The sequence below is a fragment of the Natrix helvetica genome, assembly GCF_964273705.1.
Source record: "Natrix helvetica genome assembly, chromosome: 7".
NCBI lineage: Eukaryota > Metazoa > Chordata > Lepidosauria > Squamata > Natricidae > Natrix > Natrix helvetica.
In genome coordinates this window covers 70,903,467-70,975,555 of record NC_138558.1, presented here as the reverse complement: position 1 = coordinate 70,975,555, position 72,089 = coordinate 70,903,467, and positions in this window count along the sequence as shown.

Sequence of the window (72,089 nt, the reverse complement as noted above, 5' to 3'; positions counted from 1 at the left end):
AACTGGATTATGGATATTGTCAGTCATCACTGCTAATTTAAATATCCTAAATGTGATTCACAAAAACTTTCTCATACCTAAGAGAGGGATCCTATATTTTGTGTAGCTTAAGCTAAATCCGCCCAATGCAGTTTAAGCCACAAAATCCAATTTAGTTTCTGGAATAGCTTTGAAAGACTTCTGGAGGTTTTCGGTTAGGGGGAGTGGCATATAATGGGATGTTCTCTGTGAAATTGGGGCATCGGTAAGCAGTATCAATTCATTCCTTAAGTACGTCTTGCAGACTTGTATTAATCATTGCAAAGGGACACAAAAGCTACCATCAGAAAAGGGGGGAAATGTGAGCTATTCAGCATCTGAGGAAAATTACTCCCACATAGTATTCTTCTAAGGGATTATATGATTGTGATTCATTAATCAAAGGCACGAAGGATAGAAAAGGTATTAAGAGTCGAAAGGACCAACAAGGATATAAATACATTTAATGGCAAGAATGTCTTATCCAAGAAGGAAGGAAGGGGGGGCGAGGGAGAGAGGAAATAAGAAAAAAATAGGGAGTGCGGGAGGAATTAGAGAGGGAGGAAAGGAAGGAAAAAGGAAATAAGGAAGGAAATAGATAGGAAGGAATAAAGGGAGGGAGGGAAGGAAGGAGAAGGAAGGAAGGAATAAGAGAGGGGAGAAAGGAAAGAAATATGGAAAAGGGAAGGAAATAGGAAGGAAGGAAGGAAGGAAGGAAGGAAGGAAGGAAGGAAGGAATAAGAGAGGGATGAAAGGAAAGAAATAAGAAAGAAGGAAGGAAAAAGGAAGGGAGGGAGGAATTAGAGAGGGAGGAAAGAAAGGAAATAAGGAAGGAAATAGGAAGGAATAAAGGGAGGGAGGGAAGGAGGGAGAAGGAAGGAAGGAAATAGGAAAGAAGGAAGGAATAAGAGAAGGAGGAAAGGAAAGGAAAAAGAAAGAAGAAAGGAAGGAAGGAAATTGTTTCTTGTGATGAGACCTTTGTGTTGTGACTGAATTCAGTCTGTAAAAGATAGTCAAAGAAGCTTATTTCAACATAGATTGATAGTAGAATCTCCCATTCTGGAATCAGAACCAATGAATACAGGTAGTCCTCGACTTATAACAGTTCGCTTAGTGACTTTTCAAAGTTACAACGGCACTGAAAGAAAGTGTCTTGTGACTGTTTTTCACAGTGACGACCCCATGGTGACCAGCATCCCAATGGTCACATGATCAAAATTCAGATGCTTGGCGTCTGGCTCATATTTATGAGGGTCCCAGGGTCACGTGATCAATTTTTGTGACCTTCTGACAAAGTCAGTGAGGAAGCTGGATTCATTTAACAACTGGGTTACTAACAACTGCAGTGATTCCCCTGAAAAGTGTGGCAAGAAAGATTGTAAAGGGAGCTTAGTGTAATCACAAATCAAGGGCTACTTGTATATGTGAGAGATAATATCTCCTAATTAGTTTTTGTTATTTTCATTTTCCCCATATCTCTATCTGTCACTACCTCTTTCTTCATCTCCATCTCCGTCCCATCTGTCTCTATCTCAATCATGACTATGTCTCAATCACATCTGTCTCAATCACAATCATGTTTATCTCCATCTCTATCATCTTGCTTTCTCAATCTCTATCACGTCTGTCTCAATGTCATCTATGTCTTAATCTCAAGCATATGTCGATCTCCACCTCAACCTCCATCATTTCTCTACCTCGTTCTCTATTTCATCTATATTCATCTCTTTATCATCTCTATCTCTAACCCTATCTCTATTCTCTCTCTCTCCCATCTCTCCCTGCACCTGCACCTCCACCTCCATCTCCATCTCATCTCTCTCTCTCTCTTTATCCTCTCTATCCCTATTCTCTCTCCATCCCTCTTCAGCTCTATCTCTATCATCTCCCTGTATCTGTTTCAATCTGTATCTATATATCATCTATATCTTTATCTTCTACTGAATATCTATATCATCTATATAAACCTGAGATAGAGATCTACCTACCTACCTACCTACTTACCCACCTACCTACCTACCTACCTACCTACCTACCTACCTACCTACCTATCTATCTATCTATCTATCTATCATCTATCTATTATCTATCTATATCTAATAATTTCTTTATTATCTACTATATCCATCCTGAGGTAAGCATTTTAATTGACTAGATAAGAAAAATGGATTAATCCAATGAAGGTAAAATATTACTTGCCTCCCCAAGAATTACAAGATGAAGTCACTTTCTGCTCCTGTACTTGAACTTTCTTCCAGCTATTTCATCAGAATAAGCTCCGTTAGTTCTGGAGGATTGGCAGCATAGATCAATTAGTGGACATTTTGTTATTCCTTAATGTTCTATGTTTCCCATTAGGCTGTGATCAAAGATAAAATACTAATGAATATCAGTAGGATGGAAGATTGATTACCAACTGATTCAGCAGTTCAATCAGAGCTCTCTGCAATTTCAGCATGGATGGCATCTCAAGGGAACTGGGATGAGCTGATAGGATGAGCTGAGCCTAGGAAGAGAGGAAGGAAAAAAAATCAAACTGCTTTAAGAATGTAGATAAGCTCAGATTGCAATAAATGGGAAAAAGAGCACTGGTGCTTAGTGCTGGCTTCCCATCAGTGGTGGCATTCAAAAAAATTTACTACCGGTTCTGTGGGCATGGCTTGGTGGGTGTGGTGTGGCTTGGTGGGCGTGACTTGGTGGGCATGTCGGGGAAGGATACTGTAAAATCTCCTTTCCCTCCCCATTCCAGGGGAAGGATACGGCCAAATCCCCATTTCCTCCCGATCAGCTGGGTCTCGGGAGGCAGAGAATAGATGGGGCGGGGCCAGCCAGAGCTGGTATTTACCAGTTTTCTGAACTACTCAAAAGTTCCACTACCGGTTCTCCAGAACGGATCAGAACCTGCTGAATACCACCTCTGCTTCCTATTCAAAAGCTCTGCTGCTTAAAATGCACCTCCAAATATTTATAAAAACCAAGGCATTTGTTCGCTTCTTCGGTAAAGTCTCTTTCACAATGTCACAAGAAATAAGCCCATCATGTACATGTCATTATTACCTCCTAAAGCAGTGTTTCTCAAACTTGGTGACTTTAAGTCCATAGCTGGCTGGGGAATTCTGGGAGTTGAAGTCCACAGGACTTAAAGTCACCAAGTTTGAGAAACACTGTCCTAAAGGAAACGTTCTTGCTGTGGAAACCTTCACAGCCTATTTTGCTTTTTAAAAAAAAATGATAACAATTTAACATTATGTAGGATCCTTTTGTTTTTTCCAAAGAATACATAACTTCAAGAAATACAGAAATTCCCTAATATTTTAGATGTTTCTCAAAGTTTCACACTCTTTGCAAAAAAGTCCATCCTTTCTTCCTTCCTTCTTTCCTTCCTTCCCTCCTTCCTTCCTCTTTCATTTCCTCCCCTCCTCTCCTTCCTCTCCATCTGTTAGAATATTCATGACTGGGAGAGACATGGTAACAAAGTCAGCAAATAAATAGGCATAGCAACTAAGGCAGCCAATGGGAGCTTAAACAGATCTGAGTCTGTTCTGAGAATCAAAACTGAAACTGATCTGTCTGCTCTGAACTCTGAAATGAAACTCCTTCTGTTAGAATATTCATGACTGGGAGAGACATGGTAACAAAGTCAGCAAATAAATAGGCATAGCAACTAAGGCAGCCAATGGGAGCTTAAACAGATCTGAGTCTGTTCTGAGAATCAAAACTGAAACTGATCTGTCTGCTCTGAACTCTGAAATGAAACTCCTTCTGTTAGAATATTCATGACTGGGAGAGACATGGTAACAAAGTCAGCAAATAAATAGGCATAGCAACTAAGTCAGTCAATGGGAGCTTAAACAGATCTGAGTCTGTTCTGAGAATCAAAACTGAAACTGATCTGTCTGCTCTGAACTCTGAAATGAAACTGTTCTCTCTTGCTTTTGTTCTGCTTGTAACTTCTTCCACATTGAAAGAATCTACTATTGGTATTGTACATTTATTAATCTATTATTATGTATATAAAGAAGTTAATGAATCCAGCTGAATCAGTTTTCTGTGTGTGCTTTCTGAAGCTGATTTTTCTGCAACAAACTCTGACACCTTCCCTCCCTTCTCCTCTCAAATCCATGGAGAAATACAAAGATAATCCACTTTTATGTTTTAGTTGACCAGGTATTCATCTTCTTCTTCTTTAACACCTCCATAATCCCTTGTGGGTTGGAGTCCGTGTAACTGAATGGAGCTAAGTGTTTACTCACCAGATGCTTTTCTTGTTGCCAATGCAAGGTGTTTTTTTTTCATATTCTCATATCTGCCTCTACCTGGGATCGAATTTCAGTTGACCAGGTATTCAAGATTGGAAATTACTTCTTGTAATTAATTTATTTTAAAAAATGAACCCAAGAAGTAAATTCATCTTGATCTCAATGAGCAGACTCCTATGAAGATATCGGCTCTGTAATAGAAGACAAAAAGAAGGGAGAATAATGAAGCTTACCTCCTTGTTATGATCCTTGATGACATCATATCAACTCTTCTACCCCACAATTAATTCAACAACGCCTCATCAGTTACCAATACACAGGAATATTCCCAATTGCCTATTTTCTCTTCCTGCTGATCTTATAGAAGACGCTGAATAGACTTGATGGTTTTGAAGTCAGTTGACCATCTCATCTGGCTGTGGCCTAATAGCAGGTAAGCTGTCAAAACAATTTCATCTTTCTTTATACCTTAGTAGAAGGAGAGGAGACAGGTGAGACGAGCTCAGTGAAACAAATTGGCTGTTTCAGATTGAGAATGAAATCAGAACATGGAAAATTGCAGGATTTTAAACACCTTTTGTGAGGTTAAATAGGTTGGGCTCATTCCACTAAGCAGAGGGGAAAAAGAACATTTTTTTCTGCTTAGAAGACAATATTCAGCTGATGCTTGGATCAGTAATTGTCCACCTTGAGAACAAAAACTGGAACTAGATACATGGGAGGAATGTTAAGTGTTGTGTGTGCATGAGGGGGAGGGTATGGTTTTGTGTTTGTACACATGTGTATATGTTTGTCTTGTGGTCAGTGTCTCCCATTTTTTAAAAGTCCATTTTATGCAAGGCAATCCAGAAGTAAATGATACAGGCTCTTTGATTCTTAAATGATGTGATTCTCAATGAAATATATGACTGTATAACAATTGTGTGCAATAACAACAACAACAACCATGAAATCATTTTTAAAAGAACCACATTTGGGAGCTTTTTAAAGATAAAGTTCTAGAAAGATAGCAGAGCATATCTCAAATGTTCAGGGAGGTTTTAAGTATTGGAGCAGTAGTTAATTCCATTAGTGTTTTTTTTCACAGTATTTCTTTGCAAGATCTTGTGGGTTGTTGTTGTTTTTGAGCATTTGGCAATTGCTATTCCACAGCTTTTTGGGGTGTTTTACTCTGATGCAAGCAGTGGTTTAATATATATTTCAAACTCTGCATTTTTACACTTTAGCTTTCATTTAAAACCACAGTCCTCCTACTTTCATAATTATATTCATCTCAAAAGTGCTTTTTTTCAAAAGCAACTAAACTGAAGAAGCTTCTTGGATGAGAAGTGAAATGTTTTCATGGAAAAATAAAGTCCAGTTGCCTCAAAAAAAACAAAAAAAAAACACCGCCCTTTGGGACAACCATGACCTGGATGCCTGAGGATATCAATAGATATAATTATTTACACTTTCCTTGAATATGAATTTGTTTGTCTTGTCCTCCCCTCCCGCCCTCCCCTCTCTCTCCTCTCTTCTCCTCCCCCCATTCTCCTCCCCTCTCCTCTCTCTCTTCTCCTCTCCTCTCTCTTCCCCTCCCTTCCATTCAACTCCCCTCTCTTTCCTCTCCTCTCTCCCCTCTCCCCTCTCCCCTCTCCCCTCTCTCCTCCTCTCTTCCCCTTCCCTGCCCACCCACTTTCTCCTTGCCTCTCTCCCCTCTTTCTTCCCCTCCCCTCTCTTTCCTCTCCTCTGTCCCCTCTCTCTTCTCCCCTCTCTCCTCTCCTCATTCCCCTTTCTTCTCCTCCCTTCCATTCTCCTCCCCTCTCCTCTCTCTCCTCTCCTTTCTCCTCTCTGTCTTCCCCTCCCCTCCATTCTCCTCCCCTCTCTTTCCTCCCCTATCTCCCCTTTCTCCTCTTCTCTCCTCCCCTCCCCTCTCCTCATCTGTTTGGTTTCTCTTTTGAGCCATTAATTTTAGCAGCAATTAGTTTAGCCTTTACCATGAAAACAATGCTACACTGGCATTTATCTACATTAAAAATTTGTTTTAATTAGCACTGCTCCTCCATTCCATTTTAAAATGCTCAAATATGATTCTCCTTCCTTTAGAAGATTGATACCTCCCGCCTACCAAACATCTGGAAACCAGCCCTAGCCAACAAACGAACACCACCCACCACCCAGGCCGTTACAATAGAAAACAACAATGCACACACAGCCAGCACCAATCAGCACCAATCTACCAATCATGATACAACCACACAACCAATCATTCCACTTACTGAAACAAAGCCAGCACCCCATCCCCTCCCACCAAGATTTACTGAAAGACGGCAGCTCCAATCCCATTTTAAGCCCAAGCCTGAAGATGGCAAGTGAGATCTTGCTGAAACGTTGCCAAGACAATCTCAATCCTACACGGGAAAACATATTTTTATTTTTAATGTTGCCTTTTTATATTTGAAATCTGGATGGTTTCTGTAATGAGACGAAGGACAGAAAGGGGGAGTAGTGAGCTCCCTCCCATATTTGGGCATATCAGGGGTTGTAACACAAATACATACCTATTTCCCTGGCTCAGCTGATAAGGAGGAGAGCCTGTGGCTTAGTGGCTAAGACTCCTGCCTAAAATGTAATACAGCCCAGGTTCAAATCCCAGTAAGGGTATGGCTAGCTGATGAGAGCTAAATAGCTTGAAATAGATCTATACTAGTCTCCCTTTATTTATTTATCAGCACAAATACAACACAAATATATATTAAAAAGGTAACATTAAAAATAAAAATATGGTTTTCTGCCTGGATGTTATATATATATTCACATTGGTTCTCTCAAGAAAATATTTCCAAGAACACGTTCAGAAGAAAGTGGCCATTTTCTGCCACATTCTGGCTCCTGCCTTCCGTTTCCACTTGAGTTAATAGAAAATGATTAACTGTAAAACAATACTTTCCCTTTGACAGCTTTTGTTATGACGTCTTTAGGAATTGAAGCATAGTTTAACAGTAGTGTTTTATTTGCAGGTTGGGATACATTTACTGAAACTGAAATCTAATGGTAAGAACAAATATATATTTATTTACTTACTTTATGGAACTATTCCAGGTGAGTGAATTGTCTCAGGCCACATACCTGGAGGGAATATTGTAAAAGGTGGTTCAGGATTTAAAATAATTAATTGTTTAATGCTTCTAAGAGAGGAAAATGAATCTCCAGTGTGTTGAACATTCTGCTACTGCCAAAAATAAAAGACAGTTGCGCATAAGTGGTGAGGCTTTGATCTTCTTCCTCTTTGATCAACAAATTGGGTGAGACCAGGCTTAATAGCAGTGACCGTGAGAGGGATCTTGGAGTCTTAGTGGACAGCCAGCTAAATATGAGCCAACAGTGTGCAGCAATAGCCCAAAAAGCCAATCCTAAATTGCATTAAGAGAAGGATACAATCAAGATCAAGTGAGCTACTAATATCACTCTATAAAGCCTTATAAGACCACACCTAGAGTACTGCACCCAGTTTTGGTCACCACACTATAAAAAAGATGTTGAGACTCTAGAAAAAGTGCAGTTCCTCCTCCTCCTCCTCCTCCTCCTCCTCCTCCTCCTCCTCCTCCTCCTCCTCCTCCTCCTCCTCTTCTTCTTCTTTTTCTTTTTTTCCTCCTCCTCTTCTTCCTTCTTCCTTCTACAAGCTAAAATGGAAGAAGAATAAAAGGGGTGGCAATTGAATATTTTGTTTCTGACTCCTCAGTAATATTTTTTCCCTCATATTGTTGTTGTTTTTTTATTACTTTTCATGGGTTTTGATAGTATTTGGGGTTTTGGTGTGTTCATTTGTCCACATATAAATGCATATGTGTGACTGTATGTAGATTTCTATATCTGTGTGTATTCATGAGTGTTTTTATATCTGAATGTAAACTACATTCCTAAGTGTGAGAAAAATGGTCCTTCATAAAACAGGATTTTCCTGTCTAACTGATTTCCCTAAGTCAGTGTTTCTCAACCTTGGCAACTTGAAGATGTCTGGACTTCAACTCCCAGAATTCCCCAGCCAGTGGCTGGGGAATTCTGGGAGTTGAAGTCCGGACATCTTCAAGTTGCCAAGGTTGAGAAACACTGTTCTAAGTAATCCCATAAGTCACTGATGGCTAACCTTTTTCTCGTCGTGTACCTAAAGGGTGAATGCCTGCGCAACAATGTGTGCCTGCACCCATAATGTAATGCATGTGTGACATCCCCCCGTGCTCCCCAACTCCCTGTGCATGCACATGCACCAGTGGTGGGATGCAGAAGGTACGCCCCAGTACAGGCATACCGGAGCCTGCCCGGAGGACCGGATACCGTTCCGTTCCGGTGCTCCGGAAGCCTGCTCGAGCTCCTTACCAGTCTATTAAGTCTTCTGTGCTTCCAAGCACGTGCATTGTGCATACAGCGCCTGCGCGACGCTCCGCGGAGCAGCTAGAGCATTGCGGAGACTTGTGGAGGCACTAAGACGCATGCACGCAGTACATGTCCATGTGGACGCCAACCGTACCAGGGGAGGCGGAAGCACAGGGGGTGCACGTCAGTGGTGGGTTCCGGATTCCATTCCAAACTGTGCTCTTGCCACCCCCTAAACACATGCATGTGTGACACACACCCCTCATGCCCTGTTTTGGGACTAACAGGCTTCCTGTTGGGAGTGAGTAAGGTGGACCCCCCATGCTCCCCCTGCCTCCCCACGCACGGATGGGAATCCCCACACGCATCTCCCGAATGTGTCGCGCCCCCACTCGCGCATGGCAGAAACCTGAAAATCAGCCGGCCAGTGGGAGGCGCGCGCACAATGCACAGTGGAGTGGAGCTGAGCTGGGGCACAGGGGCCATAGGTTTGCCATCATGGCTGTAAGTGAAAGATCTAAGCTATCTGAACAATAGTTTTATGCTTAGCATGAATTGTTAATCCTGCATTCAAGTAATGCTGAGGTTTTTAGCTTAAACTAACCCATGCTTTACCCGTTGCAATCCCATGCTTGGTTTTATGGAAGCACATCACACTTTAGATAGTTTCTACTAGACGTGTAGGTATGGAATTGGGCTGCGCACTGTCATTTTGTAAAGATACTTTGGCAGGGGAAATTTCATTCCTCTCTACAATATTGTGAAGACCTTTGCAACTTGACCTTCTATCTATATTGCAGCAATTATGGTTAACAGGCAATCTCTCTGGGTCAGAAACTATGAAGAAGCTTACAACTCTTTAAAGACAAATGGATTTATGATGGCCCAATGATAAATTGACCAAGAGCCAAAGAAAACAAAGTTACTGTTGTGGCCTGCCAGCTGCCAGCTGAGCTGGCGACAGACTCGGATGAGGAGGAGGTTGGGGAGAAACTTGGGCCAGTTGTGTAGTCCGGGGAAGGCTCTGATATGTGCAGAGCTGTTAGGAGAAAAGAACAACTGAGGGCAAGGAGTCGACTTGGGAAGCAAGGCACATGTGGACACTGAGGGCCCCCTCTGGCTGGAGAATAAATAGAAGGAAAGGGGAGTGGTTATCATAGGAGACAACAGTTCGTATTTCTGAAGATTTTGCTCATTGTGCTTCGTGCCACAGAGATTGCTTGCCAGAATTTAATTTGCAGTTTTGCAGCTGGGAGCTCACGGCCTGGCAATTATCACAAGGAACTGATAAGGTCTGTTACTGCAGTTAACTCTTTGAAGGACTATGGCCTGGACTTTTTGGTGTGTGAATGCCATTAATTCACAGGAGGTAGATAAACAGGGTTTTTTCGTGACAAGGGGTCTGTTTCTTGGTTCTGCTAAAGCTGGGTCAGTTACTTTCTATTATATTCTCTTTTGCACATCTAAATATAAGGATCAGAATTCAAGAAATGTCGTTGCATAATGTCAATCACACACTTATGCACATATTTCATACATGGTCTCTTAGGACCTTAATCATGTCATCCTAGCTAAGCTTACCCAATGTTGTATGATGAATCTTTGGTTTTGATTCAGACTTAAGAAACTAATCTCTGCTTACAATATGTAAAGGTAAAAAGAAAAGGTTCCTCTCGCACATGTGTGCTAGTTGTTCCCGATACTAGGGGGCGGCGCTTATCTCCGTTTCAAAGCCAAAGAGTCAGCGCTGTCCAAAGATGTCTCCACGGTCATGTGGCTGGTATGACTAAATGCCAAAGGCACATGGAACGCTGTTACCTTCCCACCAAAGGTGGTTCCTATTTTTTTTACTTGCATTTTTTACGTGCCTTCGAACTGCTAGGTTGGCAGAAGCTGGAACAAGTAACGGGAGCTCACTCTGTTATGTGGTGCTAGGGATTCGAACTGCCGAACTGCCAACCTTTCTGAATGTCAAACTTAGCATCTTAGCTGCTGAGCCACCACACTCCAATTTTACAATATATAGTACCTCCCAAAGCTTTTTCCCACCACTGAGCTGAAATGCTACCTACCCATCTTTGAACTGTCATAAACGTACAGCAGCATCAAATTTGCTGACCCCATTGCTGACCTCTTTTCGGCCTTTATTTCCTCTGTTTGAAGTCACCACAGTCACCTGATTGCCATCCAAGGACAGGTTAAAGTTAATAAGGAAGAAAAATGCAGCTTTTTCGGTGATACAATGAAGGCCAAGATAAAAAAATCTTGCTCATGAGTTTTAGCTTAATATGGGAACATGATCCAAAATAATAAAGAAAAATGATCCCACTTATGCTTAGGTCATGGTTTGATTCTGTTTCAGACAAATAGGATTTTGGAAGATTTTTTTAAAAAATAACATTTGCATCATGTAGCTATCAGAAGTTTGTAGCTTCTGCCACAGACCTTATTCTAATATATGTAATGTCCCTTGGGGTGCGAATGATCGAAATTGCTGGTAAACACTTGCTATCCAATGGGCTCTGAACAGCACCTAAGAACAGAATCACAGAGTTGAAGGAGACCTTGGAGGTCTTCTACTCCAACCCACTGCTCAACCAAGAAACCCTAAACCACTTCAGATAAATAGTTGTCCAATCTCTTCTTTAAAATTTCCAGTGTTGGAGCACCCACAAGGGAGTCAAGCTATTCTCCAAAGCACCTGAGGGCAGGACAAGAAGCAATGGATGGAAATGAATCAAGGAGAGAACCTAGAACTAAGGAGAAATTTCCTGACAGTGAGAACAATTAATCAGTGGAATATCTTGCCTCCAGAAGTTGTGAATGCTCCAACACTGGAAGATTTTAAGAAGATGTTGGACAACCTTTTGTCTGAAATGGTATAGGGTTTCCTACTTGAGCAGAGGACTAGAAGACTTCCAAGGTCCCTTCCAAACTCTGTTGCTCTGGAGGCAAATTGTTCCACTGATTAATTATTCTAATTCAGGAAATTTCTCCTTAGTTCTAGGTTGGTTCTCTCTATGATTAGTTGACATCCATTTCTTCTTATCCTTCCTTCAGATGCATTGGAGAATAGATTGACTACTTCTTCTTTGTGGAATCCCCTTAGATGTTGGAACTCTGTCATCATATAACTCCTAGTCCTTCTTTTCATTGAACTAGACATTCCCAATTCCTGCAACATTTCTTCATACGTTTTAGCCTCCAGCTAGGTGAAATGTTTGTCAAGTGAGTTTTGCTCCCTTTCACTCCCTTCCTCGCCACAGTTGTTAAGTGACTCACTGCCGTTGATAAGTTAGTAACAGGGTCATTAAGTGCTTCTGGTTTCTTCCTTGACTTTGCTTGTGAGAAGGTTGCAAAAGAGGATCAGATGACCCCGGGACACTGTCATAAATATCAACCAGTTGCCAAGCATCCAAATTGCAGCATCCAGGAGGGGGTGCTGCAAAAGCCGTAACTGTGAAAAATGGTCCTAAATCACATTTTTCAGTGCCGCTGTAACTTTGAAAGGTCATTCCATGAACCTAAGCATCTCTAAAATCCTGATGCCCCCCCCCCCCAGACACATACCGTATTTTTCAGAGTATAAGATACACCTTTTTCCCGCAAAAATGGGGATGAAAATTTGGGTGCATCTGATACACTGAATAAAGCATTTTGGCCTCCAAAAACCCCGCCCCCTTCACAAAAATTGAGGTGCAGAGGGTTTGGGAAGCCTGCAACGTGCAGGTCTCCCAAACTTTGGGAGGCTGGGGAGGGCAAAAATGAGTGAAAAACAGGGTGTTTTTTGCCCATTTTTGCCCCCACCCCGAGTTTCCAGGAGCACTCTACAAGGCTCCCAAAGCATACGTATATCCCTTTTTTTTAAAAAAAAAGGGCCATTTTTTGCTCGTTCCCCCCCCCCCAGCCCCCAGCATTCAGGAGCACTTTGCAGGCCTCTCAAACTCTCTGCATGCTCCATTTTTCATAAAAAATGAGGCGTGGAGAGGGTTTGGGAGGCCTACAGAGTGCAAATTTTTTTAAAAAAATTACCTCTTCAAAATCTTGGTGCCTCTTATACTTTGGTGAGTCTTATAGTCTGAAAAATATGATAATTCTTACTTTACTCAAAAAGCGAAATCCACTCATGCAGAGGAAGTCTAAAAGGCCATTAACTTGGTTTAAACAAGGTTCAAATTGCCCTTATTAAAAATCAAACTGCCCTCCTGGGGGGGGGGGGGAAACCACTGGTTTAGATGAAATTGGTGGACGATCTCTGAGATCGTGGGATCTCGGATACGGCATGAGTTCCTAATTCCCCTTGGGGACCTTTTCATGGGCGACCCTAGGAAGGTGATCTCTATATAGAAATTGCAAAGTTCTTTTCCTCACTTACAAGCTCAGAATAGGTAAACACCTAAGGCGCCTCTATGTGAGTGTTGCCAATGTCAGATTATTATTTCTTTTCTCTCTCTTTTTAAAGTAGCTGCGACTGGGACTGAAACCTTCAGAAGTCTCTCTCTCTCTCTTTTTCTGAACTAGGAAGAACAGCTCAAAGAAAAGTGATGATCAAGGTCACCATTCTCTTTGACAGCAAAACAGCAATAATGATATGGGTTATTGGAAACTTCAAACATTTTATCAAGCAGGGAAAATGGAATTACTGAAGAACAAGTACATCATTACCCACAGCAAATATCAAGAGGCTTGCTTGGAAATTGCTGGACGGGCATATTTTGAACAACAAATACTTCACTCTTACAACCCAATAGACATGTATGAAAGGTGAGATCAATCACACATAGCCAAGTGCAACTATTACCATCAAAAGCAGCTATCATCCCCCCCTCCACACGCAGCCTTTTCACATGTTCATATTTACTAATCAACCAACTACTAGGCCCAACACATCTAAAGTGATATTATTAGTGTACTCCAGAGGCAGAATCGTCAAGGCTAACATAGCAATGTATAAAACATATGGTGTCGCATGGAAGGTAAATTGCAAATAGAAATACTAATGAGAAAGTGGAGAGACACTATGCAATGACCAGCATCCGATTTAGATAGAAGCTGAGGAAAATTGAACACTTATCAAGAAACTAATGAATTGGAATTCATTTTGTCTGCCAGCAGGACACATCTTTAAATTGGAGACTGACTGATCTGAGGTTGAAAGCTGTCTTGGCCTCCCTCAGCTGAAGCTGTGTGAGCACCATAAAAATGTAGGCTATTTATCGAAAATATGGTCATTTTTCTACCACTGTCTGTGTCTGAATAAGCTCTGTAATTGGTTCAACACGAGCATCGTAATGGAGATGAAGTTGGTCCCGAAAATGGACAGTTACCTCATCTGGGACACAGCAGGTGGCACAATCTGGTTGATCCAAGGTAGGTATAGAACAGAGGTGGTATTCAGCAGGTCTGACCAGTTCTGGAGAACCGGTAGCAGAACCTTTGAGTAGTTCAGAGAACGGGTAAATACCACCTCTGACTGGCCCTGCCCCATCTATTCTCTGCCTCCTGAGTCCCAGCTGATCAGGAAGAAATGAGGATTTTGCAGTAAGCTTCTCCTGGAGTGGGGAGGGAATGGAGATTTGACAATATCCTTCCCTTGCCTTGCCCACCAAGCGAAGCCCACTAAGCCATTCCACACCCACCAAACCAGCCCATAAAACTGGTAGCAAAAGAATTTGAATCTCACCATTGATATCGAACTAAGGCATCTTGGATTTGATGGAAAGGTTGTAGACAACTGATGCCAAATAATAGAGCTTAAACTAGATTGGGAAACATCTCCAGTTTTAGGCTCCACGGGAGATAATTCATCTCATTAAGATGAGCCAAAGGAAATTTTCTTCCCATTCCTGTAACTTATAGCATCAAAATGTTATGGGATTTCCTGCTTGAGTAGGAGGTTGGACTAGAAGACCTCCAAGGTCCCTTCTAATTCTGTCATTCTGGGATGCTTCCCTTGGATGACTCCTCTGTCAGAGTTTGTTGCATCCAGAAAGCACACGTGGGTAGCTGATTCAGCAGGATTCATTAACTTCTCTTTATATATAATATAACACATGAAGTAAATACACACTACCAAAAACAGGTTTTCCAACATGGTAATAAATACAAGCAAACACAGGCAGAGGAGAGAACAGTTTCAGTTTCAGTTCAGAGCAGCAGAGTATCATGCAGCTTTAGTACAGAAGTTAAGCTAAGCCACGCCCAGGCTCCTTGCTGTCTCCTTGTTGCTCACACAGCAAATACTGTTTCAGTTTCCAAACAGCCTTCATTGGTTGACCCAGTTGCCTTGTCTCTTCATTGGCTGATCTTGTTACTAAGCCCTATTCCAGTTCATGAATATATCTACACTGACATTCTCTGACTCTTCCTTGGAGGCTGGCTCAAGGGAGGATGAGTTTGTTCCTGTTACATCAGGAACAGGGTTAATTAATTAATAATTCTGAACTGTCATCCAAAAGATTTTTATGGGAGGCTTCATCTGGGGACAGCTTGCAGGTCAGTGAAGAGGAGGAGGAGGAGCTGCCTTACATGATGAATCCGAGAGCACACAGGGCAGAGAAAAAGATGAAAGCAAAGGAGATCTACCAGATTATTTGGGAGAAGCCCCCCCCCCCCCCGTCTTGACAGGCTACACTGGAAAGCTATCTATCACAGCAGACAGAGGGAGGTATTGCTGGGAATAACTTGTTTGGTTTATGGTTGTGTGTTTTTTGCGCTGCATGCTTGACTTGCTGCTTTGGAGACTCTTGCTAAGTGAGCTCTTGTGGCTGTGCTTTCAGTTTTGCCTGGTAGCTTTCAGTTTGTTTGGTGGACTTACTTATTTGGTGGACTTTCTGCCTATTCCCTTGTGGACTAACCTTGGCCTGCTTGTGGCTGGCTTTATTTGGGACAGTTCTGAGGCAGTGAAGGGAACAGCTGGGAGACATTAATAAACTCTCTAAAACCCACTTGGAGGGATGCGGTGGCTCAGTGGCTAAGACGCTGAGCTTGTCTATCAGAAAGGTCAGCAGTTTGGTGGTTCAAATCCCTGACATCACGTAACGGAGTGAGCTCCCATTATGTGTCCCAGCTTCTGCCAATGTAGCAGTTCGAAAGCATGTAAAAAATGCAAGTAGAAAAATAGGAACCACCTTTGGTGGGAAGATAACAGCGTTCCGTGCGCCTTCAGCATTTAGTAATGCCAGCTACATGACCACGGAGACGTCTTCGGACAGTGCTGGCTCTTTGGCTTTGAAACAGAGATGAACACCGCCCCCTAGAGTCGAGGACAACTAGCACATAAGTGCAAGGGGAACCTTTAACTTTGAAACCCACCTACATGGGTGTGTGAGTGACTGGGGCAGCACATATTCTGTTAAATTACAGGATTACAAGATATTAGTAGGAATGAAAACTTTACATCAGCAAAGGGGGGGGGAATGAGAAATCGCTGTAAGTGTCTGACAGAACAAGAACTTTATTTCCCCTTGCCTTTTTAAGCATGAAATGAAATTATTCTTTAACATTAGAGACCAATAATGGAAATATTATTATCGCGCCCAGAATTATGCTAGTTCTGAGCAGTTTAGAAACTTGAGATAATGAATGGTAATTGAACTAAAAATCACTTCTGAATGAGCCTTTTAGTGTTCCAATTTCCCTGACTGACGATGAAAAGTTACTAAGGGATCTTTACTCTGAATTTTCGCACTATTCCTTTCCTTCCCCCCTTAATCTCCCCTCCCTCAACCATAAATAAAAGTTAATATCTAAAGAATTCAATCGAGATAGCCTTGAAAGTAGGAAGCAATTCAATTAAATCTATATGGATTTTTATTTTGATTTATTTTGTTCACATTTTTGAGCCAGCCATCTTCAGAAAGGAAATGTGTTCACATATAAAAATGGTACATAAAAATTTAGAAAGAGGCAGGGATGTTTAAAAATATTTAAATTGGTTAAAAAGGTGAAGAGTGGGCTCTTAGAGCATCAGCAAGCCTTACAAACCCATGTTCCTCTGGGTCCCCCACCTGAGGTTGGAGAGGCATATTTTGACAATTTTTCTGAAAACCAAGACGGCGGAAGCCCAGTTGTTCTATTTCTATTTGCAGGTCTTTCTAGTTGTCAGAATATTCATGAATTGGCAAAGACATGGAAACAAGGTCAGCCAATGAATAGGCATGGTAACAGATCAGCCAATGGGAGCAAAATCAAGGGCAAATCAAGGAGTTCAGGAAGCAAAAGATCCAAGTAATTAGTCCAGAATGCTAGAAGGAACACAAAGGGTCTTGGAAAGTTCAAACGTTGCCACGCAACACTTCAGGAACTCAGTGTTCGTTCCCGACAAATGGCCCTCCCCACAGTATCTCCTTAAGTCTCATTCCCCAGGTGTGCCTTGTGAAGATGGGCTGCACACTCTTCTCCTGAGTAGCCTGTTCAGTCTGTGCTGTCCACACCTTCTTTCCACCCTCTGAGCTCTTGGATCAGGAGGGGGTGGTCCTTGCTCTTTGCCTGAGCTCTGTCTCGCACGTTTATTCTGCCTCTGTTCCTCCCTACCTACAATTTGTCCTAATCCTGAAAGGCCCTGGCCTTCCCCATTTTCTCGAAGCCACCCCCTCAATCTGGCCCTGTCTAATCATGTTATATACGAGGCTAGACCTACTACAGCTACGAGATTCCCCCCTCTCGCAGCTATGGCCTCCTGCCCTTTCAAGGGCCCACCTTGAGGACGGGTTTATTAACCCAGAGAGGTGGAGGAAGCGCATGTTAAGGGGTTTTTTAATTAAATGTTTTTTAAAAGTTGTAAGGGGTTATAAGGATGGGGGGGAGGGGCTGTAGGGATGGGGGGGGAACCGGTTAGGAGGGATGGAAGAGCCAGGCACCTAGGTGTGGTCGAAAGAGGAGGGAGCGGAGTGGGGGAGGAGAGGGAAGATAGCATTCCTGTGAAGGGCACCTTAATACCAACGGTCGTGGGGAGGGGCAGGTGCGAGGACAGTTTAAGAGCACGTAGTCGGTTGGGAGACCGGGGTTTTTGGTCATTCCCGGTCGTTTGTACCAACCCCTGCATACTAGGTGGTCAGGATCTACAGACCCAAGGCCTGAGACTGCTGTTATGCAACGCGAGGTCCGTTGTCAATAAGGCCCCCCTCATCCACGATCTAATTTTGGAGGGGGAGCCGGACCTCGCCGGAATAACCGAGACCTGGTTGGGCCACGAGGGAGGTCTACCCCTTGTGGAAATGTGCCCTCCAGGTTATCGAGCATTTCACCAGCCTCGGGCCCAGGGAAGGGGCGGTGGGGTAGCAGTGATTATCCGGGAAGACTTAGAGCCGAGAGAGTTCACCGTGCCGCAGACATCCGGGTGTGAGTCCCTCGTCGTGAGATGGGGCCCAGAGAGGCAGTTGGGCCTGCTGATAGTATATCTGGCTCCTCGCTATACTTCAACGGCCCTGCCCGAACTCCTTGAGCTGATCTCATCGGTGGCGGTTGAGACCCCCAAACTTTTAGTGATGGGGGATTTTAATCTGCCGTCGATGGGAGAAGCATCTGAGGGGGTTCGGGAGTTCATGGCTTCCATGACAGCCATGGACCTGACCCAGTTAATTCAGGGCCCTACTCACGAGGGAGGCCACACCCTGGACCTTGTTTTTGTCTCTGGCCAGTGGACGAGTGATCTGGGAATAGGGGATCTAGACACTATTCCCCTGTCATGGTCGGATCACTCACTTCTCCGGCTGGACTTCCCTGGTGCTACCCCCCGCCGCGAGGAGGCGGAACTGGAAAGTATTAGATGGTTCCGCCCCAAGCGCCTGATGGAACCGGATAAGTTCCAGACGGAACTTGGGCCACCCCCTGTGGACCTGACCCGCCCCCGAGTGGAGGACCTGGTAGACGCATGGAATAGTGCGACTACCGGGGCCCTAGACCGGGTGGCGCCTTTGCGGCCTCTCCTGCGGCGACGAACCACCCTGGCACCTTGGTTTACCGAGGAGCTAAGGGTGATGAAACGCCACAAGAGACGCCTAGAGAGTCGTTGGAGATCCTCCCGTTCCGAACTTGACCGAGCACAGGCACGAGCCTATTTGAAGACGTACCTCGTGGCATTAAGAGCGGCCAAACGTCAACATTGCGCCGCTCTTATTGCGTCTGCAGATAACCGCCCTGCCGCCCTGTTTCGGGTGACCCGTTCCCTCTTGTTTGAGAGACCACGGGAAGCCCCACTACAGGGCAGAGCAGAGGAATTTGGGAATTATCTACAGGACAAAGTCGCTCAAATTCGGATGGGATGGACCCCTTTCAGTGGTTCAGTAGAGACGCCCGTTGCGAGTCTTGAGGGACCGCTTTGGGAGGAGTTTGACTCGGTTGCCATCGAGGATTTGGACAGGTTGCGTGGACGTCTGCGACCCACCACATGTTTATTGGACCCGTGTCCCTCCTGGCTTGTACTGGCATCCTGGGAGGTTACGCGCGACTGGCTCCTGGGCCTGGTGAACGCCTCGTTGGGTGAGGGGTCTCTACCGGCCGCCTTGAAAGAGGCGGTGGTGAGGCCCCTGCTCAAGAAGCCTTCCCTGGACCCAACGGACCTAGTCAATTATCGTCCAGTCTCCAACCTTCCTTTCTTAGCGAAGGTTGTAGAGAGTGTGGTAGCACAGCAGTTCCCACGTCACCTGGAGGAAAATGATTATCTAGACCCGCGCCAGTCCGGCTTCCGACCCGGGCACAGCACGGAGACGGCCTTGGTCGCATTGGTTGATGATCTCTGGAGGGCCAGAGATAGGGGTTGTTCCTCTATCCTGGTCCTATTAGATCTCTCGGCGGCGTTCGATACCATCGACCATGGTATCCTGTTGCACCGGCTAGAGGGGCTGGGAGTCAGGGGCACCGTTTTACGGTGGTTTGGCTCCTACCTCTCTGATCGGACGCAACGTGTGTTGACAGGGGAGCAGAGTTCGACCCGGAGGCCACTCACATGTGGAGTGCCACAGGGATCGGTGCTCTCGCCTCTCCTGTTCAACACATATATGAAACCGCTGGGCGAGATCATCCGTGGTTTTGGGGTGGGATATCATCTGTATGCTGATGATACTCAGCTATACATTTCCACTCCGAACCACCCCAATGAGGCCGTCGAAATGATGTCCCGGTGTCTGGAGGCCGTACGGGTCTGGATGGATGGCAACCGACTAAAACTCAACCCTTCCAAGACGGAGTGGCTGTGGCTTCCGGCCTCCCGGTTCAACCAGGTACTTCCATCTCTGGCCATCGGGGGCGTCCAACTAGCCCCCATGGAACAGGTGCGCAATTTGGGCGTCCTCCTGGATGCCCGGCTGTCCATGGATAACCATGTAACAGCCGTGGCAAGGGGGGCGTTCCATCAGGTCCGCCTGATGCGCCAATTGCGCCCCTTATTGGACCGGGATGCCCTACGCACAGTCACCCATGCGCTAGTGACGTCTCGCCTGGATTACTGCAATGCTCTCTACATGGGGCTTCCCTTGAGATGCACTCGGAGACTACAGTTGGTCCAGAACGCGGCTGCGCGGGTGATTATGGGGAGGACTAGATTCTCCCCTGTAACACCTCTCCTGCGCGAGCTGCACTGGCTTCCTGTGGTCTACCGAGTGCGTTTCAAGGTTTTGATTATGATCTTTAAAGCGCTTCATGGCACAGGGCCTAGTTATATGCAGGATCGCATCCTGCCCCACACATCCCTACGACCAATTCGCTCACACAGAGAGGGACTTCTCCGGGTGCCGTCCGCCAAACAGTGCCGGGGGGCGACACCCAGGAGCAGAGCCTTCTCTGTGATGGGCCCAGCCCTGTGGAATGACCTCCCCCGTGACATCAGGATTACTTCCGATCTCCGCTCCTTCCGTGTACAGCTGAAGACCCACCTCTTTCAATTATCTGGCCTGGCTCAATCGCAATCGTAATTTTCTCATTCCTCCTAACTGTTTTTTAAATTGTTCTTAAATATTAATTCTTAACTGCATATTGGGTTTTTACAATTGGGGTATTTTAAAGCTGATTTTTAACTGTCTAATGATGTAATTTGTTTCCTCCTCCGTGTATGTATGTATGTGTGCTGTGTATGTATGTACGTTTTTGTGCTGTTGTTTATCTTTTATGTTTTATGCTCCATTGTACGCCGCCCCGAGTCCTACTCAGAAAGGGAGCGGCTAATAAATCCAAATTTATTATTATTATTATTAATCTCTATTGGCTCAGGTTCCAGCTCATCTTCCCCCACAGATTCAGGCTCTGATGGGGAATGACCGATATCTATTTGGTTTCAGATAAATGAACTTACACTGGATAGAAGGGGAAAGGGGAAAATATTTATGACATGCCTATCATTGACTATCCTAGGCAATGCATCTTTGTTTTTAATCTTTTTTTTCCCCTGGAAATAAATTCGATCTTGAAAAGTGTCAAAAGAGCATAACAGGGCATCTGTTCTTAAAACAAAATCAGCTGTGATGCCATTATTGCCTTGGTATCAATGTTAAATTTGAAGAAAATGAATAATGTTACTCTTTTAATAAAAGTGTTAAGTGTATGAATAGAGTTCTTCTGTTGCAAATTAAACACCAAATGTGCTCAGTAAAACAGAACCCTAACAATGTGGTGACTTGCTAAAACTGACTTCCTTTGAAAACAGAAACATATGCCCGAGGCAAGGCCACCACTTGGTGAGATAGGAACATCCACTGCCTAAGATGAAACAACAAGGAGACACAAATAAGATAACTGGGTTTCTGTCGGAAGGGTCATGCTGACCCTTTGTAGTGCAAAATGATTTAAAGAATGACTTAGGAGAAGGGGAGGGCTTCTTCTTAGGCATGTTGTGCATTGCTTAGGGCCGTGATGGTGAACCAATGACATGCAGCACCCACTCTGATGGCATGTATGTAGCCATCACCCAAGTTCAGCTCTGCTGCTCATGTGTGTGTGCCTCCCACCAGCCAGCTGGCTTTCAGGTGTGCCATAGGTTTACCATCCCGGATCTAGGCTGAAGAGGTTTATTTTAAAATCAGTTAAATCCCTAACAGATATTATCTGTTCAGCTCCACCATCTCTGGAGGAACTATCTAGATCAGTGTTTCTCAATCTTGGCAACTTAAAGGTGTCTGGACTTCAACTCCCAGAATTCCCCAGCCAGCATTTGCTGGCTGGGGAATTCTGGGAGTTGAAGTCCAGACATCTTCAAGTTGCCAAGATTGAGAAACACTGATCTAGATAGTAAAATTGTTGTTTTCTAAATCTTTCAAATAAGGACACGGTGGCTCAGTGGCTAAGATGTTGATCTTGTCAATCAGAAAGGTCAGCAGTTCAGCAGTTCAAATCCCTAGTGCCGCAATACAGAGTGAGCTCCCGTTACTCATCCCAGCTTCTGCCAACCTAGAAGTTCGAAAGCACATAAAAATGCAAGTGGAAAAATAGGAACCACCTTTGGTGGGAAGGTAACAGTGTTCTGTGCATCTTTGGCATTTAGTCCTGCCAACCATATGACCACGGAGATGTCTTCGGACAGTGCTGGCTCTTTGGCTTTGAAATGGCGATGAGCACTGCCCCCTAGAGTCGAGAACGACTAGCACATATGTGCGAGGGGAACTTTTACATTTACTTAAATCTTTCAAAGATCTACACCTCAATTTCCCAACTTCCACCCCTGCTTCCTCTTTTAGTAGCACTTTACTAGGGGGAAAAAAAGAACATTTGAAAAATATGCCCGGTTGATTGTATGGATATCACCTGAAAAGGGTAAGGGAGCATCTCAAGGTCAAAAAAAGGTTTCTGTAATATTAACGGGTTTTTTCCCCCCAAAAGATTTCTCAGCTCAACAGCTGAATTCCCAAATGTCTCAGTCTTGTTTGAGATTGAAAGAGAGCACAAGAGGTTATTTTTATATATATAGCGTGCAATTTTGTAGGGTCTGCAGTTGAGGCTGGTTTATTGCATTATCATTCTAGCCATGATGTGATTCCTTCTACAGTGGCATTTTGCACCAGTATTTGGCTTAAGTATCCTAGATTTGAATTTGGATCCTTTCCTGACCAGTCACATTGAAAGAGAAAGAGAGAGGGAGGGAGGGAGGGAGGAAGAGAGAGAGAGAGAGAGAGAGAGAGAGAGAGAGAGAGAGAGAGAGAGAGAGAGAGAGAGAGAGAGAGAGAGAGAGAGAGAGAGATTTATGAAGGCTAATTGCTCAAGATTTGTTTATATATATAACAAATCCTTCCCTTTCCAATGTGTGTGTGTGTGTGTGTGTGTGTGTGTGTGTGTGTATGTATGTATGTATGTATGTATGTATGTATGTATGTATGTATGTATGTATGTATGTATCACTGTTAGGAAGTTTCTCCTTAATTCCAGGTTGCTTTTCTACTTGGTTAGTTTCCATCCATTGCTTCTTGTTCTGCTTTCTGGTATTTTGGAACATAAGTTGACCCCCTCCTCTTTATGGCAGCCCCTCAAATACTGGGAATGCTGCTGTAAAGTCACCGCAGTCCTTCTTTTCTCTAGACTAGCTGTCTTCATTCCTTCATTTCTGTATTTTCTTTCTCTTTTTGTCCTTGTCCATGATAGAAAGCTGAAAGGACAGAGGCAGTGATTAATATAAGCTGGATTTTAATTCAAGCAGGACAGTCCAACCTTTGTCTGATTATATTAACTCTTCTCTGAGCTACACAGGTAATTATTTTGCTATGCATCTAAAGGTCAAGGTCAGGTATAGGATAAAAAGCCTCTGCCTCTGGTCTAGATTTAATTTCCTTAAAAGAGCTGCATGTTTTTGCACGGTGTGTGTTTCTCTCTCTTCCTCTCCCTCTATCTATCTTTCTTTCTATCTATCTATCTATCTATCTATCTATCTATCTATCTATCTATCTATCTATCATCTATCTATCATCTATCTATCATCTATCTATCATCTATCTCCCCTGTTTCCCTAAAAATAAGACCTCCCTGAATAATGAGCCTAATCGGGCTTTTGAGTGCATGCGTTAAAATAAGCCCTCCCCTGAAAATACGCCCTCCCTGAAATTATTGCAACACTGTAGCAGCCATGAGATGACCACGCTCACTGCCTCCTGCACCTCAAAAATAATAAGATGTCCCTGAAAATAAGTACAAGCACTTATTTTGGGGGTCAAAAGAAAATAAGACCCTGCCTTATTTTCAGAAAAATATAGTATGTATCCATCCATCCATCCATCCATCCATCCATCCATCCATCCATCCATCCATCCATCTATCTCATCTATCTATCTCATTATCTCATCTTTCTTTCTTTCTTTCTTTCTTTCTTTCTTTCTTTCTTTCTTTCTTTCTTTCTTTCTTTCTTTCTTTCTTTCTTTCTTCTTTCTTTCAACAAAAATGAAATATTCCAGCTATGCTTGATTGCATTGATTTTGGTGGAACCAAGTGGGGTTAAGATTCCCTTCATTAGGAGTAATCCATACATATGCTCCATTTTGTCATTTGAAAATGACAAAATTATAATTGCAGCATCAAAATGTTTCAGCATTGTATTCCAAGTTCTGCCTCTTTTTTGTAGGTTCAGATACACATAGGAAAGTAGTGAAGTTTCTATTGTATCATCACATTGCTTTCATTGGTCTGACCTCACCAGATGTCATTGTTTATCCCTCATGCAATACTGTTATGCAGGGTGACATTCACTATTTTCTTGTAAAAGAAAACAAATGTGTCCAAATCCATTTAAATGTTTACATACAAACACACACACACACACACACACACACACACACGTGTGTGTGTGTGTCTTTCAAGAGGCAAATTCACTATAAAAAGAACCTTTTGCTTGGTACCAAAAACTGAACAGAACAGAATAACAGAGATGGAAGGGACCTTGGAGGTCTTCTAGTCCTACCCCCTGCTTAGGCAGGAAACTCTACACCCCTTCAGACAAAGGGTTATCCAATATCTTCTAGAAAACTTCCAGTGTTGGAGCATTCACAACTTCTGGTGGCAAGTTGTTCCACTGATTAATTGTTCTCACTATCAGGAAATTTCTCCACAGTTCTAAGTTGCTTCTCTCCTTGATTAGTTTTCACCAATTGCTTCTTGTTCTGCCCTCAGGTGCTTTGGAGAATAGCTTGACTCCCTCTTCTTTTTGGAAGCCCCTGAGATATTGGAACACTGCTATCATGTCTCCCCTAGTCCTTCTTTTCAATAAACTAAATTAAACCTCTTTTCATTAAACAAAAGTACCAATTTTTCCTCATAAGGAATTGTTGGAAGAAATATTCAGGTCCAGGTCCAAGAGAAAGACACCGGAGAGAAAATGGAGGATGGAGGCTGATTGGAAAAAGGGTCCATTTTCGATGAAGCAAAACCACCAAGCACGTGTGATTCTGGGCAGCTGACCACATGGTATTGAGAGTAGTGGTGAGGGGAGGGTTGTACCTTCTTTGGGCTTTGCACTTGAGCTTCCTGTTCCTATGCAAGAACATGTATTCTATTGGCTGTTGTCAGATTCCTATGGGGTCATGTAGGAGTTATGTTCATAATTGGCCCTATAAGCAAAAGGGAAAATACAAATCTAGGTGTTTGTCCGAGCTAATGTGGTCAACCTCTGACTTATTTTTTATCTGAGCTCCCAGGTTTGGATTGCTCTGGGATGGTGTAATGAAGGGGCTTGTATTCTGAAAGGGTGTTGGGCAATTCCTATTGTGTCTTAATGGCTTTTGTCCTGTTTTGGCTCTTGGGTGAGAGGCTGCCTCTAATCCTACCATTCTGCCTTCATCCAGACTTTGCTTCAGGGAGTTGCAAAACATCCTGTCTTGAATGGATTTCTGCCTGCCGCATTTGCTTTGCTTATGAATAGAGCTATCTAGATACTTGTCTTCCTCTTTCAATAAGCTCTTTATCTCTTAAGTGTTGACATCTGCCGTGGGCTTTTAAGAAAATGTGGGGGCTGCTTCCTGCCCAGTGGTGGGATTCAATTATTTTTACTACCAGTTCTGTGAGCGTGGCTTGGTGGCCATGGTTTGGTGTGTGTGGCAGGGAAGGATGCTTTAAAATCTCCATTCCCTTTCCATTCTAGGGGAAGGTTCCTGCAAAATCTCCATTTCCTCCTGATCAGCTGGGGCTCGGGAGGCAGAGAATAGATGGGGGCATGGCCAGCCAAAGGTGGTATTTGCTGGTTCTCCGAAATTTCTGCTACCAGTTCTTCAGAACTGGTCAGAACCTGCTGAATACCACCTCTGTTCCTGCCTCTAAAATATGTTTCTCCAATTCTCCTTTAGGGAAATATTTTTTTAAAAAAATATTCCTCAAAATACTTCATTATTTTTGGAGGGGGGCTTACCACAGAATAATATAGTCACAAGGCCTGTGCGTTGAGTACCAAACGACTGTTGAATACTGGGACAAAATTTTCATGGCCAAAGACATTGGATACCAAATTTGATAAGTTTCAAAGCAATTGATTATCACTCTATCATTTTTCTCTTATCTATTTTGTTGAGCTATTTCTGCTGCACAAAGTGCATATTTGGAATAATTAAGCCGTATAGGCTGGCTAACCCCATCGATACACTGTTTTTGGCATTACATATAACATCAGAACGACATCACTTCAGTCATGGAAAGCAGGGATAAATAAATCAACAAAGGAGTAGCATGGCAATGGTAGAAGAGATTGGGAAACCAGTTCAGGGGCGTGGCCAGTCTGGGTCGCTGCCAGTTCTGTGACCCAGGCTAAATCACCACCACCAGTTCGGCCGAATTTGGAGCAACCCACCTCTGATTCATACAGTTTGTAGTATACATAGATTTGCAAAACAATGGGATACAGGAATATTCCTGAACTTGTTTTATGATTTAGCTCATGGTTACTGTGAAATTGTGTGAAATTGTGTGAATGCATCAATGCAGTTCATGTTATCTCAGCTTGCAGAGCTAGAATTCATTGAAAGAGTTTAGCAAAAATATAAATATTGTAGAATATACGCAACATAACTAAGCTTCTTTTCATGCTGAATAAACTAAATCATGAATGTATCTTAAATAGAAAACCATCTTTAGATAGATTTTTACTCCAAAATCATTTTATTAAAATAAATTTGATAAAAGTTAAAAAACAAAAAAACCTCTGATTTAAATTTTAAAAATCCAATTTTAAATTTTAAAACCCATTTTTTTTATTAAAAAGAAACCATCGATTTTTATCCACCCTGGTTCAGGCATACCGATAAGTTTATAGTTTCAAACAAATAAAAGTATAGATGGACAAATTCCTCAATTATAGCAGGCTAAAGAAGAGGTTATATCAGAAAATAACATGAAAGGCAAAAAACCGCGCCTCTAAAGCGAGCTAAGCCTCTTTGCAATGTCACTGACTCTCAAATATGATAATAATAATATATTTTAATAGACATTAGCCGTATATTGATATAGACAAAGAGGATAGATTTAATTTAGGTTTAGATTTAAACCTAAAGTATCGGAAAACGGGGCTCGTCCCACATGTATCGTAAAGAGCAAATTCTTTACAAAAAGTCAATGTTTTGTCATTTAATTCCAGGGCTTAACAATGTGGTGTGGAATACAAGTGGTGGCATTAAACGGAAATGCAGAAAACTTGCAAATTATAAGCCACAATAATGACAAATGGGTATTTTTTTTGGCTTGCATTATACTGTTCGGCCATGCTACATCATGAAAGCTGCAGTTCTGTGATGACACATTGCTCTAATAAGGAATGAATTGTGACTACTGAGGTATTTCTTTAGCACTGTATATCATCACCGTGCTACCCTTTGTTGATTTATCCTGCTTTCCATCACTGGGGAGATATTGTTCTGATGTTATATGAGGCCAAGAACAGTGTATCATTGAGGTTAGCCAGCCTATACCGGTTAATTATCCCAAATATTACTTTCCGCAGCAGAAACAGCTCAGCAAAATAGCTAAGAGAAAAAATGATAGAGATACAGTGGTACTCAATTGTTTTGAAATTTGTTATCCAACATCTTTGGCCATGAAAATTTTCATCATTTGTTTGGTACTCAACGCACAGGCCTTGTGACTATATTATTCTGTGGGTACCAGTGACGTGCGCTGAGGTTTATAGCTGGTGAGGCAGCAATTTTTTTAGACTTGTGGACTTCAACTCCCAGAATTCCATAGTCAGGCATGCTCAGTTGCGACCTGCCGCCCTCCACCCTGGGATTCGGCCACGGCACCACCTGCCAGAGCTGCACGGAATCCGGGGCGCGCTTGTCGGGCGAGGGCAGCGCAGGTGGGGAGCGGACGGAGCGGAGGAAGCCTCTCCCCCCCGCTTCCCGCCCCCAAAAGAACAAAGAGAACCTCTGCCGCCGCCCGGGCAACCTGGGCGGCCTCTCTCGTGGCGGTTCTCTGGTGCCGAGCTTGGGAGTAACTAAATACAAGTCCACCACATGTGGTAGTATGAACCCGATATCTGATGACATTTCCAACACTTTTCCGATTTATTCTTGGACATTCTTGCAATTCTCGTTGGGGGTAGATGCCACCTGTAAAACATCTTATACAAATTTTCTCTATATGCAGTTGACATTGTCATTTTATAATTTTGAGACCACAATTTCTGCCATATCCCATGCCCAAAGTTTTCCCCCCAAGCTATCATAGTTTCTTTAACTTGTTCCTCTTGCAATTTAGTCTCTAATAAATATCCATATAGTTTTTTAATTACTTTTTCATCAGTACCTGTTAAGATTTTATCTAACAGTCATTTCATTGTAAATATCTTTTGATTTTCTATCTTCATTATATCTAGATTGTATCTGTAAATATGAATACCAATTCATTTCTGTTCCTCCTTGTTTCAACTCTTGAATAGATTTGAGTTCACCCTCTGTATTCAATATTTCAACATATCTAACTGTTTATTCCTTTTTATATATTATTGGATATGAAAATGCTTTAATAGTTGATATCCAGGCTGGAGTTTTTAAGTAGTGTAATCTTTTAACCTTTTCCCAATTTAATAACAAGGCCTCCCTTATATAATGTCTTCTAAAATAACTATGTGCTTTAGTTCCCTTTAGTTCCCTTATATCATAAAAAGCATGCCATCCCAACAGTAAATCATGACCCTGTACATTCAATAATCTGGAATTTTTTAGTGTTACCCACTCCTTAATCCACATCAGGTTTGTTGCTTGATAATATAACTCCCAATCAGGTAAGCCCAATCCTCCTCTTGTTCTAGCATCTTGTAACAATTTAAGTTTTATTCTTGCTTTTTTCCCTTGCCAAATAAACTTCAAGACTATTTTATTTAGATCTTCAAAAAAGTCCTTGCCCAATCTAATTGGAATTGTCTGGAACAGGTATAAAATTCTGGGTAAAATGTTCATTTTAATTGTAGAGATTCTTTCTATCATTGATAGTTGCAAGTTTTCCCATTTCATCAAGTCAGTCACAATTTGTTGTTTTAGTCTAGTATAGTTATCCTCCTTGAGAGTGCTACATCTAGCTGATAAGTATATCCCCAAATATTTAACCTTGCTTGTGATTTGAATCTGCAAAGCTTCTGCCAACTCTTCCTTTCGTCTTGATGGTATGTTCTTTGTCAAAATCTTTGTTTTGTCTTTATTTATTTTCAAGCCTACTACTTTTCCATACTCCTCTATTCTTTCTAACAATTTGGGTGCTGTCTCTAGTGGGTCTTCAAGAATAAATACCAAATCATTTGCAAATGCTTGTAACTTGTATTCTTCTTTTTTAATTTTCATTCCTTTTATTTCTTCTTCTTCTCTAATCTTTCTATTTAAGACTTCTAATGTTAAGACAAAAAGTAACGGTGATAATGGGCAACCTTGTCTTGTACCTTTCTTTATTTCAATAGAATCTGTCAATTCTCCATTTACCATTATCTTTGTGATTTGTTTGTGGTATACCATTTGTATGGTTTGGATAAATTTCTTACCAAAATTCATCTGTTCCAATTGTAAAAACATGAATTGCCAATTCACGTTGTCAAAAGCCTTCTGTGCGTCAAGAAACATCAAAGCCATTTGTTTTTCAGGATGGGCCTCATAGTATTCCAAAGTATTCAAAATCATTCTCATATTATCTTTAATTTGTCTCGTTGGTAAAAAACCATTTTGATCAGAGTGGATATAGCTATTTAGATACTTTTTGAGTCTCTCTGCTAATATAGATGCAAATAATTTGTAATCTGAATTTAATAAAGATATTTGTCTATAGTTCTTGGCTTGTGTTAGATCAGTCTCCTCTTTAGGTAGCAATGCAATATATGCTTCTGACCATGATTTAGGTATTCTGCTCTCTGATATCACTTCATTCATAACTTCTAAAAGTGGGAGGGACAAGGTTTCTTCAAATGTTTTGTAAAATTCCACTGGCAATCCATCTGGACCTGGGGCTTTTCCATTATTTTGTTTTTTAAGTCCTTCCATTAGCTCCATCATTGTTATTTTACTCTCCAACATTATTCTAGTTTCATCTGATATCTGGGGAAGATTAGCATCCTGTAAATATTTTCTAACTCCCCCCTCTTCCATTTTCTCTTGTTCATACAGCTTAGCATAGTAGTCTTGTATACCTTTCTTTTTTTTCTTTTTGCTGAAAAAAACAACATTTCATTCTTCTAGGAGGGGGGGCGGGTGCTAACTTCCTATGGAAGGAAGGAAGGAAGGAAATAAGAAGAGGAAGGGAAAGATGGATGGATGGAAGGGAGGGAGGGTATCATTTATGTCTCACTTCCAAGGAATCATAATCAACATATACATGAAATCCTCAGTAGTTAGCTAAACAGGAGGGAGACCTTCCTTATCATTGTCTCACTACCTTGTCTCCTCTGGCTCCACATTAGAAATTTATCAGCATTTTTCAACCACTGCATAACATGTTCATGACTATAGTCTATTCAGGACCTGACTTCAAACTAGTTAGCTCTGTCTTATTATTGGACACATTTCTTGATGAAGAAATATGAAGATTATTCCCACAGTAGCAAATACTCTTTCAGCCTCATTTAACTCTCACTCATTATTCTACAAATATTGTAGAATTGTCAGCAGGATAATTGAATTCATTGACAATTAAAAATCTGCTATCCTTCATATTTAGCGCCGGAAAAGGTTGGAGATCATTTTGCAATTTTCCTTTTCATCAAACTTTCAAAGTCTTATCCAAACTCAAAGTCATGGTTCTCCCAGCCTCCAATCCTATTAATCATTCTTTCAAAGAACATGGGGATATATATACAGCACATGTTGAGAAGTGTTTTGTTATTATATTTATGAATGATAGTATTTTAAAGGATTTTTAAGGACATGAAATTATTCTGACAATATTTTAACACCTCTAACTTTACACCTATTTAAAACTCAGGACTCGGAAAGCTAAATGCTTCCCCCCCGCCTCTAATCCCAGAAAGGTTCTATATCTCAGACCCCTTTGAAGTCTTCAAATTTAAGAACTAAGCACCTTTCTTTATTAGAACTCCAGAAAAAGTCCACCGTCTTCTCTTTTGTCTGGCTTTTAATGCTAGTAAACTTTTAAAATTCCCTTTTGCTGGGTGTTTGAAAATGGAAAGAAAAATGAGAAATGTACATGGTGAAGAAAGTTTCATAGAGACTGCCTTGATGTTTAATAAATGATCTGAGGATGATTCGATAAATGTCCAGACTGAATTGGTCCAGAGAATCCAATCAGCAAAATTATTTGAATAGTTCAATTGATGGCTGTGGAAGGAGGAATAATAGAACTTGGGGGGTGGGATTAAAAAGGCGATTATAATAGAATCATTACATAGTCACAAGCGAACTAAGTACCCTAACCCTCCTTGAATGCCATTGACTCTTACCAGTGGTGGGTTCCTACCGATTCGGACCGGTTTGGCGGCCTGGGTCACTGGAACCAGCAGTGACTCAGGCCTGCCACACTCTCGAACTGGTTCTCCCAGCGGCGGCATAGGTCCCGCCATCTTATTTTTTTAAAAAAGTTTTTTTTTTATTTTGAACACTTAAACACATCAACAAAAACAAACACATAACTTACAAACAACACCGGAATTGAACATTCCTTCTCACAGGAGTTACCTATTGGTGCATCTTTACAGTTATTATTTGTTTCTTACTCCTTTGCTTAATTATTTATGTTTAGCTGTTTATATCAGACTGTTATATTACCTTTGTTGTATTGTATATATTTTTCTTATGCTAGTATATCTTAAATTATCTTTCCTACCCCCCATCCGATCACTGTCCTAATTCTTCTAATATACATTAATTTTGCATTTCCCAATTTCTTAATTCTTGTTTCTATAATCTAACAATTTATACCATTTTTCCCAAACTAAATAGTATTCTGATTCCTCCTTTCCTTGAATTTCCTTCGCCAATTTATCCATCTCAGCACATTCTAAGATCTTCCTTATTACCTTGTCTTCGTTTGGTACTGTATTATTTTTCCATTTTTGCGCCTATGTTATTCTGGCCCCTGTAATAATATGCAAGATTAGGTATGATATTTCTTTACTGTACTTTGTTGAGATTAAACCTAGTAGAAATAGCTCTGGTTTCCAGTCTATGTGATTCCCTGTTAATGTTTTCCAGCCACTTTTGCATTTTAACGCCATCCTATTTTTTGCTTCTACGCATGTGCAGAACATTTTTATTGGAATGTGCATGCGCATGTAGCATGTGAAGCATGCGGCATGCTGCTGAGCAAACTGGCAATAGTCCCTGCCAGAACCCATCCTTGACTCTGACCTAACTAAGCAGATGATGACCTTTAGTTGAGAAGACTCCTGTGCATAGGCTTTTAGCAATAAATTGGTTTAATTGAACCTTTGTTTACACCTGGCCTTTGTTTTCTTCTGAATTGATCTGCTCATTTAAAAAGAACAACCGTCCTCCCCCAATTCATTCTTTCTTTTGGTGACTTAAAGTATTCTAACATTTCAAGTCAAAACACCATTTCAAACTCAGTCTCAGGCCTGCAGCCACCGTTTCTTTCGGATCTTTGGCCTGCCACACTTTACATTATTCTACTGTGCATTTTCTATTGTGGGAAAATGGTAGGGGGGATTATAAGGAGTTAGATGATATATAGCCATAACAAAATTCTTTCTACAAAGCCAAGGTCACCCTTTGTCTCTGCACCTGACTGGAACTGGATGGGTGGAACTGCCAGCATGGCAGTGGAAGATTGGACCATGTGATGAACTTGTGGGTGTGGGGGCAAGACCTTGAACTTTCAACTAGGTGGGGAAAACTGGGAAGCTTTCAGATTCGGGTTTTCCCAGATGTGCCAACACGGCTCTCTTAATAAATTGGAACTTGGAGCAATACTTTGCCTCTGAACTCTGATTTAATTTTGGACATTATTTGGAACCCTGACACTCAGCTTACAATGAGAAACATGGAGAAGAAACCAACTGATTAGCCACATCACCCTTTATTTTCCTTCTCTCTTTTAATTATGTGTAAGCACCGATAAAGATAAGAGTTGGCAATGCAAATAAATGGCCACAAATAAAAGGCAAAAAATCAATGCAGCTACTTATTTTCAAGCACAGAGACAGTGCCTTTGAATAAATTTTCCATTTACCGTTCATCACTAGATGGGCAATTTCTTTTGACCTTTCTGCGATTTTTCTAATTTATAATAATTTAGTTGGGGCCAATATAAGTATGGCCAGTCCTTCTGCAGGATTGCAGGACTGTAACTTTGTTGCTTGTATCCTTACGATTTATATTGACATTGATTGCTTCCTGATTGCTTATTTGTACCCTGTGACTATCATTAAGTGTTGTACCTTATGATTCTCGATGAATGTATATTTTCTTTTTATGTACACTGAGGGCATATGTACCAAAAAGAAAATCCTTGTGTGTCCAATCACACTTGGCCAATAAAGAATTCTATTCTATTCTATTCTATTCTATTCTATTCTATTCTATTCTATTCTATTCCATTCCATTCCATTCCACTCCACTCCACTCCACTCCACTCCACTCCACTCCACTCTGCTCTTCATTCCAATATGTTATTCTATTCTATTTCTCTATTTAACAGCATAACAGAGTTGGAAGGGACCTTGGAGGTCTTCTAATCTAACCCCCTTCTCAAGCAGCAGACCCTGTACCATTTCAGACAAACGGTTGTCCAATCTCTTCTTAAAACCCTCCAGTGATGGAGCACCCACAACTTCTGAAAGCAAGCCGTTACACTGATTAATTTTCTTACTGGCAGGAAATTTCTCCTTAGTTCTAGGTTGGTCCTCTCCATGATTGGTTTCCATCCATTGCTTCTTCTCCTGCCTTCAGGTGCTTTGGAAAATTGTTTGACACTCTTGTCCTTGTACTAAACCCCTCAAATATTGGAAAACAGCTGTCAAATCACCCCTAGTCATTCTTTTCATTAGATTAGACATACTCAATTCCTGCAAGCCTCTCTGCCCCATTTATCAGAATATTATAAGTCTTGCTAGCAGAACAAATGCTTCTAGTATCATTGCTTTAACCATGTCACCTATTGTGATACAAGGGGTACAACGGCCTTCTCTGCTGTTGCTTCCAGAATTTGAAGTAGCATCTGTCCTAGGATTGCTTGCTCTTTTTCTGTATCCTTTAAAAACTCTACTTTCTGCAACTTGCTCCTCCTTGTGGATATTTACCATAATTTGGCTTGTTCTTGAATACTACTCGTATTGATTTATGCGCTATCCCTGATTTTCAGTGTCACTCGCATTCTGGTACTTTCAATATGGCAATGCCACCCAGCTGAATGGATCCTTTCCACAGTTAGATTGGGCTTCCACAGCATTCGTTCACAGCACAATGAATCATGTTTGAGTGCCCATCCCCTCAAGAGTTTCACTGAGATTGGCCTTTTTCCTGAGCTTTTCCTGTGTCGTTTGCTAGACCTTTGCATGTTTAATGTCCCTCAGCCTCTTCTTTGCTGATCAGTTTGATTCCCTTAAATATTTCCTCATAAATATGGCACAGCCACGATGGCACAGCAGTTAATGTGCAGTATTGCAGGCAAACCCTGCCCACAGCCAGGAGTTCAATCCTGATGAGACTCAAAATTGACTCAGCCTTCCATTCTTCCAAAGTCGGTAAAATGAGGATCCAAATTGTTTGGGGCAATATGCAAATAATGCCGATAGTATAAAGTGCTCAGAGAGTGCTGAAAAGTTCTTTGGGATGATATATAAGTCTAAATGCTACAAATGGTTTCAATGAAAAAGATGCATTGAGATAGATAGATGATAGATAGGTAGATGGGTAGATGGGTAGATAGATAGATAGATAGATAGATAGATAGATAGATAGATAGATAGATGGATGGATAGATAGATGAGAAATAGGTAGGTACGTAGGTAGGTACATAGGTAGGTAAGTAAGTAAACAGACAGACAGATAGATAGAAAGATAGATAGATGAGAGATAGGTAGGTATGTAGGTAAGTAGGTAGGTGGATACAGACAGACAGACAGACAGACAGACAGACAGAAGAGATAGATGGATAGAAACAGAGAAACTTAGAAACTTACAGATATAGAGATATTACTTTCCCATAATTTTCTTCTAATTATTTTTCTGCTGTGCGTTAAGAAGCAAAATGGCCTGAAATCAGCCTAAAGTTTGATCACATTAACCATTATCTGATCCTCCTTTATCCCTACCGAACCAGGCCAGATAATACCCATCTGGCCTTTTCTGGGGGAAAAGGGATTGACAGTCTGCTCATCAGCAATGATTATACTAACAATTTAAGAGATTATTCCAATCACCAGCCACATGTCAGATATAATGGAGGCTAAGCTGAAGATCTGTTTTCTCCTTCAACTAGCTGCTTCACTGTAATAATAAAGTAATTGTCAAACCGGATGGCCAGAAGATTTTGCTATTCCCAATGTTTGTTACGATACTGGAAACTGCATATGGCTTCACAAATGTTGTTGCCGTTATTTCTTGTTTCCAATATGTTGTCCAGTATATTTCTGCCCCACAATGAAGCATAGATATGAAAGGATAAAGATAAAGGTATGAACATCATCTTTTAACGACCCCATAATCCCTTGCGGGGATCCTTATGCTTTGTCAACCATGAAAGACAGGGAAAGGCTTTGGACTATACAGGTAGTCCTCGCTTAGTGACTTCTTGTTCAGCAACCATTTGGAGACTTATGGATGGTCCTTGAAGTTGTGGCTGTCGCAGTGTCCCCACAGTCACAGGATCGTGATTGGGGCACTTGGCAACTGGCACACAGTTACAATGGTCACAGCTTCCCACAGTCACGTCATCATCCCTTGTGATCTTCACTGCCAGCTTCCAATAAGTCAAGTCAATGAGGAAACCAGTCTCACCTGATGTTGTGCTTAATGACTGCACATGATTCCTTAACAGCCACAACCTGAACTGTCATTGTACACTGACGATCGCATTTAATTTTGTTGTACAAGGTGCAGTGACACTAAACTAAACTAAACTAAACATTGACCAACCAAGATAGGAGCTGGTTGCTCAGCGACATCTATCCTCCGGTCAGCCAGACATTGGAATGTGGCTGACTCATCAATTAGGAATTGTGACTGAAGGCTCCATTCCCCTTCAGTCCTGGCCGTTGTCAAACTGAATTCACGTCAGAATGCTCAAGGATACGAACAATTCCACATCCCAATCCAATTCAGGCTTGATGCAGTGTTTTGAGTGGGAAGCAGGAAGGACCAAGTAGCATTCAGGTAAAATGGAAAGATATGCACTAGAGAAAACCTTTGTACTTTCTAACCTCTACCTTCAATGCAAATAATTCAATCCTGACCCAATTGTTTGCAAATTTTTAACTTTAATCAGAGCTAAATGAGATTTCTATCTTAATTTGCTCTTTAAAGTTTCCCTGCTGAAATAAAGAGATAGGTTCATTAAAGAAGAAAGAGTGTCAATTCCAATTTTCCTGCTTGTGAATTTTAATGACTATTAAAGTGATCAAGAAAGAAAGAAAGAAAGAAAGAAAGAAAGAAAGAAAGAAAGAAGGGAGGGAGGGAGGGAGGGAGGGAGGGAGGGAGGAAGGAAGGAAGGAAGGAAGGAAGGAAGGAAGGAAGGAAGGAGAAAGGAAGGAAGGAGAGAGAGAAAGGAAGGAAGGAGAGAAAGAGAAAGAAAGAAAGAAAGAAAGAAAGAAAGAAAGAAAGAAAGAAAGAAAGAAAGAGGGGAAGGAGGAGAGAGGGAAAAGAAAGAAGGAAGGGAGTGAGAGAGGGAGAAAGGAAGAGAGAAAGGAAGGAAGGAGCGAGAGAGAAAGAACGAAAGAGAAAATATCCAAATTGATGGTATACAGATATATTTGGTTCAATAAATTAACCAAGAGCACTTTTTTTCATATAGTTGCTTTAGGTTCTGATTCAATTATTGTCTCAACTCTCTTTCCGCTTTTGCAATTAATTAGCACTAGGAAAAGTGATTGTAGATGTGGTAGATGTTACAATTTGAACAAGCAGGAATTTGGAGATGAGAAAAGAGCTTATTTGCACCAATAAGAGAGATTGATGTGTTAAATGAGTGGCATGTAGCGAAAACTTTTGAGAATTCTCCAGAACTATAAATGCTCTTGAAGAGCATCTTAAATGACAAATTAAAATAAAATAAAATAAACCTCTGGAGAAAGTGAAAAAGGACAATGAGCTCTCCTTCAAGTACTGATTTTAGAAACTGAAGGACAATATAAACCAGCAAAGAAAGTAATCAGAAGAAAGAGTATTTGTGTACACACACACACACACACACACACACACACACACACACTGTTAATGTCAGTTAGATGTTAATGTGGGGAGAGGGGTGGTTGGGTGGTAGCTGATTGGGCCATGTGATGGACATGAGGGTGCTGGGCAGAGACTTGAATTTTCATTTGGGTGGGGAAAACCTGAAACTTTCAGATTCAGGTTCTCCCAGATGTGCCAATATGACATCGCTAATAAAATGGAACTTTGAGGAAACTCAAGCCTCGGGGTCTTCTTTCATTGGGGGTATTACTTGGAACCCTGACATTTAAATGATTATGGGGGAGAAGAAGAAAGGGAAGATAATGGATTAGGTGGTTTGATGAGAGAGGAGACATCAATGAGATGACCGTGGAAGATCCTATAGAATATCTGCAAAAAGAAGTTGAAACAGAGGACATGGATCAATATAGCCATCAAGGGTTTCAGTAGCAAGAAACTAACGAAAGACAGGAGTTCCTTCCTGAAATTTCTCAAGACGAGAAAGTGAGGGATTTCCCCTTATATTATAGAGAATTAGATGATAAACCAGTGTTGCCAGGTATTTATTTATAGGGGGGAAATGTCAGGATGAAAGATAATTTCTAATGTTGGATTTTCCCCCTTACCAGTGGGAGCCCCCTTGTGGAGTACCGTGAAGCCGTTACCATGGCAACTCCACTGTGCTGTACAGTAGAAGTCATTTTCCGCAGTACAGTTGAATCTATTTGAAAGCGCAACAGGCTATATCGTAACAGAACATACACCCATAGGGGTGTTAGGAGTATCTTACCACAACAGTATTTGTTTCCAGAGAGTAAGTCATCTGTGTACCAAGTTTGATTGAAATTGCTCAAGGCATTCCAGAGTTATGCTGGAACACACACACACACACACACACACACACACACATTTCTATAGATAGATAAATAGATAGATAGATAGATGGATGGATGGATGGATGGATGGATGGATGGATGGAGAGAGAGAGAGAGCGAGAGAGAGAGAGAGATGAACAGAATATTCCACCTGCAATTTCAATCAAGACTGGTCTCTGAAGATTCCTCCTCCTCCCCCTCCCCCCTCCTCCTCCTCCCATTTTTAGACTTAGACTTAGTATAACTTTATTGTCACTTTGAATGTATCCTAATTGTTAATGCATTAAAATGAAATTTCATTGCATACAGCTCTCAAAGTTCACTACCTCCCATATACACTACGTAAACATGAGAAAATAAATAAGAAAATAAATAAGGACAACATTATGCATATACCCACATATATTGTATGACACAGAGAAACAACACAGTCTATTTTGATGTATATGTGTACATGGCAAGAATTATAGATGAAAAGAAAAGAAACAGAACTGAAGAAAACAACGGAAGTAAAAGATGATGGAAAATAGCACTCACAAGATGAATAGGACAGATTTCGGAGCATCATACAACTGAATTAAATTGACTAATTTTAGAGTAACATTGATTTTGCTTTGCATAGTTAATATGTCATTTGAAAAGTACTGATAATTGTTAAAATCAAGGTAATATGCAAATATCCTTGACATCAATCAGTGCAATATGAATCACAAATCACAATGAAAAATTATAGCAATGTTTGTCTTAACTCTAAAAATAACTGTCCTAAAAATCATCAAAGCCTGTAAATATTAAAAGATCCTCACATTTTATATATGAAATAGCCCTTGTGCATCCAGTGCTGTTTAGAACTCTAAATGACAAAAGAATAACAGAATAACAAAGTTGGAAGGGACCTTGATGGTCTTCTAGTCCAAGCAAGCAACCCTAAATCATTTGAGACAAATAGTTGTCCAATCTCTCCTTAAAAATTGCCAATGTTGGAGCACCCACAACTTCTGGAGGCAAGTCATTCCACTGGTTAATGGTTATCACTGTCAGGAAATTTCTCTATAGTTCTAGGTTGCTTCTTTCCTTGATTAGTTTCCATCTAGCCGGCAGGCGGCAGAAGTAGACTGCAGTACTATATTCTAGCTGCTGTGGAGCAGCGGATTATTTTACTGGAAATGCAATAGATTGCTGGGATGTGGCTATTATGTAAAGGTAAACAGTCCCCTCGCACGTATGTGCTAGTTGTTCCCGACTCTAGGGGGCGGTGCTCATCTCCGTTTCAAAGCCGAAGAGTCAGCTTCTGATGAATGGTTGTTTTTGAAGAAGACAAAATGCAAAGAATGGTACAAGGGAATATTAGATATTCTCTTGCATATTGCAGGAATAGAATAGAATAGAATAGAATAGAATAGAATAGATTAGAATTCTTTATTAACCAAGTGTGATTGGACATCCAAGGAATTAGTCTTTGGTGCATAGGCTCTCAGTGTACATAAAAGAAAAGATACATTTGTCACAAATCATAAGATACAACACTTAATGATAGTCATTGGGTACAAATAAGCAATCAAATCTTACTAGGAAACAAGGATACAAGCAACAAAGTTACAGTCCTGCAATCATAAGTGGGAGGAGATGGGTGGTAGGAACGATGAGAATATTAATAGTAATAGTAATGCAGCCTTAGTGAATAGTTTGACAGTGGTGAGGGAATTAGTTGTTTAGCAGAGTGATGGCATTCAGGGGGGAAACTGTTCTTGTGTTTAGTTGTTCTGTGTGTAGTGCCCTATAGCGTCGTTTTGAGGGTAGAAGTTGAAACAATTTATGTCCAGGATGCGAGGGGTCTATAGATATTTTCACAGCCCTCTTTTTGACTCCTGCAGAATACAGGTCCTCGATGGAAGGCAGATTGGTAGTAATTGTTTTTTCTGCAGTTCTAATTATCCTTTGAAGTCTGTCTCTGTCTTGTTGGGTTGCAAATATGTATGTTTTCTTAAAACATATTCTGTCTGGTGTGTACACACACACACACACACACATACACACACACATGGAAACATACTCTCAATAAGGCCAAGAGGAGATTAAAAATTCAACAGGCATCTTTATTGCAAAGCACCTGACATTGTCTGAGATTTAATCTGAGCTAAACACCATAAAAATGCCTTCAATAATAATAGAATGGAAAATATGAAATGAAATCTTATGTGGAAAAGTAAGTGGGTGAAAAAATAATACGGTATAATGAGAAAGAATTTATAAATCAAAATCAACCTTAGAATATGACAGAGAGAGGGAGCTTCCAGATACGGCATCTAAATATCTGTAAAATAAAATATAAGCTTAGAAATGGAAGACATAAATAACTGGCATCTCTGTAAATTACTACACAAAAATATTCTTCCTCCTGACTCCTTATTTCTCTTTAAAATCATTTAAAATGACTCAGAAGCCATTTTAAATGGTCCTTCATGGCAAGTGACTTTTAGCCATACAGATTCAGTGGTCCATCTTTTCTGTGACCCTTTTCCACATAACCATCATTTTAAATAAAATGAGGTAGAAAATTTTAATGTTAATTCTTGGGGGCCACCATCCTTTAAGAGCATTTTGTTCGTCTTCTTAAGGTCAAGGATGCTAAACAAGACCCATCCCATTCGCCAGGACAACGTACAACCTTTATTAATTGACTGTGAATTCTGTTCATTCACATCCAGAAAGTTTTTCAAGGGAGGATTTACAGTCACCGACCTTATCTGGCTTGGAGAGCTGCCAGGACGATATCTGCAAAACCTGGCAGGGAGTCTCAGAGAGTTACGAATCAGTTAAGCGAATTAATTGTCTCCTGCAAACTCCACTCCCCTTTCGCTCCTCTTTTATTTTCTCTGGGAGGGGCCATTCATCGTCCGTCTGTGGCCTTACTCCCAAGTCAACACCTGTTCTTTAGCTGTTCCCTTCATCTGGCAACTCTGCGCATGCGCACTGGGAACAGGTTCCAGCTGTTTGTCTGCCTCACTGATGTCTGACTCCGAAGGCAGCTGATAACTGTCAGACGGTCCTGGCCCCATCTCTGCCTCTGACATAGAGCCATCATCAGAGACTTCCCCAGACTCCAGGACTGGCCTACGTTTCTCCCCAAGCTCCTCACTGTCTGAATCTGCTGCTAGCTCTGCTGGCTGCTGGCGAGCCACAACAATAGGCCAGTATGGAAAACATCTATTCACTTAACATTTATCTCAGTTTAAGCCTCAGAATGCATGGAGAGAAGAATTGTCCAAGGCAGTGGTGGGTTTCAAAAAAATTTAGTATCTCTTCTGTAGGTGTGGCCAGCTTTGTGGGAGTGGCTTGCTGGACATGTGACCGGGTGGGAGTGACTGGATGGGCGTGGATAACTTGTAAAATGTGGTGAAACTCACTTAACAACGCTCTTGCTTAGCAACCAAAATTTTGGCTCAGAAACTCTGGCATTTGAAGCACGCAAGCCTTAAAACTGTCAAGTTACAAAACCCTTGCACCCCTAACCCTTTAGAAAAAAAAAACCCAGGAGTGTTCAAACTTGACAGCTTTAAGACTTGTGGACTTCAGCTCCCAGAATTCCTCCTCTCGCTCTTCATCTTGATGATGTGTGGACAGATGGGGGGAGGGAGCTGGAACCGGTTCTAAACGGCACGGTAGATTTGCTGAACCTCTTGTATAGAAGAGGTTAGAACTGGCAGGAACCCACCCCTAGTCCAAGGTTAACTTATTGTGGCCTGACCATTAGTGATCTCTCTCCCAAGCCAACAGTTTTGACCTGACTTCCTCTGTCTTCAATGAAATTGAACATATTCAGGTGTGATGCAGGAAGAAGTGCCTCTGCCCTGCATCAGTGATATTGGAAAGATTCCCCTTGTTGTGATTGTGGTACTGATATGCAAAGAATTAAATGTATTGTATAAAATTTCCCTGATGTGTCTTCTCTGGTTTCCTTAGAAGATCTCCACAAAACAACGTCAGAGGCAAGTCGCCTGGAGTGATGAATTCAATATTTTATCAATTATGAGGCTTCTGCCATGCTGTTGTGGCCCACCAGTGGCCAGCAGAGCAGGAAGCAGATTCAGACAGTGAGGAGGTTGGGGAGGGACATGGGCCAGTCCTGGAGTCTGGGGAAGGCTCTGATGAGGGCTCTGCATTGGAAGCAGAGATGGGGCCAGGGCTGTCCAAAAGTTATCAGCTGCCTTCGGAGTCAGAGATCAGTGGGGCAGAAGAACAGTTGGAGCCTGTTCCCAATGTGCACCTCTGCAGAGTGGCCAGACGAAGGGAACAGCTAAGGAACAAGGGTCCACTTGGGAGTAAGGCCACATGTGGATAGTGAATGGCCCCTCCCAGAGGAAATAAAAGAAGAGCAAAAGGGGAGTGGCGTTTGCAGGAGACAATTTATTCATTCCTGCATTCTTGCCAAGTATCGCGGAATCTGAAAGATATCGGCCTGGCCACTCTCCAAGCCTGATAAAGGTTGGTAATTGTGAGCTATCTTGAAAGACTGTGGGAGAGGAAGGACTTTGCTGGAGAGGAATTCACTGTCAATTAAATAAAAGGGGTTTATCAGGATGAGGACTCAGCTTTGTGCTGCTGGGGAAGCTTAGGTCAGAACACATAACCCCCATAGAAGTTTTGTATATAATTACATAGATTGTGTGCATATGTTTATTTCTCTTCTGTCATGTTCTCATATATGCTAAATAAAATGAATTCATTTATTCTTCATATAAAGTAGAGTTCCCTTCAAGATGGACTTGACTGATGGTGATTTCCATGCTGACAATAATCCTGAAGAGATTCTTTCATGACATCTTTTTTAAAAGTCTGGATCTATTCTTATACCTCAACATTAAGAAAATTAAGATCATGGCATCTGGCCCTCAATTCCTGGCAAATAGATGGGGGGAAATGGAGATTTTATTTTCCTAGGCTCCAAGATCACAGCAGATGGGGACTGTATCCAAGAAATTAAAAGACGCTTGCTCCTGGGGAGGATAGCTATGGCAAATCTAGACAGCCTATTAAAAAGCAGGGATATCACCCTGCAAATAAAAATGTGTATAGTCAAGGCTGTGGTTTTTCCTGCTACAATGTATGGCTGTGAAGGTTGGATCATAAGAAAGGTTGAGCACCAAAGAATGGAGGCTTTTGAACTCTGGTGCTGGAGAAGACTCCTGCGAGTCTCTTGGATTGCAAGGTAATCAAATCGGTCAGTCCTAGAGGAGATCAACCCTGACTGCCCTTTAGAAGGCCAGATCCTGAAGAGGAAACTCAAAGATTTTGGCCACCTAAAGAGAAGGAAGGACTCACTGGAGAAGAACCTCATGCTGGGAAAGGCTGAGGGAAAAAGAAGAAGGGGACGACAGAGAATGAGGTGGCTGGATGGAGTCACTGAAGCAGTCAGCATGAGCTTAAATGGATTTCGGGGGATGGTAGAGGACAGGAAGACCTGGAGGAACATTTGTCAGGGTTACAAATAGCATCCAAAATAAAATAATAATCCGAGGCAAGAGATTCCTCAAAGTTCCAATTTCTTAAAAGAGCCATGTTGGCACATCTGGGATAACCCAAATCTGAAAGCTTCCAAGTTTTCCCCACCCAGTTGAAAGTTCAAGATCCTGCCCCAATACCCACAAGTACATCATATGGTCTAATCTTCCACTGCTACGAAGACAGATTTCTCCCATCCAGTTCTGGCCAGGTGCAGAGACAAAGATGACCTTAAGTTTCTAAGAAGAATGTTATTATGGCTACCTATCACCCAACTCCGCATAATCCCCCCCTCCCATTTTCCCACAATACAAAGTAGACAGTAGAAAGTGTGGCAGGTCTGAAGTCCAAAAGAAAAGATGCCTTGCAGGCATGACAACATTGTCCATGGGCTCACAATGGGTTGGACACGACTTCACAACTAACAACAGCCACATCCTTATAGCTTTGTGGTTTCTTAGTCGCTTCCGTTCACATTGTAATGAAATCCAACCTTGTTTAGCTTTTTGAGATCAGCCAAGGTCGAATTAGATCCCTACTTTGACATGTAGTCAAATCTCTCTCAATTCGGATCTAACTTTTGGTTAAATCATAAACCCATCCATGGTGCCTTCTTAGTTGCAGTATGTAATTGTTTATTATTGTCTTCTTTGATGTTCTTGCCTAACTTCATAGTTTAGCCCTGGGATTTCCCAATGTTCTTGCTTTCTAGTTATTAATTTAATTGAAGCCTGGTTAGCTAAGTTCTGCCTACTATCTCTAATAACAGCTGTGTTTAGTAGCTATTAAGAGGAAAAAATGAGTACTCTCTGTAGAAAGAAATAGCAGCTGTGTTTAGTAGATATTAGTGGTGGAGAAAAAATCTTGTATCTTTCTGTAGAAGAAGCAATTCTTTAAAAACTTTGGATGCTACATATAAAAGTAAATTGATTTCAAATATTGATAGCTTCATTTGGATGTCTATGTGTTTTATGCACAAATGATTCCCTATTCCCTTATGACAGGATGTTTTTATAAGTAGATATTATCCACAACCTTGGAATTGAGTTATTTGTAAAAGTAATAAAGGCAGGATACAAACAAACAAACAAACAAACAAATTCTCAATTGTCCTTCATCTAAACTTCGCTTACGCCAACTTGGGCCAACTTTGCTGAATGATGAAGTCATTTAAGATGTGTGGCAGCAGCCAAAAAAGTTAATACAATCCTGGGTTGTATAAACAGAGGCACCGACTCAAAATCATGTGAAGTATTAGTACCGCTTTATAAAACCCTAGTAAGGACGCACCTGGAATCCTGCATCCAGTTTTGGATACCACACTAGGAAAAAAAAGGTGTTGATGCTTTGGAAAAAGTTCAGAGAGGAACCACCAAGATGATCAACGGCCTGGAGTCTAAAACATATGAAGAACGGTTGCAGGATTTGGGTTTGGCTAGTCTAGAGAAAAAAAGGACTGGAGGTGACATGATAGCAGTAGTCCAGTATTTGAGGGGCTGCCACAAAGAACAGGGGGTCAAATTATTTTCCAAAGGACCAGAGGGCAGGACAAGAAACAATGGTTGGAAACTAGTGAAGGAGAGAAGCAACCTGGAATTAAGGAGAAACTTTCTTAGCAATTAGAACAACCGGTGGAACAACTTGCCTTTAGAAGTTGTGGGTGCTTCATCACTGGAGGTTTTTAAGAAGATACTGAACAGTCACTTGTCTGAGATGGCATAGGGTCTCCTGCTTGGGCAGGAGGCTGGACTAGAAGACCTCTAAGGTCCCTTCCAGCTTTATTCTATTCTACCAATTAGGTGCCACTTCGCTAGGCCTATTTGTTGAGGGCCACACTGATACATTGTTGGGATGTTGCAAGGACTGAAGGCATCTAATATTGTCTCTTACTGTTTCTGGTTGTGTCTTCTTTTTCTTCAATAATGTCCCTGTTTTAACAACGGCAGGAAGCTTTTTTCCGTAATGTAAGCTAGCCACCTGCTAATACATTTTGCAATTATTTAAAGAATTGGAATCATTCCAGGGACAGCAGATAATTAAAGGTGGTATTCTGCTGTTTTGACTTGAACCGGGGCGAACCGGTAGTGGTGGTGGGAGACTCCACCCATCTGCCCAGACGTCATCACAGATGCTCTTGCAGAAGTGCCTTGCATGAGCACATGTGCTCCCAGTTCAGAATCAGTAGCAAAGATTAGAGCAATTCATGCCGGCATAGAATTCCCACAATCAAAGATAGATCATACATAAAAGATGGATCACACACATGATCTTTTTGTGATGAGGACACATGTATCATGTTTTATGCCACTAAGTGCCCGACTAAGGTTTTAGACCCTCTTAATATGTTTTCACTTTGCTCTTCTAATCTGTCCTAAAAATTCTAGGATATCCAGAAAGAGATATATTATATCTTAAAAGTTGAAAAGAAAGAGAGAGAAAATATTGGATATGTATCATTAGCCTTTTCGCAAATAATTAGGTTATAATAACATCATGGAAGTTTGAGCACTATAGCACTTTAGTTTCAAATCCAATTTTGTTCTAATCTTGAAAATAATTTAATTGGGACTGTTGTTAGAATATTTTAGTTAAATAATGAAATACCTAAAATATTCTAACAGTCCCAATTTAATTATTTTCAAGATTAGAACAAAATTGGATTTGAAACTAAAGTGCTATAGTATTTATATAACTAAAATGTATATTTTATATATAAATTTATCTCTCTCATTGGCTAACTAATAATTGGTATAGGTCTTATTAGTTTCCTTATTATCTATCATTCCTTTTATCCTTTCCCCATTTTTAGGTATTTAAACATTTCTCCACTACTGTAACCTAGCCTAATCTAACCCCCTTTTTATCTAAAAGTGTAAAATCATTTTTTTTTAAATTGATAGTAGTATTTGATAAATTTTTGCCTAATAGATTCCTGAAAGAAAGGTCATTTTACACTTGCAAAATGACCTTTAATTTCATACCATAAAGATTTCATTTTCCTTGTTATATTTAGTTTGTCTTCTAGGAGAATGGGAAAAGAGCTAAAATGTCAGCATTCTTTTGCCAAATCCTACTCATAACTAAACCTTCAAGGATTAGAAGAAAACAGAATTTTCAATGACACCATAAACTACAAATCACCACTCTAACGCCCGAAGACAGAATTTTTATCTGAATGCCTGAAGGTGTTAAAGCTTGCCCCAAAGATATTTTTCAAAAGGAAACTGGACATTGCTTTTCCTTGAAGACTTTTTGCTTTTCATCCATTCATTTCAGATTGAATGGTGGAGAATAGATGGATTTATGTTCCTTGCAGTCCTCTGGTCGTTAGCACTCTTCCTGGGTTACTGAGGGCATGTAGAGGTTTTTTCTGTGCCCTGAATAATGCAAATGGATATAAAACCTTCTTGGAACTGCTGAAAGGCAGGGGTGGGCTGTGGGAGATTCCAAACTGATGACATGTTTAAGCCTCCCCTCTCTCAACCTGCTCTTCTCCTACAAGGATCCCTTGACTACAACTTCTCCTTGGAACTCCTTGCTGCTTCTCTCTTCAAATTGTCTGCATCTTAGGGCAATCTGATAACTGTTTCCACTCCATGATGTCTCCATTCCAGTTTTGCCTTCTTTTCTTTCCAGCCATTCTCCTTTTACTAAAACTCTATTTCTGTCTCTTCCTAAGTTTTATTTGGTTTTATTTTACTTTTTTGTTGGTTCTCTGGCGACAGAGTGACAGCTCTTTAATGAGCTCCTAATCTTTTTATTTACTTTACTTCTAGCTTTAATCAAGTACAGTAGACCCAGTCCTTTTTTTTTCTGGTTTTATTTAATTCCTTATCTCCCTTTTGATTTTTATTTATTTTCAATTTTTTTTTTAGTCGTTAGAATAAAGATCTGCTGGTATCGTGGAGTTTTGTACATGCTTTCAAACTAATTGAGGGTGTGAAGCTGTAAAACGGGAACAAAAAAGACTCTGAAAAGAAAGGTCAAAGGGAAGAATAAACCTGAGATTTTGCAGAGAAGAAATCCCAAACAAGACAAGATCACAACAACTTCTAAGCAGCCAAAGACAAAGGACTTATTTGGCTTAAGGACACTGTGTCTAAGTCTCCCGCTCCTTGTAACCTCTATTAACAATTCTTACCCCTCATTAGATGGGAAAGTGGATAATTTCCTTCCTCTGAAGATGAGGCTGTAATGGGAGGTAGAGGGGAAACTGCTGTTTTTATATTAGGTACTAGCTATTAACCCGGCATTGCCCGGATATTTGTTTATCCCAATCCTGTATTAGACATTCACAAATGTCTGGACCAAATGTAATTACTAATGTTGGATTTTCCCCCTTACCAGAGGGAGCCCCCTTGTGGAGTACTGTGAAGCCGTTATCATGGCAACTCCACTGTGCAGTACAGTAGAAGCCATTTTAAGGCAGTACAGTAGAAGCCATTTTAAGGCACACATAACAGGCTGTATCTTAACAGAACACACACTCCAAGGGGTGTTAGGGGTGTCTTACCCCCACAGTATTTGTTTCCACAGAGTAAGTCATCTTTGTACCAAGTTTGGTTGAAATTGCTTGAGTCGTTCCAGAGTTATGCTGGAACATACACACACACAGCCTAAATACATATATAAATGATGATAGATAGATAGATAGATAGATAGATAGATAGATAGATAGATAGATAGATAGATAGATAGATAGATAGATAGATAGATAGATAGATGATAGATAGATAGATGATAGATAGATATAGATAGATGATAGATAGATAGATAGATAGATAGATAGATAGATAGATAGATAGATGATAGATAGATAGATGTGTGTGTGTGTGTGTGTGTGTGTGTGTGTGTGTTTTCGTAGATTTTCACAGGTGTAGGTATGCTGGTCTTGTTGTATTTGGGTCTTTTCCCATGTAAGATTGAGATTGTCTTGGCAACGTTTCAGCGAGGTCTCACTCGCCATTTTCAGGCTGAGTTAACCCAGCCTGAAGATGGCGAGTGAGACCTCGCTGAAACGTTGCCAAGACAATCTCAATCTTACATGGGAAAATACCTGAATACAACAAGACCAGTATATATAGATACAGATACAGATACAGATACAGATATAGATATATAGATAATTTAAATGAAGGTTTGGATGTGGTTGCTAAGAATTTTCTTCTAAGAACTCAAACAGCCTTTAAATATTATATTAAATAAACTCTTGCCTAGCAATCAAAATTAAAAACTTTCATGGAGAACCATCATTCCAAATCAACCCCCTGAACCAAAATCCACAAATTATTTGATGAACATGCTGAAGGTTTTATTTGATGAAAAGGAGGAGTCAGAATGGCATTATAGCAGTGTTCTAATATTTGAGGGTGTCAGAGTACATACAATGTGACTATGTGAGACAACCCAGGAGCAAATACAGTAAATAGAGGTTTTCATTTAAATAGTGGTTTTATCTACAAATAATATATACATACATGTAATTTAGTCAGACTTTAAACAAATCAGCAATTACAGCACGGAAGCATGGAGAGAGAGAGAGAGAGAGAGAGAGAGAGAGAGAGAGAGAGAGAGAGAGAGAGAGAGAGAGGAGAGAGAGAGAGAGAGAGAGAGAGAGAGAGAGAGAGAGAGAGAGAGAGAGAGAGAGAGAGAGAGAGAGAGAGAGAGAGAGAGAGATCCCAACAGGGCATCTTATCATTACAGGTTTTTAAAGCGATATCAGCCCAAAAACCTTGCTGACTCATTCCCAGCATTATATCATCATAGCAGCTGGTCAGCTCTTAAATCATTACCCTGACAGAGGGGCTGCCAAAAAGAAGAGGGGGTCTAACTATTCTCCAAAACACCTGAAGGCAGGACAAGTATCAATGGATAGAAACCAATCAAGGAGAGAACTAACCTGGAACTAAGTAAAAATGTCCTGACGGTGAGAACAATTAACGAAGAAGATAATAGACAATGATTTGTCTGGAATCACATAAGGTTTCTGCTTGAGCAGGTAGTTGGAGTAGAAGACCTTCCAACTCTGTTATTCTATTATTATGTTGTTTTGTTTCATATCTCTGATAGGCTGGTTGCAGTGCTCTGTATTTGGAACAAGTACCATTACAAGGTTCCTAATTAAAATGTGATTGTACTTGAATGGTAAAGAAATAACAGTTGTATTTTAGAAGAAACCCATGGTGTATTGCCATGACTACCATAGATGAGGGGGAAAGATCTGGCGGAAACTGTTCATTTCTGATAAACCAAGAATTCTCTGCTGATTGACTCTTTCAAATTAATCAGCTGCCCAGTGTTAACATGATTAGCATTGTACTGTATTTCTGCTTTATAAAGTAAAAGAAAAAGATTATTAAGTAAAGGTAAAGGTTTCCCTTGCACATATGTGCTAGTTGTTCCCTATTCTAGGGGGCAGGGCTCATCTCTGTTTCAAAGCCGAAGAGTCAGCGCTGTCCAAAGACATCTCCGTAGTCATGTGGCTGGCATGACTAAATGTTGAAGGTGCATGTAACGTTGTTACCTTCTCACCAAAATTGGTTCCTATTTTTCTACTTGCATTTTTACATGCTTTTGAACTCCTGGGTTGGCAGAAGCTGGGACAAGTAATGGGAGCTCACTCCATTGCACGGTGCTAGGGATTCGAACCACTGAACTACCGACTTTTTTGATCGACAAAAGCATCTTAGCCACTGAGCCACCGTGTCCCTTTATTAAGTAAAAGCTTGGACTTAAGCAATATATTCAGAACTAAGCACAAACTATATTTGGCTATATTTATACTGGGAAGCAAAGTAAAATACATATGAGTGAACAAAGAATTTAAATATATCATGACGATTATAATTTTCCAGTTATGTGCAGTTTTGATGACATATAAATAATGGAATGCATCCTGTCACTTTAACAGATGAAAAACCACTGTTAAACTCTAAACTAAGAATGAATATTGAAAACTGTGGTCAACGTAGTATGAATTACGAAATAAAATTATAATATCTAATTAATTACATTCATAAGAGCAAAAATCTGTTTTCTTATTTATACCCTATGGAATTCACATATAAACTAAATACTGCACATAGAAGAATCCCAAATTTTGGATGTGGCACAAATCCATGCATTAAAACCTGTCCAGGACTGGTTTCCAGATTGATCTGGGTTAAATTTGCTTTTAAGATTGGTTTTGGCTGGATCACTGCCTGTTCCAGTGACCCAAGCCGCCAAACTACTACTGGTTCAGCAGAACCAGTTCAAACCAGTAGGAACCCACCACTGCTGCGCAGAAGGCATGTGCATGAGCAAAGCACATGTGTGGAAGGCCGGGTGCATGCATGGACCATGCACGCACATGCGAAGTGAGTATGCATGTGGACGGCGAACCGGTGGTATAAGTTGGGTTGACAAAATCAGAAATGAGGAGGGGATAAGCCACCTGGGAAAGCAAAAAAAATAATCATCAAAACCATACAAAAGCTAAAGTTAAGAGCATTTCAGAGATGTGATGCGACACCCAGAAAAATACAGCATCCTTCACTTCATCCTCCAGGGAGAGATTGGCGGCAAATGAGGTCCAGGCAGAAGAAGAACATCATGGCTTCAAAATCTAAGCGACCGGTTTGGACAAAAGTCAGCAGCACTTTTTTCATGCGGCTATTCACAAAAATAGGATTGCCAAGATGATCGCCAACGTCCGATGATGGATATGGCACAAGAACAAAATGTGTCATGGGATCTGCAGATGCTGTGCTGATGTAGGCAGTCAACAGCCAAAGGAAGATATACTTCTGGCTCAATTCCCACATTCTCTGGAGCGCCTCTAGCCTGAAGGTTAAACAGAGCTAGGAAATCGACTTGAGTTTATCTGTCACCTTCCCAGTTATTTCTAACTAAGCAGTGCAAACCTTTTATTTCAGCTTCTGTTCCCTGGTCTCTTTCCAAAGAAGGCTTCAGAAACAAAATAAAAATAAATAAACCTTAAAAATATATATTTAAAATGAAATTTAAAAAGGCTCCGGAAATAAAGGAGATTATTATGAGAGACCATACCATTCATTCCAAACCAACCATGCCAACATTTCTATCTGGTTCAAACCAAATGCCTTGAAAATCTCTCTTTTTGGGGAGGGGAGGACTACAGCTAACATAGTCTGGCCAATGGTGTGGGACATGTTTGATAATGCTGCTTTGCTTATCACATTGTTTTGCTCATGTTCTAATGCAGAATCTGTAGAATCTCAACCAAATACAGATTCTTTGCAACTCTCTCTTCCAGTGTTAAGCTGTTAAATGTAGGGTAATTGCTAATTAGATCCTTCCTTCCTTCCCTCTCTTTCCTTCCTTCCTTCCTTTCTTCCACTCCTTCTTTTCTTCCTCTCCTTCCTTCCTTCCTCTTTCCTTCATTCCTTTCTTCCTCTCCTTCCTTTCTTCCTCTCCTTCCTTTCTTCCTCTCCTTCCTTCCTTCCTCTCATTCCGTCCCTGGTCTCCTTCCTTCCTCTCTCCCCTTCCTTCCTCTCCTTCCTGGTTCACAAATGTCTGTGCACACCTTTCGCACATGTATCTGGCCTTCCGTGCATGCGCATTGCTCAAATGAGCACCTTCCATGCATGCGCCTGGCCTCAAAAATGTGCCTAAATAGGATGGCATAGAGCCAGAGCGGGTTCCACTACCAGTTTGTGTGAACTGATCTGAACCGGCTGAATACCACCTATACCAGCGATGGCTAACATTTTTGGCCCACGTGCCATGGGGGGGAGCACAGGGGGGTCATGCACGGGCGTGCCACACCCATAATGCAACGCATGACACCCCCAGTGCGCATGCGCTCATGAGAAGCACTCCCCCCATTTTTTGCATGTTTTTTTCACCTTCCTCAGGCTCCAGAGGCTTTATAAGAGCCTGGGGAGGGCGAAAACAGCCCCCCCCGTCCCCCCCGGAGGCTTCAGGGCTTAAACCAACCCTATGAGCAAACCGGAACTCCATTCCCGAACTTCCTGTTTGCCCATAGGGCCATTTTTCTGCTCTCCGGAGGCTTCAGGGAAGTTCCTGGAGCCTCTGGAGGGCCTCCGGGGGGTGGGGGAAGGCTCTTTTCGCACTCCCCAGGCTCCTCTAAAGCCTGGGGAGGATGAAAAATGGCTTTAAAAAAGGCTGCTCAGCTGGCCATATAGGTTTGCCATCCCGGACCTATACCTTCCTTCCTTCCTTCTTTCCTTCATTCCTTACTCACTCACTCACTCACTCATTCCTTCCTCTTAAAGTTGCTAAAGTACCTTATGGGTCTTGCACAGAAACTTTTTTCTAAGTGGAGAGGCCAGGAAAAAGAACCCCAGTTAATTATTAATGAGGAAAAAAAGGCCTGACTAACAAAATTAACTTTAAATATTTCATGGATTCATAGAGCAAAGTGTCCTTATGGTCACATTCTCCCAAATGATAAGGGCTTGTACTTTGGTTCCTTGTACTTGTTTTCATCCACAATTTTAATAAACATCATCGGAACAAATACTTCCAGAGTAATAATGAATCTTCATTGCTCAGTCTTCTTATTCTCTGAAGAGTGTGGTGAAATTGCCAAAGTCAAATTATTAGGGCTGTGGGTATAGAAATGACTATTCTATAAAAGTAAAAAGTTGAGATTTGATATTAATTCCTTATTCTATTGCACCGAAGGGAGAAGGAAGTCAATGCCTTTTCTTTCTTTCCCCCCTTTTCTTTCCCTCTCTTTTCTCTTCCCTTCTCTTTCTCTATTTTTCTTATTATTCATTTTGCATTTTCTTTGCATGCTACAATTATAAACTAATAATTTTTTTTAGTATTATAGAGATTATTAGGAGTCTCAAGTGATCGGAAAATATCTCGAAATTGTGTCTTTCTCAATAACAAATGATCACCCCCCCCCCTTTTTTTAAAGAGGATGACCAGGAAAAGTATAGTAATATAATTCAGTAGACATAAAAATACATTTTAGCATGCATTAGGATGTGTGTTTTCCCCCCAAATTGGTATTTAAAGGCTGGGCAGGATATTTCTTCAACTTTGAGAACTTCATCTGAGCCATCAAAGGAAAAAGAGAGAAAGAGGGAGGGGAAAAAAAGAGGCTCTCGGAGGAATTTAAGTTTTGATCCACACATTAGCTTGATTGGCATGCATAATTTTTGACAAATTCCGCGAAGACCTCTAGCCTCAAGTCCAGAAGCTCTTCTGAGATTACTGGAGGAAATATTAGGAACTTTGCAATATATTAGAAGTCAGTCCTCATTTGACAGGTAAATGGTGATTTATAAATGCTTCCATTTTTTATTTAACACATCCATTTATATATAATGGCATTCAGAATAGCATCACAGTATTCCTATCAACCCCTTTATCCTCAGTGTCAAAATTTGTCTTCTCTTATTTCAATTCTCTTATTATTTATTAACCAAGGAAAGCATTATCTTAGGCCTGAAAATAAATATTAATACATTCTCCCTTTTGATGTTTGTCATAGTTTTATTATGTCCCAAACTCAGTTTTTTAAAAAATATATTACCAACTGGATCCCCGTGCTTTGCTATGAAACTATGATTTTGGGCCTAAATAGAATGGAGTGGAGTGGAGTGGAGTGGAGTGGAATGGAACGGAACGGAACGGAATGGAATGGAACGGAACGGAATATAATATAATAGGAGAAATGGAATGGAATAGAACAGAACAGAATAATGGAAAATAGATTAGATTAGATTAGATTAGATTAGATTAGATTGGATTGGATTGGATTGGATTGGATTGGATTGGAGTGGAGTGGAGTGGAGTGGATTGGAGTGGAGTGGAGTGGAGTAGAGTAGAGTAGAGTAGAGTAGAATATTCTTTTTCTTTGGTGCAAATGCTCTCAGTGTACACAAAAGATAAGATACATTTGTCACGAATCATATTTAATGATAGTCATTGATTGGAACAGAGTTCTGTTCAGATGGAGAGGGGAGTAAAATGTCTAAAGTCTCAGCCCGCAGGCCGGATGAGTCACGTGCCACCCACTCCTGATTTAGCGAAGGGGTAGCATCATGTTAATATAAGGCAACTGGCAGTTGGAACAAAGTTCTTTTCAGGTGGGGAGGGGGAAGTAGAATGTCTAAATCCTTAGCATCAGAGCATGTTAATATAATGCTGTATAAGCAATACTAATCATCAGGTGGTCATTTCAAAAAATCCTTTCTTAGCGAGCACCTAGAAGCCAAGAGAAACATTACATGCCAAATTTCAAGTTTGTAGGCTTTACGGTTCTGAAGATTTCGTGATGAGTAAGTGGTACTTGGCTTTTATATATATAGATTACTTCAGCCAAGCTATATTAAAACTGTTGAGGCAAAGGCATTGTGTTGCATAGATAAATAGTCTTAATAGTCTTGTAAATCAGTAATTATGCTTTATTATCAGTTCTCATTTAAACAAAGGAACAATGTGTCTCAGTCTATAAATCTATTTATTCTATCAATAACATGCATGATTTGCATATTGGTCTTTGACTCTAGAAGCACTGTATGATGAAAACCAGATTAAATCATCAGGTGGGCTTGTTTTTAATACTTCTAATGTATTTACATCACCCAATCCTAAGAATTATCCTGGCAGCTTAAGCAAGCAAGCAAATGAACGAAGAAAAATGTGAATAAAAACATTTGCAAAATAAAAACACCTGATAAACATGTATTCAGGAACCAAAGCAATATAAAATGACCATGTTTATTCTTTACAGAATTTGTGATGAGACCATCTATGTTAACGATACATTGAACTAATTCATTATTAAGTCAATTAAATAAATGAAACACATTTCAGAAGCTAGTGTTTAAAAGAGTATTGAAGAATGAAGATGCAATCTTTTAGTTCAGATCAACTTATTTATGTCAGCATGAAAAACAACCAAGTCTATTCCTTTTCTTTTCTCTTTTTAAAGAAGCTAATAGACCTGACTGTCATGTTCTTTTCACAGAAAAAAGGACAAGTGTTTTATACAGGATATAGGCTAAAACCAATGCATTAGTTTTCACTTTTAACCGAAACAAGATTTAAAGACAGGTCGGAGAGGTGAAACGTTTCTGCACTGTTTCACAGCTTTCTTGACATGTTGTGTTAAAATTATGTCACAGGATTCAGACTAATGGAGCCTGCACGCACGCACACACACACACACACACACACACACACACACACAGACACACACACAGAGACACACAGACAAAAACATCAATGTTGTCACAGGAAATATATTGGTATTTTAAAATAAAATGTTCTACATGTCTACTTAGAAATAATTATTTTGTTGTCAAGTACTTACTTAGAGTATCATCTATATATGTCTATGTCTATCTCTATGTCTATCTCTATGTCTGTCTGTCTGTCTGTCCATCTGTCCATCCGTCCATCTGTCCATCCATCCATCCACCTACCTAACTACCTACCTACCTACCTGCCTGCCTACCTACCCAATCTATCTATATCTACTGTATCTATATCTATCTCTTTATCTCTCTATCCCTCCATCCATCCATCCATCCATCCACCTATCCCCTCACTTACACACTCACTCACTCATCCATCCATCCATCCATCCACCTATCCACCTATCTATCTATCTATCTATCTATCTATCTATCTATCTATCTATCTATCTATCTATCTATTTATCCATCCATCCATCCATCCACCTATCCCCTCACTTACACACTCACTCACTGATCCATCCATCTATCTATCTATCTATCTATCTATCTATCTATCTATCTATCTATCTATCTATCTATCCACTCATCTATCTATCTATCTATCTATCTATCTATCTATCTATCTATCTATCTATCTATCTATCCATCCATTTATCCATCCATCCATCCACCCACCCAACTAATGTATCTATATCTACTGTATTTATATATCTCTCTATCACTCCATTCATCTACCTACCCACCTACCCATCTATCCACCTATCATCTATCTATCTATCTATCTATCTATCTATCTATCTATCTATCTATCTATCCATTTATCCATCCATCCATCCATCCACCCACCCAACTAATGTATCTATATCTACTGTATCTATATATCTCTCTATCACTCCATTCATCTACCTACCCACCTACCCATCTATCCACCTATCATCTATCTATCTATCTATCTATCTATCTATCTATCTATCTATCTATCTATCTATCTATCTATCTATCCATCCATCCATCCATCCATCCATCCATCCATCCACCTATCCCCTCACTTACACACTCACTCACTGATCCATCTATCCATCCACCCACCTATCCACTCATCCATCCATCCATCCATCCATCCATCCATCCATCCATCCATCCATCCATCTATCTATCTATCTATCTATCTATCTATCTATCTATCTATCTATCCATTTATCCATCCATCCACCCACCCAACTAATGTATCTATATCTACTGTATCTATATATCTCTCTATCACTCCATCCATCTACCTACCCACCTACCCATCTATCCACCTATCATCTATCTATCTATCTATCTATCTATCTATCTATCTATCTATCTATCTATCTATCTATCTAAAGTTGATCACTTGGAAGGATGGGAAGAGAACCTCAGTTATTTGGAAACTGAAACACCGAAGAAGGCATGACAAACCCATTTTGAATTCTTACTCCCAAGAAAATGTCACACATGTATTTCTAGGCATTATGGTTTGACCTTAAGTTCCACCAAATTCATTGGGATACATTTTTTTGTATCAGCTCAGCTTGGGAACAAAGCACATTGAATCCAATGTTTCTCATTTTTGAGAAGACAGACGTAATTGCATTGTTCCCACAGTTAATTCCCAGGCTGCACTACTCTAACTTGTTACATCTGGATGGGTTTTAATGAGGATAATGCATCCTTAATTGTTGGCTTGAAAACCACCTGTTAATGCTTTCTTTAAACACCAAGGTTTTTTTGTTTTCTATGCATCCAAGAATATGGGATTTTTTAAATTTCCGTTAGTACTTTTTCTTTCCCTCTTTCTTGAATATCAAATTAAATAGAAATAAAACCAGTGCAGCTAGTCCTCAGCTTAAAACTGTCTCACAGAACAGAAATGTTGGGCTTGCTTGTGGTCCTAAGTGAAGAATTGCCTGGAAAGAATGTACCCTTTGTTTAAGTCATAAAAGAAAACACACTTAGTCCTTCAGGCCAAGGAGCTCTTCTTAAATTTGTGCACTATCTATTTAATGCAAATGATCCGTCTACTCTGCAAACAAACCCATTTTATGAAATCTGCTACATCCAAAGCAATATCAATAGCACTTAGCCTTATATACCACTTCACACTGCTTTTACAGCCCTCTCTAAGCAGTTTACAGAGTCAGCGTATTGCCCCCCAACAATCTGGGTCCTTATTTTACCCACCTCGGAAGGATGGAAAGGCTGAGTCAACCTTGAGCCTGGTGAGATTTGAACTGCCAAATTGCAGGCAACAGAGGTAGCCTGCAGTACTGTATTCTGACCACTGCGTCATCGTGGCTCAGGCATGAACTTTTGTTTTGTTTCAAAAGCATCTTGATCTCCATCCTTGGTTCTATTTCCATCCCTTTCAACAACAGGAAACTGACAGGAGGGAAGTTCAAAAGTTGCGTTAGAATCTGTGACAATAGCAATAGCACATAGACTTATATTCTGCTTTACAATGCTCTTATAGCCCTCTATAAGTCATTTACAGAGTCAGCATATTGTCCCCAATAATCTGGAACCTCATTTTACTAACCTTGGAAGGATGAGTCAACCTTGAGCCAGTCAGAATCAAACTGCTGGCTGTTGGCAGTTAGCCTACAATACTGCATTCTAACTACTGAGGGAAGGAGGGAGGGAGGGAGGGAGGGAGGCAGGCAGGCAGGCAGGCAGGCAGGCAGGCAGGCAGGCAGGCAGGCAGGCAGGCAGGAAGGAAGGAAGGAAGGAAGGAAGGAAGGAAGGAAGGAAGGGCTAGCAATAGCATGTCAACTTATATACCACTTTACAGTGCTTTTACAGCCCTCTCTAAGCAGTTTACAGAGTCAGCATATTGCCCCCAACAATTTGGGTCCTCACTTTACCCACCTCAGAAGGATGGAAGGCTGAGTCAACCTTGAGCCTGGTGAGATTCGATCTGCCAAATTTCTGGCAGCTGGCAGTCAGCAGAAGTAGCCTGCAGTACTGCACTCTAACCACTGCGCCACCACAGCTCTATAAAGCCCGGCTTCGTAGAAACAGTAAAGTAGTGTTTGACGTACAACAGTTCATTTAGTGAATGTTTGAAGTTTCAACAGCATGAGAAAAAAGTGACTTATGGTTGTTTTTCACATTTACAACCTTTGTAGCATCCCCCCTGATCACACGATCAGAATTCAGAATCTTGGCAACCGGTTCTTATTTATGGCTGTTGCTAAAATTCAGTTTTGGAGTTGGACCTATCCTGTTGATTCTCAATTATTGCAGTATCCTTCTTCCAATTTTTATATTGGAAATATCTTTCTAACTTTTTGGTCTTCTGTTTTATTCCTTATGTGTCCAATCACACTTGACCAATAAATTATTCTACTCTGTTCTGTTCTGTTCTACTCTATTCTACTCTACTCTACTCCACTCCATTCCACTCTATTCTACTCTATTCTACCCTATTCTATTCCTCATTCCATTATTCTATTATATTCTGTTCTGTTCTATCCTGTTCTATTCTCACCAAGATTCCTTACCCAGCATCCTTATTTGTGTACCAAGCAGAAAATATCAAACAAGGTTGAAACATCAGTTGTAGTTAGTCTAAGCATTTCAGTGTGCCATTTAACAGGCAAGGAGTTTAACAGTAAATGTTTTTCAATTTTACATAACATTTCCAAGGCTCCCTGGGCAATAGTAGGGTTTTTTAAAGCCACATTGATATAGCTCAAAGGATTTGGCTAAAGAACATAAGATGGCAGAGATAGCATTTGCTGAATATAATGAAAATATGATGTAGTTTAGGCCACATTTATAACAGTGATAGGAAGAGATGCACTTTTTAAAACTTAAATTGTTTATTCTATGAGATTCGTAGACATACAAATTTAATAGAAGATAGATAGATGATAGATGGATGGATGGATGGATGGATGGATGGATGGATGGATGGAAGGAAGGAAGGAAGATAGGCAGGTAGGTAGGTAGGTAGGTAGGTAGGTAGATAGACAGACAGACAGACAGACAGACAGACAGACAGATGCATAAATAGTTAGGAATTTCTCATTCACAAAACCCACTAAAACAGAAGTAGCAGTATACTTTCAAAGAAATGCTAAAAGTTAAATAAAAATGTAGGCAAAGTTGATAAAACACATGTCTTTCTTCACAGAAGAAAGTACAAGAAATGCTGATTTTGGGAGGGATTATCAACCTGCAGTTTATGAGTGATGAGTGAATATTTTTATAAGATAGAATCATTTGAAGTAGTTCTAAACCATGGTATTCTAAACCATGTGGCTTCCAAAAATATGGTTATCCAATGCCAATCAAATAAACATTTGATCTGAGTACTGGTTGGATAATCCCAATCACCATTTTGAAAGTCTATCAAGACCAGAGGTGGTATTCAGCAGATTCTGACCAGTTCTGGAGAACTGGCACTGGAAATTTCGAGTAGTTCAGAGAACCAGTAAATACCACCTCTGACTGGCCCCACCCCCATCCATTCTCTGCCTCCTGAGTCCCAGCTGATCAGGAGGAATGGGAATTTTTCAGTAACCTTCCCCTAGAGTGGGGAAGAAATGTGGATTTCACAGTATACTTCCCCTGGAGTGGGGAGGGAATGGAGATTTTACAGTAGCCTTCCCCTGCCACACCCACCAAGCCATGCTCACAGAACCAGTAGTATTTTTTTTTAAATCCTAGTATTGATCAAGACATCATCTTTCTAGACTACATTGCTTTCACATACTCTCTTTAAAATGTCATTTGAAATGACAGAACCTATGAAATTTGGTCAGACGTCTCTAAATTTTGTCCAATTAAATATTAATATTTTGGCCACCACGCCATGGTCACCAATGGACATTTTTGGGTCATGTTCAAATATTTATTGTGTTCAATTTGGGTTAATGTCAGGGTTCCAAGTAACACCCCCAACAAGACTCCGAGTTCCATTTTATTAGAGATGTCATATTAGCAGATCTAGGAAAACCCAAATCTGAAAGCTTCCAGGTTTTTCCCACCTAAACAAAAGTTCAAATCCCTGCCCAGCACCCACATGTCCATCACATGGTCCAATCAGGTACCACCCAACACAGGAGATGCCTCCCAGTTACCTCATCATAGCTGCAGGGCCAGATGACCTTGACTTTATGACAAAGAATGTTGTTATGGCTATATATCACCCACACTCTGTATAATCCCCCCTCCCATATTCCCACCGTAGAAAATGTGGCAGGCCTGAACGACCAATGAAAAAGATAGCTTCCAGGTCTGACATCTTGTACTTCATTAACATTTTCTTCTCACATGCACCTATGGTTTTCTTATAACTTCAGGGTTTGTTTGGAGGTTTTTTGGGGGGAGAAATTGGATTAGTTAAAAACTATGGCTCTTACACCAATACAGTAGCGACCTCTTTCGTAAGTTGGGTCTCTTATGTGTCTAATGTTTATTGCATACCTTGCAAATATTCAGAGTCCTCTCATGGAATATAAATGAGAGCCGTTTGTATTGACCTAGATTATTGCTTAGCATTGTCCACTAGAGTTGAAATGTGAAATCTAATGTGGGATGTGTGCACTGAATGTGCAGACCTTCACAAACCAAATGCCATATTTTTTGGAGTATAAGACACTCCGGAGTATAAGACACACCTGAGTTTTTGGGGAGGAAAATAATAATAAGAAAAATTCTGCCTCTGCCTATCAGCATCCATGGTATTCAGCTGACACATGGTAACAAGGACAGCCAATGAATAGGCATAGCAACTAAGTCAGCCAATGAGAGCTATTTGGACTTTGAAATTTGCTGTGTGAGCAACAAGGAGACAGGAAGGAGCCTGGCTTAGCCGAGAACTGAAAGTGAAATTGCTTGTGTTTTGCTTGTATTTACTGCTACCTTGGAAAACCTGCTTTTGGTAATTTATTGTATATTTTTTATTATTTTGAATCCTGCTGAATCAGTTACTGTGCTTTCTGAATGTGATTGCTGCTGCAAATACTGACCAGCCAGGTCAGCTTCAGCACTTATTGCAGCCTGATTCAGAACAGCTGATGGGCGGGTGGATCGGACTGCCGGAATACCCCCAATCAGCTGTTCCAGGCTACAGGGATTGCCACAGACCATCGCTGCCTCCATGCCTCGTGTATTTGGCCTCTGGTGGGGGGGGGGCTACAGTTGGTGTATAAGACGCACCCAGATTTTCACCCCCTTTTTGTTGCGGGGGGGGGGGAGGTGTATCTTATACTCCGAAAAATACGGTATATCTTTTACTCAATAGCTCTAGAGGATAGTTCCACAAACCCTAACCCCAAAACAACCAAATGTTAAAATGTTACAGACAGGAGCCGCATATCCTTATGGACTTTCCTTATCATATTTTCCCTTTGAATCCAGACTTCTGCATATTGTCTAGCCTAGACTTTCAAGTCTAGCATCAATGAATGGGAGAACCAGAAGGAATCCCAAGAATTGTCCAATCAGACCTCTGTTGAAGGCAGCATCTATAATACAGAAGACCACTGGAACTGAAGGACTATGAAAGGGCAGAGATGGTGGTTTTCCTCTTACAAAGGTCTGGGGATATTCAGATTTTGCTCATCTGGTAACAGTTGTTGTGGCCGACCAGTGGCCAGTGGAGCTGGCAGCAGATTCGGATAGATTCAGATTCGGACAGTGAGGAGGTTGGGGAGGAACATGGGCCAGTCCTGGAGGCTGGGGAAGGCTCTGATGAGGGCTCTGTGTTGGAGGCAGAGAGGGGGCCAAGGGGCCAGGGGGCCAGTTATCAGCTGCCTTTGGAGTCAGACATCAATGAGGCAGACAAACAGCTGCAGCCTGTTCCCAGTGTGTGCATGCACAGAGTTGCCAGATGAAGGGAACAGCTAAGGAAGAAGAGTCGACTTGGGAGTAAAGCCACAGGTGGACAGTGAATGGCTCCTCCCACAGGTAATAAAAGAGGAGTGAAAGGGGAGTGGAGTTTGCAGGAGACAATTCATTCATTTCTGTATTCTTGCCAAGTATCGCAGCATCGGAAAGATCTCGGCCTGGCCACTCTCCAAGCCTGAAAAAGGTCGGTAATTGTGAGCTATCTTGAAAGACTGTGGGAGAGGAAGGACTTTGCTGGAGAGGAATTCACTGTAAATTAAATAAGAGGGGTTATCAGGATGAGGATTTGGCTTCGTACTGCTGGGGAAGCCTAGGTCAGAACAACAGTATCTAAAAAATTATTAGCATTGGTTAAATTAGTACCACTTTATAAAACATTAATAATACCACACCGTGAATACTGTATCCAGTTTTGGTCATCATATTGCAAAAAAGATGTTGAGATCTTAGAAAAAATGCAGAGAAGAGAGGGTAAAATGATTAAGGGCCCAGAGACTAAAGTATATGAAGAATGGTTGCAGGAATTGGGCATGTCTAATCTAGAGAAAAGAAGGACTAGGGGAATCATAGTAGCAATGTTTCAGTATCTGAGGGATTGCCAAAGAAAAGAAGGCTCAACTTATTTTCCAAGGCACGAGAAGGCAAAGCAGGAAAAAAAATGGATGGCAACTAATCAAGGAGAGAAGCAATTAAGGAGCAACTTCCTAACAGAGAGAACAATTGTCCCAAAGATGCTTTCCACCCCCCCCAAAAAAAGAGATCATAGGAGAATAAACCCACAAGAACAAGACACAGCAGTCTCTTTGCATTTAAAAGACAAAGGCCACTCTTTTGAAGACAGGAAAGTCCACATTTTGGACAGAGAGGACCGCTATGTCAAAATTGAACAGTGGGGGAGAGATACAACATCACCTATCTCCAGTCTGCAACACAGCTCCTTTCAATAGTTCCAAGAAGCCTTCTCACTCATTTGCACCACTCAGGTCACCCTGAGGACACAGATAAACCTCCAGGTGGCCTCAATGATTCTCTAAAAGGATGCAAATGACCAGCTGTCTGTAAGGAGTATAAATCCTTCCATTCTCCACCATCCAGCAAGAGACAAGGATGAGAAGTGAAATGACTTCAAAGAAAAACAGGAAAGTCCAGTTGCCAACACCCTTGGGACAACCATGGATAAGAAGTGAAATGTCTTCAAAAGAAAAAAAAAGCCAAGAAAGTCCTGGGCCTCCTGAAAAAGCACCTTTGGGACAACCATGACCTGGAGGATTGAGAATCTCTACAGATCATTAGCTATTCAATTTGGGATGAAAACCCTTTGAATGGTGTGGGAGTAGGAATGGATTTCCAGAGGAAAAATTCAGATTATAGGAACCATTTACCACTACTCAGGTGACTCTGAGGACACAGATAAACCTCTAAGTGGCCTCAATGCACTTCTAAAAGGATGCAAATGACCAGCTGTCTGCAAGGTGTATAAATCCTTCCATTCCCCACCATCCAGTCAGAGCTGGAGAAGCATCTGAAGTGAAATGACTTCAAAGAAAAACAGGAAAGTCCAGTTGCCAGCACCTTTGGGACAACCATGGATGACAGAGAATCTCCAAGACACCGAGAACAATTAACCAGTGGAATAATTTACTTTCAGAAGTTGTGGTTGCTTCATCACTGGAGGTCTTTAAAAAGAGACTGGATAGTCACTTGTCTGAAATGGTAGGGGTCTCCTGCTTGGGCAGGGGGCTGGATTAGAAGACCTCAAGAGTCCCTTCCTTCTGATGGATTGATTATTCTGTCTCTATTTAAAAACCTCAGGCAAATAGAAATCCACTCATCCTTGGATAGTAAGGCAAAGGATTAGATAGAGATGCTGTGATATTCTGTATTCAACGCAAATGCCCTAGCGTTAAGATGCAATCTTTCACTGCCTTTTGCCGTTACAGTATTATGCCAATTCTGGATTAGCCCATTCATAAACACACACACACACACACACACACACACACAGAGAGACCCATATCTGAATATCTTTGCTCACCAGGGCTCCTTTCCTCTGCATTGTAGCAATTTTCCAGGTGAAGCCTTAAAAAATAGTTTCCTTCCTGGTCTCCATTATTCACCTGGCACTTCCAAATATTTACATAGTCCCTGCCATCTCAAATGTCTCAGAGGTCTCCGATATTTTTGCTGAATATTTTGTGTGCCGCTGACATTTAATAAATCAGTTCATTTTGCTTGCTTCAGCACAGTGCGATGGCATCTGTTAAATAAATGGACCAGAGAGTTGAAGATTAATCTATAGCACCTAAGACTTCCTGCTCAGATGGCTGGGAATGAGATGTTAACATGATTCAGAGCCAGCTGTGCATTCTTCTCAGGGAAACTATAATGGCAGCTGTTTTCTAAGTAGTAGAATATAAAGCAGTGACCTCATCTTGCTTCTTATGGAAAATGCTCTCTTTACATTTGCTCAGTAAAAAAAGGTATTTGGCAGGAGATGGGTGGGAATGAAGAGCGCGGGCTTCACTCTATAGGGTCATGAATATTTAAATGCTAACCTAAATATTTAAATATGGATTTCAGCTCAGGTAAAAATCAATGAGGAAAGTCTAGCAGGGTTGGTAGTAGCTAAAATGTTATGTTTAGAGAAATGGAGAGAACCTGCCTTCCATTGAGGACCTTTACACTGCACAAGTCAAAAAGAGGGTTGTGAAAATTTCTACAGACCCCTCACCTACTGGACATAAATTGTTTCAACTCCTATCCTCAAAGTGAGGCTATAGAGCACTGCACACCATGACAACTAGACACAAGAACAGTTTTTTCCCCCGAACACCATCACTCTGCTAAACAAATACCTCACTACTGTCAAACTATTCACTAAGGCTGAATTACTATTACTATTAATCTTCTCATCCTTCCTATCCGCCATCTCCTCCCACTTATGACTGCAGGACTGTAACTTCGTTGCTTGTCTCCTTATGATTTATATTGATATTGATTGTTTCCTGATTGCTTATTTGTACCCGATGACTATCATTAAGTGTTGTACCTTATTATTCTTGACGAATGTATCTTGTCTTTTTATGTACACTGAGAGCATCTGCACCAAAGACAAATTCCTTCTGCGTCCAATCACACTTGGCCAATAAAGAATTCCTATTCTATTCTATTCTATTCTATTCTATTCTATTCTATTCTATGTAAGTTGGAATCTTCCTATAACTCTGGATTTCATTGAAGAATTCCACAGCTTTGAAAGCAGGGATGGTCTACCTGCCAATAGATAGATGATAGATAGATAGATAGATAGATAGATAGATAGATAGATAGATAGATGATAGATAGATAGATAGATAGATAGATAGATAGATGATTGATAGATAGATAGATAGATAGATGATAGATAGATAGATAGATAGATAGATAGATAGACAGACAGATGATAGATAGATAGATAGATAGATAGATAGATAGATAGATAGATAGATAGATAGATAGATAGATAGATATGCCAAACCCTTGGGTAATGAATGCTGGCAGCAACCCACCCCTGGTCTGACTCTGAAGGCAGCTGATAACTGGCATACGGCCCTGGCCCCCTCTCTGCCTCCAACACAGAGCCCTCATCAGAGCCTTCCCCAGACTCCAGGACTGGCGCAGGTTCCTCCCCAACCTCCTCAGTGTCTGAATCTGCTGCCAGCTCTGCTGGTGGGCCACAACACAAGGAAAAAGAAGACTCAGAACAAAACAATAAGATCCGAGAGTTAATGTAAATAGACCCACTACATTTTCAGAATGAAGAAATCTGTGTGTGTGTGTCACACATCTTTCATTAAATGCATATAAAATTGTGCTGTGACTCTCTGTGACATTGAAGAAACTAGCACTAACACTTAATTTTGAATGAATTCTGCCTTGAGTAGCCTTGCAATGTGCAGCATTCTGCAATGGAGATGGAAAGAGTTGCCATGAGCACAAGGCTGGCTCCTTTTCCCTTGGTGTTCAGAGAAAACATTTGGAATAATATTAATTTTATTTGATGACCCAGGTAACACTTTGGTGTTGGTTTTTTTTCCATACGATTACTTCTACTTCATTTCTCTTTTGTATATCTATTTCCTAGGGTTGGGTTTGTTGTTGTTTGCCTAGATCAGTGGTGGGCAACCTTTTTTTTCAACTGAGCCAAATCTCGCCAAAACCACGATTGAAATTTATTTGGAGAGCCGCATTTTTAAAATGTCTCTCTCTCCCTCCCTCCCTCTCTGTCTCCCTCTGTCATTTTCTCTGGGTGTCTATCTGTCTGTCTCTCTCTCTGTATCTCTGTCTCTCTCTCCTCCTTCCCCCATCTCTGTCACTCTGTGTGTGTGTGTCTGTCTCTGTCTCTCCCTCTGTCTCTCTCCCCTCCCTTCCTCTCTCTCTGTCACTCTGTGTATGTGGGTGTGTCTGTCTCTCACTCATTCACTTAATCACTCACTCTGTGTGTGTGTCTCTCTCTGTCTGTCTATCTTTCTCTCCCTCCCTCCCACTCTCTGTCTCTGTGTGTGTGTGTGTGTCTGTCAGTCTCTCTCTGATTCCCTCTCTCACTCCCTCTCTCTGTTCCTCTCTCTGTCTGTCTGTCTCACTCACAAACACACACACTGTGGTCAACAAGGTGACCACAGTGTGTGTGTGTGTGAGTGAGACAGACAGACAGAGAGAGGAACAGAGAGAGTGAGTGAGAGAGGGAATCAGAGAGAGACTGACAGAGACGAATCAGAGACGTACTTTTAACTACCTGGCAGCGGCGTTTTGCCTTGGGGGGCTCCTCAGAACTTCCCAAGACTTTGGAGGGAAGTTTACAGCCCTCCCTCGGAACGCTTTGGAGGGAAGCTTCTGCAAAGGTGAGTGACAGCAAGTCTCCCAGGCTTTAATTTGCCGAGCTGTGCGCACGCGCCTGTTTTCCACGGCGTGGAGCAGCGGCGAGATTCTGCGAGGCGAGCGATGATTCCAGGGGCCATCCGGGAAGATGAGGAACGCGAGGGGGGACCCTGCCCCCCCTCACTGATGGCCCCCGGAATCATTGCTCGCCGCCCAGAATCTCGCCGCTGCTCCACGCCGTGGAAAACAGGCGCGCGCGTACAGCTCGGCAAATTACAGCCTGGGAGACTTGTCATGCCCGGGCTTTTGCAGAAGCTTCCCTCCAAAGCCCGAGAGGAGGGAGGGAAGCGGGCGCCGGGCACACAGAAGAGCCACATTAAAATGTGCAAAGAGCCGCATTTGGCTCGCGAGCCGCGGCTTGCCGACCACTGGCCTAGATGATTTGCCTAAGGGGGTGGAAGGAGAGATACACACACTGGAAGCAAAAGAGAGTTTTCACATCACTGACCATAATGAGAAAAAATAATTGATAGAAATCATGGACTTAATAACAGAAGGACCCCGTCCATAGCTGTTCATAGGACTACTCCACTGATTTACATCCAAGACCAGCAGGCTTTGACTCTGGATGGCAGATTGTAGCTTTGGGGCTTTCGTGTCTCTTTTCCATCATTTGGAGAACAAATCTAAGGTAGACTAAGGTAGACTAAATTATAAACACGAAGATAAGTCACTTACCATAGATAAAGCAAAATGACTCATGCTATCTATAGAAAAGGCTCATAGTAATCCAGGTTTTGTTGTTTTCTTGCTGATATTTCATTACCCAACCTAGGTAACATTGTTAGGACTAGTGATGATGATGTAACCTAGTTTGCGTAATAAAACATCTGCAAGAAAACAACCAAGTTCAGAGAGTACTATAAAGGTAAAGGTTCCCCTCGCAAATATGTGATACTCGTTCTCGACTCTAGGGGGTGGTGCTCATCTCTGTTTCAGAGCTGAAGAGCCAGCGCTGCCCGAAGACATCTCCATGGTCATGTGGCCGGCATGACTAAATGCCGAAAGCGCACAGAACGCTGTTACATTCCCACCAAAGGTGGTTCCTATTTTTCTACTTGCATTTTTACGTGCTTTCGAACTGCTAGGTTGGCAGAAGCTGGGACAAGTAACCAGAGCTCACTCTGTTATGCGGCACTAGGGATTCGAACCACCAAACTGCCAACTTTTCTGATCGACAAGCTTAGCATCTTAGCCACTGAGCCACCAAAGAGAGTACTAAGGACTCTATAATAATTCTCCTCCCCTCTTCTTCCCATTCTCCTCCTTCTCCTCCTCTTCCTTCTTCTCCTCTTCTTCCTCCTCCTCTTCCCTCTCTTCTATTCCTGCTGATATTACCTAGCTGGGTAATGAAACATCTGCAAGAAAACAGCCAAGTTCAGAGAGTACTAAGGACCCCACAGTCCTCCTCCTCTTCTCTTCCTTCCCCCTCCTTCTCCCCTTCCTCCCTTCTATTCCTGCTGATATAACCTAGTTGGGTAATGAAACATACTGTGTAGGTTCTCAAGACCACGTTCTCGTGTAAATATCAAGAAAAACAAAGTATCTCATTCCTTTTCAGTGCCTTGGGTTTTTGCCCTCCCAGCTCGCTGTGGGAACTTGACAGCTTCTTCGCCTTCTGAAGCTCAGCTAATGGGTATAATCTACAGAACAACCTGCTTAAATGCTATTAAATTCAGAGGCGATTAAGGAGGAGGGGGAAATGGAATGGTGCTTTTGTTCAGTAGGCTCACTATTTCCATGAGAACTTTGAAGTCTGCACTCTTCTTTTCGGAATGGTCATACGTTGCTTGATACAGTTCAAGGCAATTAGGGAGAAAATAGATGCAGATTTTTACATGCCGCCTATTTACCTGCCCTTTGGTAACATCCAGGGTTTAGCTCAGGAGTGATAATTTAAAATGCAGAGTTGCATCAAGACGTACTCAGTGGTGGGATTCAAATTTTTATCTACCAGTTCTGTGGGCATGGCTCAGTGGGCATGGCAGGGGAAGGTTACTGCAAAATCCCCATTCCCTCCTGATCAGTGGGATTCGGGGGGCAGAGAATAGATTGGGGGGGGAAGCAGTCCAGTGGTGGGTTCCAGCAGCCACTATTGCTGGTTCACTCAGGGACGCAGCGCACAAGTGTGCACTTGATGCGCGCTTGATATGTACATGCACGCTTGATACATGCATGCATTCCACGTGCACTTGATGCCTGCTGTGTGCAGTACAAGAAAAATGGCTCTGGGCATGTGCAGAAGCCAAAAACAAGATGTATGCTATGTAGGTTTGGCAATATTTCATCTTTTTTTATTATTATTGTAAACCTCCCAGAGAGACTTTGTGGTAAGATGGGCAACGAATACATTTAATAAATTATTTATTGTAGGAATAAAATGAAAATAAATATTGTATATGCCACCCATCTCACTGTGGAAAAACAACCCATTTCGTGCTCCAAATTTTTCCAGCTCAGATTGGCTTGGGTGTCTTCTCTTAGTGCGTTCTGATGGAGTTTCAAGAGAGCTTAAAAAAAAAAACCTTTGAATTCCCTCCACTGTATATACATGGCTAATGGGTGATGCTGAAGCAGTGCCAATAATCTGCAAGACAGAAGGACTCCTAAATGAATTTTATATAGGAAATTGAACTCTGCTGTCATAATGTCTAGTGATCTGATTTAATTTTAATGGCAGCAGCCAAGCCAAAAAAAAAAAAAGTTGTTGACATTGAATGGGGAAAAATGAGCAATCCTTTTGAACTACCTTGAAGGTCAGAATCTGCTCTTCACTCTTGACTTTTATTTAAACAGGGGGAAATCTGGTTATGGCAGCGTTTAATCACAACCATTCACTACAGTGACTTGCATCATATTATTATGTTAACCTTGGCAGAAATGTATTAGGCATTAGATTATTAAGACCTTGCTAATCATTTGGCTACATCTCTACTCTTCAAATTACTCCAAGGGGTGCAATCATACAGTGCATAACAATGACCATCTTCATACTATTAGTATAGGAGTACTTAAAAGAGATTCAGACCCTAATTAGAAAAATACACTGTTGGTAAAATATCGTTGCAAGTAAGCTGTGTTCCATGCAGAACAGATGGAGCAGGTTGTAACCCCATTGAAACAAATTGAAAAGTTGGGGAAGAAGTACTGTTCTAAAGTATTGATTAGGACAGCTTTTTGCAAATGGGGTTGCACCAAGGTAGAGGATGTGTAAGCTAAAGACATGTTGAGTTTCTGATCTGAGTAGTGAGATTTAATGTCTATTTTATTTATTAAATATATATGCCACCCTAAAGTTGACACTAGGCAGCTTATAATGCAGTGAAATATTGAAATATAAAAATGGAAGGGAAGGGAAGGGAAGAATGAAGAAAGAATAGAATAGAATAGAATAGAATAGAAATAGAAGGGAAGGGAAGGGAAGGGAAGGGAAGGGAAAGGAAAGGAAAGGAAAGGAAAGGAAAGGAAAGGAAAGGAAAGGAACAGAACAAAACAGAATAGAATACAAAAAAGTATGGGATGGTAATGGAATGGAGTAGAGCAGAGCAGAGTAGAACAGAACAGAACAGAACAGAAAAAGTATGGGATGGGAATGGAATGGAGTAGAGTAGAGTAGAGTAGAGTAGAGTAGAGTAGAGTAGAGTAGAATAGAATAGAATAGAATAGAATAGAATAGAATAGAATAGAATAGAATAGACTTCTTTATTGGCTAAGTGTGATTGGACACACAAGGTATTTGTCTTTGGTGCATAAGCTCTCAGTGTACATAAAAAATACATTCATCAAGAATCAGAAGATAAAACACTTAGTGGTTGCCAGAGGATACTAAATAAGCAATCAAATCATACTGGGAAACTAAATAAAACAATATAATTCATAAAGATACAAGCAACAAGATTATAGTCATAAGTAGGAGGAGATGGGCAATAGGAAGGATGAGATGAAGAATAGTAATGCAGTCTTAGTAAATAGCTTGACAGTCTTGTGGGAATTAGTTGTTTAAAAGAGTGATGGCATGTGGTAAAAACTGTTCTTGTGTCTAATTGTTCTGGTCTGCAATGCTGTATAATGTTGTTTTGGGGGTAGAAGATGAAACAATTTATGCCCAGGTCTGGACATATTTTTACAGCCCTCTTTTTGGCACGTGCAATTGTAAATGTAAAAAAAAAAAAAAAAGATTAAAATGACCTAAGATTCAAAGTACAATCTTATTTCAAAGATTTGAAATTTTCTGGAGAATGGTTTGTAATAAGGGTAAGAAAAAGCTCAAATCACTGCCAATTTGTTCTAATAATGTATGATGCTCTTACAAAAAGTAACAACTAGATTTGAGTAGTTGAGTTCTATGATTTA